Source organism: Hyperolius riggenbachi, chromosome 6 (genome assembly GCF_040937935.1).
Source record: "Hyperolius riggenbachi isolate aHypRig1 chromosome 6, aHypRig1.pri, whole genome shotgun sequence".
Taxonomy (NCBI): Eukaryota; Metazoa; Chordata; class Amphibia; order Anura; family Hyperoliidae; genus Hyperolius; species Hyperolius riggenbachi.
This window is the reverse complement of record NC_090651.1, coordinates 370,751,799-370,823,887: the sequence shown is the minus strand read 5'-3', so window position 1 is coordinate 370,823,887 and position 72,089 is coordinate 370,751,799. Positions and strand designations below refer to the sequence as shown.

General features: G+C 44.4%; 1 protein-coding gene across 3 annotated transcripts; it reads left to right on the top strand.

Moving 5' to 3' along the window:
* Positions 1-13,682: 13,682 nt before the first annotated feature.
* Positions 13,683-63,513, top strand: LOC137521935 (beta-1,3-galactosyltransferase 2-like). 3 transcript variants are annotated; one of them, XM_068241883.1, is made up of 2 exons: positions 13,683-13,780; positions 61,687-63,513. In XM_068241883.1, exon 2 carries the CDS (start codon positions 61,793-61,795, stop codon positions 62,954-62,956), a length of 1,164 nt encoding a protein of 387 aa, XP_068097984.1. In that variant the 5' UTR covers positions 13,683-13,780; positions 61,687-61,792; the 3' UTR covers positions 62,957-63,513. The 3 variants fall into 3 exon arrangements, with proteins under 3 accessions (XP_068097984.1, XP_068097985.1, XP_068097983.1); XM_068241884.1 differs by lacking the exon at positions 13,683-13,780 and adding an exon at positions 43,637-43,703; XM_068241882.1 differs by lacking the exon at positions 13,683-13,780 and adding an exon at positions 50,065-50,105.
* The last annotated feature ends 8,576 nt before the right edge of the window (positions 63,514-72,089 follow it).

The following is a 72,089-nucleotide window of genomic DNA, read 5'->3' as shown; positions in this document are numbered from 1 at the left end:
AAATGATTCTCTATGAGAGTTCATATCAGAGCGGTTTGTATGTGATCCGCTTTGGAAAGCGGTGCTTGGGCCATTTTTGAGGCATTTGCCTCAATGGAAGGTATAGGAAAATATCGTTTTGGGAAATAATGGGAGGAGTGCTGACAGGTGAAAATTACTCTGGTCCTAAAGGGGTAAAAACCCCTCAGTGGTCAAGTGGTTAAATGTTATGATTTTTGCGACAATGACTAAGTCGCAGTTTAAGACTAACAGAGCAATTCATGGGTCAATTCAGTTATGTGTTCAGTTTTAAGTTTTCTTTCTATTCTGGAGTTCTACCCTCTTCCACCTGTTTGGTAACAAAATAAATGTTTGGAATGTTAATGTTAAATGTAGAGATAATCAGCACAATGCAATAGGATCTATCCAAAAGTAAGTAGTAAGTCTCTCATTGTTTCTTGGCTGTTTAAGTGCTCTAGAAAACAGGACTGTATTTTCAACCCAAATGGGTCGAATAGGTCAGAGAAGCTCTTTTGCACAGATATAACAATAATAATACATTTTTTTAACTCTTCCTGTACTGGAAAACAGTATGAGACTCTTTGCAACTAATATTCTATTTCTTAGATGTACTACACATACCATTCCTTATCTCACAAGTTTATTTCCGCTTCCAGGCTTGCGTTAAGGTGTGGGGGTAGCAGGGGCTATACCTTTTTATTAATAATAAAAAAGTACTTGTACAACACTTACTTGTGCTCTAAGAAATGTTTTTAAAATTGTGAAAATAGCCGCAAGTACAGGATTCTCTTTAGGTCATTACAAGTGTGTCAGAAAATGACAATGCAAAAAAGAATTCAGGTGCTGTGAGGTACAAAATAACAGGAACTCCCTGCGCTGATCTCGGTAGCAATGCTAACACTGAGCGCTGTGTATTGTGTGGGAAAGTCTCTGGCCAAGATAAATCATGTCTGTATCTCAGACGCATCGCTGTAGACAATCTGAGGTTCTCTGCCGGCAGCTGCTGCTTCTGAAGCTATTTTTACCTTCTGCAAGCATTTATACCATTTCTAAAACAGACGTTTATCTCACCTCACCTGCCCAATAAATGATGACATCCTGCAGCATCCACAGACAGTGCACGTCGCTCCTCAGCGTAGAGATTTCCTCATACCCAAAGGGAAAGTCCCTTACCGCGGTGTGCTCTAGGTTTCTGCCGACAGACCTGGCTTTTGACCTTATTTTGAATTGATAAAAAGATCTTAATTGCTTCAACTAGAAAGAGGGAATTAAGGCCATGCATAAATGTACAGTGAGATGCGAAATTTTGGGCAACCTTTTTCCTGTATAAATCGTTGGTTGTTACGATATAAAATGTCAGTTAAACATATCGTATAGGTCCATAAAATCGCAACGCGTTTCGCGGTCAACAGTCCCGCTTCATCAGGCAGTATAGCAGCATAAAAAACTGGTTCAGGTCCATAAAGCGTGTGAGCGAAACGCGTTGCGATTTTATGGAGTTGTGAATAAATTGTATATATATTTTTACTCTGCATTTGAGTATATGTCCACTACCAGAGGGAGGTAAGTCCACCTCGACTTCCCTCTTTTTATCATTTTTAGAACATTGTTTTACTCTGCTTGGCGCCTCTGTTCGTACATATTACAGCACAATTAAGTCCACCCCTGGTGGAGGGGTTCTTTCCCCAGTTTCCTATCTACAGAGAGCGACTTTTATACCTGGGTGGAGTCAGGTACTACTAATACTCCCCACCTGCCTGTCAAGTGGTTGCCTGATGGTAACCCACCTTTGTGAGTATAAGAACCTTTGACATTATTTTATATATTGAACTTACCAGACAATATTGCACTATTGGGCTCTCGGTGTCCTCTGTTTTGTTTTTACAAAACAAAGTTCTTTCTCATATCGTATAGGAGACACACACAGTGATATTTGAGAAAAAATAAATGAAATCAATATTTCGTAGATCCTACTTTTGCAGAAATTACAGCCTATAAATGCTTCCTGTAGGTTCCAATGATAGTCTAGATTCTGGTTGAAGGTATTTTGGACCATTCCTCTTTACAAAACATCTCCAGTTCATTCAGGTTTGATGGCTTCCAAGCATGGACAGCTCTCTTTAACTCACACCACAGATTTTCAATTATATTCAGGTCTGGGGACTGAGATGGCCATTCCAGAACGTTGTACTTGTTCCTCTGCATGAATGCCTTAGTGGATTTTGAGCAGTGTTTAGGGTCGTTGTCTTGTTGAAAGATCCAGCCCCGGCGCAGCTTCAGCTTTGTCACTGATTCCTGGACATTGGTCTCCAGAATCTGCTGATACTGAGTGGAATCCATGCGTTCCTCAACTTTGACAATATTTCCAGTCACTGCACTGGCCACACAGCCCCACAGCACGATGGAACCACCATCATATTTTACTGTAGGCAGCAGTTATTTTTCTGGAATGCTGTGTTGTGTTTCCTCCATGCATAACGCCCCTTGTTATGCCCAAATAACTCAATTTTAGTTTCAAATGAAGCTTTAGCATACCTCAAGCGGCTCTGTTTGTGTTGTGGGCGGAGAAAAGGCTTCCTCTGCATCACTCTCACATACAGCATCTTGTGTAAAGTGCTCCAAATGGTTAAATGATGCACAGTGACTCCATCTGCAGCAAGATGATGTTATAGGTCTTTGGTGCTGGTCTGTGGGTTGACTCTTGACTGTTCTCACCATTCATCGCTTCTGTTTATCCGAGATTTTTTTTGGTCTGCCACTTTGAGGCTTAACTTGAACTGAGCCTGTGGTCTTCCATTTCCTCAATATGTTCCTACCTGTGGAAACAGCTGAAATCTCTGAGACAGCTTTCTGTATCCTTCCCCTAAACTATGATAGTGAACAATCTTTGTCATCAGGTCATTTGAGAGTTGTTTTGAGACTCCCATGTTGCTACTCTTCAGAGAAAAGTAAAAGAGGAGGGAAATTTACAATTGACGCCCTTAAATACTCTTTCTTATAATTGGATTCACCTGTGTATGTAGGTCAGGGGTCACTGAGCTTACCAAGCCAATTTGAGTTCCAATAATTAGTTCTAAAGGTTTTGGAATCAATAATATGACAACAGTGCCCAAATGTATGCATCTGTCTAATTCTGTTTAAACAATTATTGCACACTTTCTGTAAATCCAATAAACTTCATTTCACTTTTCAAATATCACCATGTCTGTCTCCTATATGATATATTTAATTGACATTTTTTATTATAACAATCAGTAATTTATACAGGAAAATCATGACAATTAACAAGGTTGCCTAAACTTTTGCATCCCACTGTAAATACTGTATGTATATTTTACAAAGTAATTAAAAATGTCAAGGACTTGAAATAAGACTGATTAAATAACTCAACAAGGTCAGTCCAGGTCATCACCCATTAAGACGACCAGAGCAATTCATGGGTCAATTCAGTTATGTGTTCACCACTCAACGACCGCCTAACGCCGATAGGCGTCGGCAGGTCGAAGTGGTGTTACCATGGAAACGGCTGCTCGTTCGAGCGGCCGTTCCATGTCAGTTCACGGAGGGTGTCTCCGTGAACAGTCTGCAAGCCGCCAATCGCGGCTCGCAGGCTAAATGTAAACACGCGGGGAAGAAATCCCCGCTGTTTACATCATACGACGCTGCTGCACAGCAGCGCCGTAAAGGAGATCGGCAATCCCCGGCCTCTGATTTGTCGGGGATCATCGGCATCTGATAGGCTGAAGCCTATCCTAGGCGGCGCAGGATGGATATCCATCCTGCGCAGCCCACAGCGTAAGGGAGAGGGAGGGAAGGGCAGAGAGGGCGGAAATCACTTTGAGGAGCCCCCCCGCAAATCACAGATAGCCGGCGGCGATCAGGCCCCCCCCCCCCAGGATATCCCCCTAGTGGGGAAAAAAGGGGGAAGTCTGATTGCCATGCTGCAAACCTGATCTGTACTGTGGGCTGGAGAGCCCACGCAGCACAGATCAGGAAAAAAGAGCCTGGTTTAAGTTTTCTTTCTATTCTGGAGTGCAGCGCCCTTATACCTGTTTGGTAACAAAATATATGTTTGGAATATTAATGTCATATGTAGAGATAATCAGCATAAGACAATAGGATCTGTCGAAAAGAAGATTCTTTGATTATTTGAAACAATTCATATTGTTGAGTTTAATGTCCCACACCTCCTAATAGCAACCAGACGTTCCTTCACTGCTACAGTTGTCCAAGTAGTCTTGGATAGTCTCAAGGTTAAACAAATTAATTGGTAACTGAATTATTGTAAGCAACGATTTGTATATTGACATTCATTATATGCATGGATCCTTTTTCAGAAATGATAGACTTGTTCAAATGAAAAAGAAAGGACACCGAGAGCCCAATATAGTGTAGTAAGTTGGGTGATGGGTAAATGGAAAAGTATATGATAGATATACTCACAAGTCAGGGTTACCAATTAGGCAACCACTGTGTAGGCAGGTGAGGAGATTAGACCTGTCCTCACTCAGGATTAAGATGTCGCTCTCTGTAGATTAGGAGAAGAAAGGGAATTCAACCCCCTCCACCAGGGGTGGGTGCTGATATTGTAAGGAGAACAGAGGCGCCAACAGAATAAAATATATCTAAAAACTTAAAAATTCCTCAGGAGACGGTGGTGGACTCATCTCCCTGAAGCAGACATGATACTGTCGGTTTTAGAACAAACACATTTATTTATATACTCCAACATACAGCGCAACGCATTTCACGGGTATATTCCCGCTTCTTCAGGCAATAATTAACAGGAGTACGCACAGTGCAGTCTTTAGGTCACGATAAGCGCCTCTGTGAAGACTTCTTCAAATGTATGAATTCACCCTTTCTATGTTGAGAATTCAATAAAAAACATTGTAACAAAAAAAAGAGAGATTTTTTTAGCTCCATGGTGCATATCTAATAAACAATGCACCATCCAATGAAGCCGTGCTGGTTTTATTTACAGATGAAGATCGAAACACTAGAATATCATGCAAAAGTCCATTTATGTCAGTAATTCAACTTAAAAGGTGAAGCTAACATATGAAATAGGAAGCCTTTGCAGGCGTTTTGGATGAATTAGCTGATTAGAGTCTAGAAAACAAATCCACAGCGCTTGGTGTTCTATTAGGGCATCTGTAGTGTCACCAGAGTGGCAACAATAGCATTTCATAGTGACCATCACCAAGAAACAACATAACAATTGGTCACTTTCCATCCCTTTCAATTGCATTAAAAGCGCATATACCAGGACTTACTTCCGGGGTCCTTTTGACAGGGACCCTTAGTAGATAAAAGCATATAGGGCCATATGCAATTCCCTTTTTCACCTGAGTTTTCTCCTAGGTGATAATTTTTCATCTTTGATTTAAAATAATTTTTCAGCACTTTTCAACAAAAACAAAAGTACCAAAAAATAGGTGAATAAGTACTATCAAAGTTATTTGGAGTATTTTCTTGCTTTCTGGTGGCTTAAAAGGAATTTTATTGACAAGTTTAAAAATATCACCTAGGAGAAAACTCAGGAGAAAAAGTGAATTGCATATGGGCCCAGTGTGTATCATCAGTACACATACAATCCAAAATCGGTGTCAGACAAAATCCCCAACAACCACACACTACCACTGAGTCTTCACATCACACTGTACTTTATTCATAACTGCAATACAAAACCCCCCAAAACCCCCATAAAACCGTGAGCCTTCAGTGAGTTTCAGCCTAAACATACACAGCCGGCTGTGTCAACCACAATTCTCAATCATCCATGTCCACACACACTATTGTCTTTATACTCCCGGGAGGGGAACAGTAAATTCGGGCGCCTGAGGCTAGTGGACAAAACGGGCGCCGCCATTCACTCCTATAATAAATATCGTTTAATGGGCGCCCGATAGGAAAAAAGGGTGCCGGAGAAAAATAACGTTTTAAAAGCGGCGCCCGGAGACTTAATGTTTTATTACTGTTTCTCATGATTACACATTATTTAATGATTTATACATTTTTAAATTTTATTTGTAAACGAAAAACAGTACATTTTTTTTTTTAACATTATTTTTAAACGAAAAAACCAACAGGGGGGTCTTAGGTTTAGGCACCAACAGGGGGGTCTTAGGTTTAGGCACCAACAGGGGGGTCTTAGGTTTAGGCACCAACAGGGGGTCTTAGGTTTAGGCACCAAAAGGGGGGTCTAAGGTTTAGGCACCAACAGGGGGGTCTTAGGTTTAGGCACCAACAGGGGGTCTTAGGTTTAGGCACCAACAGGGGGGTCTTAGGTTTAGGCACCAACAGGGGGGTCTTAGGTTTAGGCACCAACAGGGGGGTCTTAGGTTTAGGCACCAACAGGGGGTCTTAGGTTTAGGCACCAAAAGGGGGGTCTTAGGTTTAGGCACCAACAGGGGGGTCTTAGGTTTAGGCACCAACAGGGGGTCTTAGGTTTAGGCACCAACAGGGGGGTCTTAGGTTTAGGCACCAACAGGGGGGTCTTAGGTTTAGGCACTAACAGGGGGGTCTTAGGTTTAGGCACCAACAGGGGGGTCTTAGGTTTAGGCACTAACAGGGGGGTCTAGGGGTTAGGGGTAGGTACAGGGAGGGTTACTTAGGCACCAACAGGGGGGGTCTTAGGTTTAGGCATCAACAGGGGGGTCTAGGGGTTAGGGGTAGGTACAGGGAGGGTTACTTAGTAATTTTTTTTTTTAAACGTTATTATACGTTTCACTATTTAAACGAAAGATTAACGTTTTTACAATTGCCGATTTAATGCACATTATTTAATGATTTATAACTTTATAAAACATTAATTTTAAACGAAATACAGTACAATACATTTTTAAACGTTATCCATGCTTATCGTTAAAAACCCGGCGCCCTTTTTTCCCAGCGCCCCTTTTTAACGTACGCGTGTCTCTCCAGTTAGACAAGACTAATATTAAGGTGTGTGTTCACACAGGATCTCCTGGGTCCAGAATGTGTGGCTGCCAATATAAGTCCTTATCCTGGTGACAACAGCTCCAGAGTAATACTCCACTTCTGCTGTAAAGTTAATCAGGCAGAACTATGCTGCAAAGCGTTAAACTATAGGGGGGAGCTGGTAACAAGCATGCGGTGCAAACAGCGGTGCCCGGAGGGCTCTCGCCACCTCCTTAAGACCGTATTCCACCATGAAGTCCTCATGATGACCAGGTACTCCTGCCGCCCGCTGTCTCCACTCAACCCCCATAAGCTGCGTTGCCACTGATGTTCCACGCCATTCAATTCCACAACACGGAGAATCCGGTGACGTCACTTGCGGCTCACTTCCGTTACCAGTATCGCCCGCCCCTCGGGCTTCGTCAGACGGTCAGACGGAGACAAAATCCCCAGTCTCCAGTTCCGACCGATTTCGGCCTTCTGCGCTGGAGACTGAGCTTTAGAACAATTATATAGGCATTTGACTTATTAGAGTTTGACACTGTGAACCTAAAATATTGACCATTTTACAATATTCTAATGGTCTGAGGTTTTGATTTTGGGGTTCTCATAAGCTGTAAGCCATAACCATCAAACTTATAACAAATAAAGGCTTGAAATATCTCGCTTTCCATGTATGAGTGTTTCATATATTAGTTTCATCTTTTAAGTTAAATTACTGAAATAAATGAACTTTTGCACGATATTCTAATCTTTCGAGTTTTACCTCTACTTGTTTGAAGAGGAGAGATGGCATCTTCCATCTGAATCTTTTCCGAACAATCTGTTTGTGTCACACTGTGTACGAGATATACTTGATGGAGCAGAGTGGACTGTACACGCAGATAGGCACCCAGTATAACAAGTTAGGACTCTTTACTGAAGGAAAAATTGCAGAGATAAATCGTACACCCCCATCAGGTAATGCAACTTAGAACAGAGAGGAACACAGAGAGAGTACAGGAAATCACAATACCATAGAGATCATTGCAGCACTTTTCATTTTACAGTGACATCTTGTGGTTGCTTTACCATACTGCAGTTTAAGTAATTCTGTTGATACTACCAACAATACTTACCGATAATCATAAAAACCATCTGCTCTGGACTCCAAGCGGACCACAAGACACCATCGGAACGGACTCCGGTTGGCCAATGGCGATTCAGCTTGACGTGTTCCGAGTCTTACAAATTGTTATTGTGATGGATAGTGTTCCAGAAATAATCAGCAAATGTTGCATTTGACACAAGAACAATGTAATAACGCACTCAACAGCATCAATATACTAATCCAATTGCCATCATTATGTTAATCCATGTTGTCAATATAGATATTAACTAACGATTGCCCTGGCTGAATCACACAGCACCCACTGGGAATTTTTCCCTCAATACATTCTCAGCAAATCCATGCCATCCCTCATCTTATCAACCTCTGCAGCAATGCTGCCAGCTCTCATGCGTCTATTTGCAAAAGACAACCTCTGTAGATGACGCTGAGCACATCCACTCAACTTCTTTGGTTGGCCATAGCAAGGCCTGTTGTGAGTGGAACCTGTCCAGTTAAAATGCTGTATAGTCTTGGCCACCATGCTGCAGCTTTGTTTCAGGGAGTTGTCAGTCTTCTCATAGCTTAGGCCATCTTTATGTAGTTCAACAATTCTTTTGTTTAAGCTCCTCAGAGAGTTCTCAGCCATGAGGAGCCATGTTGAATTTCCTGTGATCAGTAGGATGTGAGCGCGATAACACCAAATGTAACTCAGATGATTCCCATTCACACCTAAGACCTTGTAACCGTAACGCGTAACATGACCCCAGGAATAGGAAAAGTCAGATGTTATAGTAAGAGTTAAAATCTAGAGCAAGTCCTTGAGTAAGCTAGATGACTGGATAATGGTCAAGAAGCTCTGAAAAAATGGGGAGGCGTATGGCTGCTGAACCTTGGCACAGGGACATGAAGAAGAGTCTAATTGGATAGAATCTTGTCATTCTTTAATTAGGGGTGTACTTACTTTTGTTGTCAGCGGTTTAGACATTAATGGCTGTGTACTAAGTTATTTTGATGGGACAGCACATTTACACTGTTATACAAGCTGTACACTGATTTACATTGTATCACAGCGCCCTATTTTCAGTGTTGTCCCATAAAAAGTTATAATAAAATATTTACTAAAAAAAAAACGTAAGAGGTGTACTCACTTTTGTGTACTGTATGTATATTTTTTAAACTGAGCTGACCGGATGAGGGACTGTGAGCAGTAATATGGGTGTAATGAGTGTAATGTAGATGCAAAGCTTGACTTTGATCCAGTTGTGTCAAACTCAAATACTCAGTGGGCCCAGATTGAAAACTGGAACCAAGACACGGGCCAACCTCGATATCAACCATATCAACTCTCCATCCCCTATACAGTTCCCTGGTGTCTAGTGGCCTCTCCCTCCCCTATACAGTTCCAGGTAGTCTATCGGCACCCCTATACAGTTCCCTGGTCTCTAGTGGCCCCCTCCTCCCTACAGTTCAATGGTGTCTAGTGGCCCCCCCTCCCCTCTACAGTTCCCTGGTGTCGAGTGGTTATCCCTCTCTCCCCTCTGCAGTTTCTTGGTGTCTTCCCTCACCATGTGCCTTCATAGTTTCATCCCTTAATCATATAGGCCCATCGCTCAGGTGCTTGTGGGCCAAATATAATGCAGAGTGGGGAAACCACTTGTGGCCCAATTTGATGGCATTGCGGGTCAAATTCAGGCTCTTCTCACGTATGGCTGCCAGAGTACTGCATGTTGCACATGCTCACTGTGGTATCAGAGGATGAACTGAGCAGAGCCGGGACAAGTGAGTAATTAATATGCAGCTACATGTCCACGGGCACCCCAGGGAGCAGTGTGGAGAAGACCATTGGAGCAGGTGGGGGTGGAGGCAGACTTTCCTGGAGTGGGGATAAGGGGGTCCCCAACTTAACTTTGCCTTGGGGCCCCGGGGCTCCTTAAACCAGCCCTGCAGAACCCCTCTGCAGTTTCTTGGTGTCTTCCCTCACCATGTACCTTCATAGTTTCATCCCTTAATCATATAGGCCCACCGCTCAGGTGCTTGTGGGCCAAATATAATGCAGAGTGGGGAAACCACTTGTGGCCCAATTTGATGGCATTGCGGGTCAAATTCAGGCTCTTCTCACGTATGGCTGCCAGAGTACTGCATGTTGCACATGCTCACTGTGGTATCAGAGGATGAACTGAGCAGAGCCGGGACAAGTGAGTAATTAATATGCAGCTACATGTCCACGGGCACCCCAGGGAGCAGTGTGGAGAAGACCATTGGAGCAGGTGGGGGGGGGGGGGTGGGGGTTGGGGCAAGACTTTCCTGGAGTGGGGATAACGGGGTCCCCAACTTAACTTTGCCTTGGGGCCCCGGGGCTCCTTAAACCAGCCCTGCAGAACCCATCAAAACTGCAGGTCCTGTCTCAGTTGCAGTCACTTGGACCCCTGCTTCTACACCTCTGGGTTGTCCCCTGAAATGCAGATTTCACTTTTTTTTACCTGCACTAAAGCGTACTACTAAGCCAGTGTTTCTCAAACATGTCGTCGTGAGGAATGCTAGTAACGTGAACATCCGATTTACATCAACTCGGTAATTTTAACACAATCAGAGAACTCGAAAGTATTTGACGAATCAGAAAATGCAGAATTTTTCCATGAAATTCGGATTACCGGGTTCATTTTAGACCAACCACAAGACCCGGATACTACCAAGTATTCCTGAGTCTTGTAAATGGTGTAAAATTTCCATGGTATTCCATTTACCGGGGTAAAATTCTGCGTTATCTGATTTGCCCAATACTTCTGAATCAACTTATAAGTACTAAGCCAATGAGAGAATGCAAAAAATTACAAAAAAAAGACACCTGCAAAAATCAGATCATTGGCGGAAATCAGAATTACCATGGAATTGAAAATCACCATTTCCGTCCATCCCTTACTAGATGGCCAATATGGTACTTTTTGTCATTCCTGCTGAGGAAGCCCATTGGGGAGGGCATAGTCCAATAGGAAATCCTGGTGGCAAATGAAAAGATGTTTTTTTGCCAGGGTTCAATGGTGATTTCATCTGACCAATAGAAATTCTCCTCAGGGAGTAATCCCATTGGAGATGGGGATGGATGTATAGAGTATGAGGCAGCCATTCAAGCAAGTTTGGAGAACACAGAAGAAGACGGTAAACTGGAAGAGCAGGGGACTAGAAGAAATGTAGAAATTTAAAGAGGAGCTGTCACCAATACTATTTCAGAAAAAAAACCACATATATACAGTAGATAAATACTTGCTCTACTTACATTATACGTACTGTCCACATTTTGATTTTAGTAATTGTTCTACTGTAAAAGAAAGCGAAATCCTTCTTAGGATTTTCCATGTTAACTGTGGATATTTGGAAGCCAATCCTGATGTAATTTCCTCCCTTATTCTCCTCTGCCTGATTGTGTATGCATTGCCCGCCCTCCTACCAGTCTTCAGACACTCCCACCCAGCTCTGCAATAGAAAATGCCATGAGAAATATTGGCCAATCAGAGAGGAACAGAGGTGTGGGAGAGGAAAACAAGAGGGAAAGAGGCTTCAGCCAATCAGACTGCATTAGTAAAGTCTGAGGGGAAAGTAAAGCAGCAAAAAAAAGACAACCCAGCATTCCCTGCAACTTCCTTTGTGCGGCAGATGTACCAAATAAGAGCCCCGGGAACTGGGGAATGTTGTTTAGAATTAGATAAGAAAACTAAGAGTGATTTGTAACTTTTGGATTGCCTGGTTAGCATCCATATTACTTGTTTCACAGATAAAAATAAAGAATTGATTTTTAATTTTATGCCAGACAGTTACACTTTAAAGTGGTTTAAAACAGATAACTTTATCTCCTTCACTTGCTCACTAATTACTTCCCTTGACAAGACACAGGACATTTACATTGTGCTTTTCTCCTGGATAACTCAAAACACCAGAGGAGAAAAGGCACACTGGCTAACTGAACAGGAAGTCGATATTCAAACCCTGGTCTAGCTGTGGTAGAGGCAGAGCCCTTAACCATTACTCTATCCAGCCACTAGGAGTACATCTAGTAGTTTGTCCTGCAGCCAGCAATGATATCAGTTAGTATCAGTGAGGTGCAAATATGCATTCAAAAGACATCAAAATATGTCAGAGCAATATCATAGTGCTTCATATTCATGTGTTACTGTGTTTAAAGGACAACTGAAGTGAAACGACTATGGAGGCTTCCATGTTTATTTCCCTTTAAACAATACCAGTTGCCTGGCAGCCCCGCTGATCTATTTAGCTGCAGTAACAACAACAAATAACATTTATAAAGCGCTTTTCTCCCGTGGGACTCACAGCGCATAAGCATGGCTCCGACCATCGTGGTACAAAGGAAGAATTTTATAAGTCTGCAAATGCCAGGCTAAACAGGTGGCTTTTCAGTCTGGATTTGAATAGCTCCAGGGATGATGCTGTCTTTACTGGGTGTGGCAGTGAGTTCCAAAGAGTAGGGGCAGCATGGCAGAAGGCTCTATCTCCAGATTTTTTTGAGGTGCACTCTGGGAGTGGCCAAGTTTATAGAACTTGCTGATCTGAGGTTGTGAGAGGTGTGGTGCAGCTTCAGCAAGTCCTTCATGTATCCAGGGCCCAGATTGTGCAGGGATTTGAGTGTCAGCAGTCCTGACAGTAGTGTCTGAATCACACCAGAAACAAGCATGCAGCTATTCTTGTCAGATCTGACAATGTCAGAAACACCAGATCTGCTGCATGCTTGTTAAGGGGCTATGGGTAAAAGTATTAGAGGCAGAGGATCAGCAGGACAGCCAGGCAACTGGTATTGCTTGAAAGGAAATAAACATGGCAGCCTCCATATACCTCTCTCTTCAGGTGTCCTTTAATGTTTTAGAGGAAAAAAATATTTTGTGTATAACCCCACTTTAAAGGACTTTAAACTGAAGTGAAAGGTATATGGAGGCTGCCATATTTATTTCCTTTTAAGCAATACCAGTTGCCTGGCGGTCCTGCTGATCCTCCGCCTCTAATATGTTTAGCCATAGCCCCTGAACAAGCATGCAGCAGATCAGGTGTGTCTGACATTATTGCCAGATCTGACAAGATTAGCTGCATGCTTGTTTCTGGTGTGACTCAGACACGACTGCAGACAAAGAGATCATCGGTGCTGCCAGGCAACTGGTATTGTTTAAAAGGAAATAAATATGGCATCCTCAATTTCAGTTGTCTGTTAAAGGCGAAAAAAAATAAGTTTACAGATAAAAATGCTGAAAGGAGACAGAAGTGCACAGAAGAAACTCGTATACTGTATGTTACAGTACTTTACTGGAGTTCTTGAACTTTTTTTTTATTCTATTTTTATTTTATTTTTATTTTATTTTATACATACAATTTTTAAACTGTGAAGACTTTTGTGTAATGTGCTGTATAAAATCTAAAGTTGATTTTTTTTTTTTTTTGGGGGGGGGGGGGATCTACAGATTTATTCCTATTTGATGCCCTCACCTTTTGATGTTTGAAAGAAAAATAAATAAATAGATAAAAGTTATTTTAGCTGAAGCTGTCAAATTAAAAACACAGTTTTTAAAGTAAAAGAGTACAAAAAAACCTGCATCAACTCATTGCTTGCATTTTACAGGAAAATTGAAGAAGGGAAGTCAAAGTCCAGCAGAAGTAAGATGGCACGAGACAGAAGTGTACCAGTCATAGATATGGTCACTTTTAGTCCTACCTCCTTGCATGGTGCAGAGCCCAGGGTAGCCACAGAATCTGGATTATCTGAATCAGGTATATTTCTGACCTATTTAGTGCCCCAGGGAGGACAACCTGTGAAAACCCTCCGCCCTCTACAAACAAACAAACAAACTATGCAAACTCCAGACCTTAAAGGACAGGCGAAAATAAACAAATTAAATAAACAATTGTATCTATCCTTCTTCTCCTAAAAATGACTTTTCAAGATATTCCACAGTTTTATTTTATGTTTAAATCTACTTTTTAAGTTTTAACTGTTTTATTGTTTTTGCTCAATGACACATTCATTGAAGTATGCCAGAGCTAAAATCTATGAACCATTGACCCTTTTTTATCTCTTTCCTACTCTCAGAAGCCATTTTCTGCTAGGAAAGTGTTTTATAGTTGTAATTTCTTATCAGTGAGGGTCACATTGTAGTCTGACTCAGTCCTGACTCGGACCGGCCACTTACATACCTGATGTTTAACTCTTTCAAGCAGAGAAAGGAGCACAGCCTAGTTATTTGTGTGCTGGGCACTGTATATACACATGTCTATCTCATCAGGTCACATGACACCTCGGGAGTCTTTTAAGAGTCATATCAATTCAATGCAAGTGTTTAGGATGAACTGAGAAATGAAGAAATGTGTCCTACTTGAGAAACACGTTCCTTTCCTGATTCAGTCCCATCAATTCATTTGAACTGTGCTAAAAATGTGTTAAGCATGCCTGCTCTTTGCAGAGGGCAAGGGGAGAGGATGAATGTTATACCATCAGCCAAGTATTACACTACAGGAGACAATGAAAAACTGGAATACAGGGGGCACTCCAAAAAGCTTTTGTCCTCCAGCCTAGTCACCTCCTCTCACTCTCGCATCCAAGACTTCTCACGGGCTATCCCTTTCCTTTGGAACTCTCTCCCTCAGCCGGTTCATCATCATGCCACAAGTCTGGAAACCTTCAAACGTACTCTGAAAACACACCTGTTCAGACAAGCCTATAATTTGCTATAGGCAGCACTGAAGTCACACTGGCTCACCCACTAACCCCTGTGTTTCCTTCCCTGTTGTTTCCTCCCCACTACCCTCTAGATTGTAAGCTCGCAAGGGCAGGGACCTCCTCCTAGTGTTTCTGATACCGCTGTAATTTTAACATATGTACATGTACCAACTACATATCAACTATGTATGTATTTGTATTTATTCTATTCAATGTCATGACTGTACAGTGTCTTTTACTTCTCATGTATATTTGTTCCCTATTATTTGTTGGTACTATGTACAGCGCTACGGAAGATGTTGGCGCTATATAAATAAAAAATAATAATAATAATAATACTGTATGCTGCAGACTGCATGGAATAGATTCCAATCAGTGTACAGGGTGCAATTTCATGCTGTGTGCAATAGATTGCATTCTGGGCCTTTGCCTGGACAGCCTGTGCCATGAAACAGCCCTCCTCTAGATTTTGTTTTCAAAGACATTTTAAACAAACCGGGTTAATAGCGTTGAATATACAACTGCATTTTGAAAATTGTTTTTAATTTTTGATTTGCTAAAAAAAAAAAATAGCCATAGCTGTAGCTGGCAATTTCCTGTGTCTCTGCGAAGAACAACTGACATTAATACTTGGATATTTTTGACTGCTTAAAGCGGTATAAAACCCTAACATAATATTCAATAAAAACATGTTTTCCTACGTTTTATATGCCATACGGTTATCATATTTGCTTTTGTGCATAAGTATTATTATTCATTTACAAATTATACGTTCCCAAAGTACACTTTTTTTTAAAACTCTGAGAGCTTACTTTGCATTTTATTCATAACTGCTTTATTCATTGTCTAACTTAAGCATACATGCTTTCTGATTGTCTCAGTGTCTTTAGGAGACCCGACACTGTCAGAGAAGGCTTTGTTTACATTCCTCACGTGATACAATTAAACACAAGGTAACATTATCTGCAACTTCAGATGTGTCCAGCTCTGCTGGCAGGGAAGTTTCTAAGTCCTGTGTGTAACCCTTTGAATGCAGTTCTAGTAAAAAAAAAAAAATGCTGGTTGTATATAATATGCTGTAAATAATCTATTAGAGCAAAGTAGAAATGTTGAGTTTCATTCCGCTTTAACTACTTCCGGATCCTTGGTACCGTAAGCATATCTACGACCCTGTATGAGAATCATCTGTTTCCAGTCTCGATAGCTGTGCCTGTGATTCCGAGAGCTTGCAGCAACAAGATGCAAGTTCTCATTCAAAACAGACCCAACATTTCCAGGTTTCTATTAATAGAACACGGTCTCAGTAGCACCATCTCGTGGCCATAAAGTAAAAATATATCCAATTACACCATAATAGAACTTTTCATGGAAAAAATATTATTCGTTTTTTCATTTTATTGTTTTTTAACCCCTTCCACCCCTGCCCCATAGTTATCCAAATAAAACGCTTGTTAAAAAAATAAAAGAAATTACATCATTTAAAAAAAAATTACATAAATCCTTACATAAAAACCTTAGGGACTTTTTTTTAATACATATGTCATAAGGGTATATTACTGTTACATTTTGCAAATAAATTCCTGTAATAAGTGATATAGTATTAAAGATTCCTAAATGGAAAAAATAAAACGTGGGTTTTATGTATAGAAGCAAATTTTATTGTAACAGCGAGGAGAACGCCAGCGCATACCACTAAGGCTGCATCTGAAATGACCACCAGCTCAGTGTGCAGCACCTATATAGACTTTCTACACACTTCGCATTCAATTCAGATGCAAATCATATGCAAATCTGCTACTACTTATCATGCAAACAGGAAACTCAGGAGGAGGGGCTGGGAGCAGCTAACTTGACAGTTACATAGTTACAAAGTTAAAGGGATACTGTAGGGGGGTCGGGGGAAAATGAGCTGAACTTACCCGGGGCTTCTAATGGTCCCCCACAGACATCCTGTGCCCACGCAGCCACTCACCGATGCTCCGGCCCCGCCTCCGGTTCACTTCTGGAATTTCTGACTTTAAAGTCAGAAAACCACTGCGCCTGCGTTGCCGTGTCCTCGATCCCGCTGATGTCATCAAAAGCGCACAGCGCAGGCCCAGTATGGTCTGTGTCTGCGCAGTACACTCCTGGTGACATCAGCGGGAGCGAGGACACGGCAACGCAGGCGCAGTGGTTTTCTGACTTTAAAGTCAGAAATTCCAGAAGTGAACCGGAGGCGGGGCCGGAGCATTGGGGAGTGGCTGCGCCAACACAGGATGTCTGCGGGGGACCATTAGAAGCCCCGGGTAAGTTCAGCTCATTTTCCCCCGACCCCCCCTACAGTATCCCTTTAAGGAAAGGATTTATTAAACTAGGAGGTACTTTAGCTTCCAATATGGTTTGCATGCAAAGTATATTATACTAGACACTTGCGCCACGGTGAGGCAGACCTCCGGGCAAGTGACCTAACCTAAATTTAAAACCTCGGGAGCAGCTAAGCAGAAAAAAATGTGTAACTTACATTTGGTAGAACAGCGAGGAGAACGCCAGCGCATACCACTAAGGCTGCATCTGAAATGACCACCAGCTCAGTGTGCAGCACCTATATAGACTTTAGTAGCAGATTTGCATATGATTTGCATCTGAATTGAATGCGAAGTGTGTAGAAAGTCTATATAGGTGCTGCACACTGAGCTGGTGGTCATTTCAGATGCAGCCTTAGTGGTATGCGCTGGCGTTCTCCAGTCCTCGCTGTTCTACCAAATGTAAGTTACACATTTTTTTCTGCTTAGCTGCTCCCGAGGTTTTAAATTTAGGTTCGGTCACTTGCCCGGAGGTCTGCCTCACCGTGTCGCAAGTGTCTAGTATAATATACTTTGCATTATTATTATTATTATTATTATTTAGTATTTATATAGCGCCAACATATTCTGTACAGTGTATATATATATATAACTGTCCCTCAAAGGAGCTCACAATCTAATCCCTACCATTGCCATATGTCTATATTATGTAGTGAACGTACTGTAGTCTAGGGCCAATTTTAGGGGGAGCCAATTAACTTATCCGTATGTTTTTGGAATTGCATGCAAACCATATTGGAAGCTAAAGTACCTTCTAGTTTAATAAATGTTAGCACTTGTCTTGGATGCAGGGCATGCATTTTTCAGTCTGGCAGAGGCGGTGTATGCCTATGCGATTAACCATTCAATTGCAGCATGTGTTTAGGGATGCGCAGCCTTTCCCCCCACCTTTCCTTAAATTTTATTGTAAAACTATAATGGCTGAAAACTGAGAAATAATGTTTTTTTTTTCTTTTTTTTTATTATTCCTTGTACAATGCATATAAAATAAAAAAATTCTTAGCATAAGGTACCATCCAAAGAAAGCCTAATTTGTGGCAATAAAAAAAACAATATATTTTTAATTGCAGTGTGATAAGTAACAATAAAGTTATTGCTGAATGAGTGGGAGAAGTGCTAAAATGTGAAAATTGTTTTGGTTTTAAACCACTTAGGGACCACAGGCTTTACCCCCCACCCCCCTACTGACTAGGCTATTTTTTACAAATTATGCCACTGCAGCTTTAACTCCTTGCTGCGGGGCCGTACAACTCCGCACACAAGCAAGTGATTCCCCCCCCCCTTTTTTTGCCCACCAACAGAGATTTCTGTTAGTGGGCTCTGATTGCTGCTGCCATGTTTGTTTGTTTGTTTGTTTTTTGTCTTTTTTGTATAATAAATTTTACTTTGTTTTATTTTTCTATTTAATCCCCAGTCTTCCCTCCCCCCCACCAGCCAATCACCACGATCAGCTGTCATAGGCATCAGTCAATGACAACCGATTTGTAACGATTGTGGAACTTTCTCCGTGATCAGCACACAACGCGTGCGCTGATACGGCGGAAATCCTCCACAAGCGTGTAATTGCAGGAACCCAGCAAAAGGTGCTACGCACCCGTAGAGGGAAATTCCTGTCGGCAGATGGCGCTGAGGAGTGCAGAGGAACCAATCCTCTGTACCTCCACAAATGCCAGACAGGAATTGTACGAAGCGCAGAACGCAATCGCAAGGGAAGCGATTGCGAACGAGAACGAGCAAAGGGACAGGTTGTACGTGTGTGCGCCAATCTAGTCGCCACCCCGCGACAGCGCACACACAACAGCAGATACGAAACAGAAACGCAACCGCAAGAAAGGCGATTGCCAAAAGTGACACAAGGCAGATCAGAACAGAATACGAGGTTAGCAAAGGCACAGCAAATAATACAATGAGGAGATACGGAAAATAACAAACGCTAACTGAACGCGAACACCGCACTCATTCGCAACAGTGCACGCGTGCATGCGCGGTCTCCACGTGATAAGCACAATAGAGACAAGCACGCCTAACTAACCATCGACAGACAAACATGTAACAGAGGACGCAAGCGCTTGCTTAACGGTTACCTCACCGAGCCTCCAGCAAGCGTTCATAGCAGACAAGACAGACACACGAAAACAGGGACAAGCGAGAGATAGGATCCACAGCACTAGCGAAAGTGGCTAGCGCGATCCAGGAAGACAGAACAGAAGGATCCACAGCACTAGCGCTAGGCGAGTGCGATCCAGACAGACAGAGTAGCAGAACAGAAGGATCCACAGCACTAGCGTTAGGCGAGTGCGATCCAGGCAGACAGAGTAGCAGAACAGAAGGATCCACAGCACTAGTGAAAGTGGCTAGCGCGATCCAGGTACAGAGTAGCGGAACAGAAGGATCCACAGCACTAGCGGAAAGTGGACAGCGCGATCCAAGGAGACAGAACAGAAGGATCCACAGCGCTAGCGCAAGATGCTAGTGCGATCCAAGTGAGACAGATCAGAAGAGATAGCTGGTAGCAACCGCTGCACCAGCTATACTCCAAGAACAGAGATCAGAACCATTTCCTGTCAACCAACGCTGGGACAGGACAATCGCAACAGAACAAACAAACAGATAAGCAATCCTAACTGCACTAAGGAAACCTGCCTAGTGCAGTTTTCCAGGAATTACTCTAAGATAACTTCAACAAGAAGTAGCATGGCTGACACTCTCTAGGAGTGTATACTACAAACCCTGAAGGAATGACCAGCCAAGCATTGTGGGAAACACATAGTACTTATAGTACACGCCTCCAATGAATGTGGCCATGCAATTTGCATGACAACGTATGCAAATTCCTCAGCAAACACAAGCTTCAAAACTGACAGAAGCTCTCCTTTCCAGAGTCCTGCAGCATGCAAACCTAAACAATGGTCAAAAAGCTGCCTGCCTGCACAGGCAGCTGAGCAGATCATTACAGTACCCCCCCCCCCCCTCCAGGGTCGAATTCCAGACGACCCTCAAAACTGATATCTCCAAACCACTTTAACAGAAGACTCATGAAGGTCGGGACAGCCCGACAAGGTCCAATTCCAGAGTCAGTCCACCCAAAACCGACCTCATCGGAAACAGAAGCCACCGAAACATGCCCATCAGCACTACAAGTCTCAGCGTAACACCCATCAGGACTGTGGATACCAGAGAAGAAGCCACCGACACCCTCCAGACAATACCCACCACCTTCCAAGGAGCGTCCGAAAATACCAAATCTGCCACAAAACCTGTTCGAAGTGTCTCTTTCAAAACAAAAGCCGCTGTTGATCGTATTCAGGGTACCAAGCAAAACTTCTCTCGGAATCTCCCAGAACGCCTTGAAGCTCCGCAGAGATTCCAAGAAGCCAGAACGCTCACCATGCTCACATGGAGAGCTACCAAGCACCCCCATGGAACCTATGACAGTTCCAGATTCAGAATTAGCAGGACACCCATCGAGATCAGGACTTTCAGGGACCACTTCTGGGCATGCAAGCAGGCAGGCTAAATCAGAACATGTCTCCACTGAGGAAGCATCTGAGTACGCTGGTAACCGAGGCACACTTGGGCTTTCTGGGTCACAGAGCACACTGGGGTACACCAGCACAGGAGAAACCTCAGGACACGTCGGGGAACTGCCAACCTCAGAGTCCGGCACGACCAGACCAAAACCAGGACCGGGCAGAAAATCATCACGAGTAGAGGTCACAGGTACTGGTATTTCAAAAGAAGACTCAGTCTCAGGCTTAGAGATCTCAATGACTGTAATGGTATCTGACAGAAATTCATCATTGACTACCCATGACTGAAGCTCCACCAGAGTTGAAAAGGTAGCCAGCAAGGCAGCAATGCCCACGGAAGAGGGCAACACCTCAGAAGGACTTGGGGGGCAGGAGACATCTCCTACAAGTTCTGCACCCTTTGGGAGGAACTCGGAGACCTCCAGAACATCAAACAAGACCTCAGGAACATCATTTCCAGGTTTTCTAAGAAGGATTCTGAACTATCCATGTAACAGGGCTGAACATTAAATACCTCCTGCAGGCAGGGCAGATGTCCCAGGAATGGTTCCACCATAACCTGAGACTGAACTTCATCATAATTAGGGGGATGTACAGGAATATTTACTGGAACACAAACTGACTCCCCAACCTCACTCTCACTGTACCCAGAATTCTGTGTGGCAGTCAAACTAGCTTGTAACTCCAAAACTGCAGAAAGACAGGTGAGTATAGTGGCAATACCTAGACGAGCCTCTAGGGACACTGCAGGGGATTCTAAGCAAGGCCACATTGACTCATCCAGAGTACAGGGTGCAGAATCAGCACTTCCCTCAGAGCAAGAAAGGGGCTCACAAACGTCAGTGTGAAAGGAAAACATGTTTTTATCCATGGTACAGGGCAGGCTCAGAGAAACTCTCTCTGGACAAGGCAAGGAAGGTTCAGCATCAGATTCGCAAAACCGAAGCGCTGTCTCACTCTTAGATTCGGCTAACAATGTCGAATCCGAGGAGTCAGAACGCAAAACCTGCGAATCAAAAATCACTTTAGGTTGTGAAAGTGATGCTTCCATAGCGCAAACCTCCGCGATCTGCGGAGCAGACTGCAAGGCATCTAGGACCGAAACACTGGAGCAACTGTCACCAGGCAACGGGCCCTTACAGGTGTGAACAGGGTGAGACAGAGACTCATCTGTAGAAGAAATAGCGACATCAACAGGATAAACTTTATTAGGCATATTAATTTTACTTTTGACGCTGCATAGTCGAGAAACTTTCCCCATAGCAGGGTCACAGACGGAAGATCTCAAAGATCTGTTTCCAAATAAACAAGGTTCCCACACATCCTTGAGGAAACCGGCAGACTCATGCCGATCACAATCTGCAGGAACATCCGAGAAACAGGCATCAGATCGCACAGATTCAAACTGCACACTGTCAGGAGAGAATCCTTCAGGATTTGCACAGGAATCAACCACAGCGGCACACTCATTCATTTCAGATTGCACAAAGTCAAGACTCTCATGCTTTACCCCAGAAAGGCAGGAACAATCATCCGAGAACGATGTTTTTTTATTGGAATCAATCGGTTGGTGTGTGCAACTCACCCAAAATGGTTTGCCATATATAGATCACCAGATCCACATCATCCTTGTCACATTCATCGGACTCAATCAGAAGGTACTTAGAATCGAGACAAGCATTCAAGACATTTTCGCTTTTTGCGATGTAAAAATCGCAAAAGGCTTTCCAATCAAAATTGAATTCCTCCAGCAAGGCCCCAACCTCCCAGGAAGCAAACAGGCCAGTATCCAGAAAATCTCCATAGGGATGGAGATCAGGAACAAGAACAGATTTTTTAACTACTTTAATATAGTGTGCGATCCTACCTATAGCAGGATCCACATAAGGTTTGGATTGGGGCAAAAAAGCCGGAGACGGAACAACATCCTTATAAACATCAACAGGGAGTGTTTTATTCCGATGCTTGCGTTTTTTAGTTTTTCTCTTTTTAGCCACTTTGCATGTCTGCTGTTTAAAACCTGAAGTGGCAACAGACACATTGAACTGATTGTCATACTAAAAAGTTTTGCATGGAAGGGAAAGATCAGCTGACTTATCAGCAGCTACACATTTAATCAGAGCAGGTGGTAAGCCAGGCAGTTTAAACCAGTGAGAGAATATCACTGCAAGCAACTGATACAGATTACCATTCCAAGAATTATTTTTTAGCACATCATATGCCCAGGTGAACAAATCGTCTTTTAAGAGCACCTAGGCAAACTGAAGAGCCGACGGAGACGGATCAGTAATCTGAAAGGTGGGATTCAGACAAAACCTCACACATTCAGAAAGAAATTCCGCCTTGGTCTCTGAGTTTAGCCTTTTAAAGCTCTTAAAGACACAGGACCCAAACTCGACAAAATCGTACAAATCAGAAATTCTGTCTGCACTGGGGTTTTCGGTTAGGCTGGTCACACTGTAACGATTGTGGAACTTTCTCCGTGATCAGCGCACAACGCGTGCGCTGATACGGCGGAAATCCTCCACAAGGATGTAATTGCAGGAACCCAGCAAAAGGTGCTACGCACCCGTAGAGGGAAATTCCTGTCGGCAGATGGCGCTGAGGAGTGCAGAGGAACCAATCCTCTGTACCTCCACAAACGCCAGACAGAAATTGTACGAAGCGCAGAGCGCAATCGCATGGGAAGCGATTGCGAACGAGAACGAGCAAAGAGACAGGTTGGATGTGTGTGCACCAATCTAGTCGCCACCCCTCGACAGCGCACACACAACAGCAGATACGAAACAGAAACGCAACCGCAAGAAAGGCGATTGCCAAAAGTGACACAAGGCAGATCAGAACAGAATACGAGGTTAGCAAAGGCACAGCAAATAATACAATGAGGAGATACGGAAAATAACACGCTAACTAACTGAACGCGAACACATTCGCAACAGTGCACGCATTCATGCGCGGTCTCCACGTGATAAGCACAATAGAGACAAGCATGCCTAACTAACCATCGACAGACAAACATGTAACAGAGGACGCGAGCGCTTGCTTAACGGTTACCTCACCGAGCCTCCAGCAAGCGTTCGTAGCAGACAAGACAGACACACGAAAACAGGGACAAGCGAGAGATAGGATCCACAGCACTAGCGAAAGTGGCTAGCGCGATCCAGGAAGACAGAACAGAAGGATCCACAGCACTAGCGCTAGGCGAGTGCGATCCAGGCAGACAGAGTAGCAGAACAGAAGGATCCACAGCACTAGCGTTAGGCGAGTGCGATCCAGGCAGACAGAGTAGCAGAACAGAAGGATCCACAGCACTAGCGGGAAGTGGACAGCGCGATCCAAGGAGACAGAACAGAAGGATCCACAGTGCTGGCGCAAGATGCTAGTGCGATCCAAGTGAGACAGATCAGAAGAGATAGCTGGTAGCAACCACTGCACCAGCTATACTCCAAGAACAGAGATCAGAACCATTTCCTGTCGACCACCGCTGGGACAGGACAATCGCAACAGAACAAACAAACAAACAGATAAGCAATCCTAACTGCACTAAGGAAACCTGCCTAGTGCAGTTTTCCAGGAATTACTCTAAGATAACTTCAACAAGAAGTAGCATGGCTGACACTCTCTAGGAGTGTATACTACAAACCCTGAAGGAATGACCAGCTAAGCATTGTGGGAAACACATAGTACTTATAGTACACACCTCCAATGAATGTGGCCAGGCAGTTTGCATGACAACGTATGCAAATTCCTCAATGGTCAAAAAGCTGCCTGCCTGCACAGGCAGCTGAGCAGGTCATTACACGATTGCTCCTGAGCCTCCCGTGTCACACAGCTGTCCCCAGTACAGCGCTGCTGTCGATCGCATCGCTGTACAATGTAAATAGACGGCTGTTTCGCTGTCTAACAGTCTCCTAGCGGCGATCGTTGCTGGGAGACTGATGGGGGAGGGGAGCTCGATCTCCTTCAAAACTCTGTCCCAGGAATTCACGCCAATTGGTGTGGCGCGGTTGGCAAGTGGTTAAGGGGAAAAAACTGTGATCCTGAAGTGGTTAAAGGGTGCATACAATGTTTACTTCAGCAACAGCCATGCTGCTGGATTTTCTACTGACAATCACATGGTACAAATCTGCCTTACGTTCGGCAGCATTTTTTTCTTCCATAGAGCTGTGCTTACAGAACTAAATCCTGGTGTAATGAGGTTGGAGGACACTAGGTGGCAGTGGAAAACCTATGTGATCCAACAAACCTGCACTGGATTAAATTGCCGGCAATTTCTGTGATCTCATATGACCTTTACCATGGCCATATCAGGTTTTCTAAGGTTTGTGAAATAGCAGTGATGTGACTCAGTCATGGGAATCTTTGCACTAAACACGGTACTTATGACTGAAATTGCATTACTGCTATTCCACCAGCCTTCTAGCAATTCTCAATTTGATCTGATATAACGAAGCTTACGGTTGCAAACGTTTCCCCTGTGACAAGTTTTAAAAGAATAAAGCCCAGGTTTGCTGCATCAGAACATTTTCCCGCTGGTCTCCAGTGATCTCCAAGTCTTGTAGATCAGAGGCAGGGGGCCATATCTTACTCCAGGTGATAAGTAGCTTACAGATGCAAGTTACTTATCACCTTGCCGTCGTGCAAGGATTACCGGCAAATCCTATTGCTGGTTTCCTTCACGTGATGGCCGATCGTTAGGGAGCATTACTCATTACCTTTTATTGGGCAATGGGGAGTGAGGTTTACACTGTGGTACTTCCCTTTAGCACCACGGCCTCGCTCCCCACACATGCGCACACTAGTGTTGGGCGAACACCTGGATGTTCGGGTTCGGGCCGAACAGGCCGAATATGGGCCAGATGTTCGGCATGTTCGGCCCGAACCCCGAACTCAATGCAAGTCAATGGGGACCCGAACATGCCGCAATACGGCCCCCCTATGGGGTCGCAGGCCTAAGGGAGGAGCATGCCCCGATCGCGGGGGGGGGGGGTCGGAAATTTCCCCCACCCCCTCCGCTAGCGCTCCCCCCTCTGCCCGCTTCCCCATAAAAAAGTTGGCGTAAAGTTAAATAGTACCGGTGGTGGCTGCTGCAGTGGCTGGCTGGCAGTGGTGTGAGTGAGGAGGAGGAGGAGGAGTCCGAGTATGACGCGTTGAGGCCGGGCAGCGGGCGGTTCAGTGGTAGTACCCTTGTGGTACTTCCGCCCTTTTTCTGACCTCACGTCCTCTACGTGATGACGCATACGAGGGTACGCGTCACGCGTACCCTCGTATGCGTCATCACGTAGAGGACGTGAGGTCAGAGAAAGGGCGGAAGTACCACAACGGTACTACCGCTGAACCGCCCGCTGTCCGGCCTCAACGGGTCATACTCGGACTCCGACTCCTCACTCACACCACTGCCAGCCAGCCACTGCAGCAGCCACCACCGGTACTATTTAACTTTACGCCAACTTTTTTATGGGGAAGCGGGCAGAGGGGGGAGCGCTAGCGGAGGGGGTGGGGGGAATTTCCGACCCCCCCTCGCGATCGGGGCATGCTCCCCCCTTATGCCTGCGACCCCATAGGGGGGCCGTATTCGGCCGAACAGGGGCCCTGTTCGCCCGGGCATTGAGCAGTTCGGGCGAACCCGAACAGTTTGGCCGAACACCATCAGGTGTTCGGCCGAACTCGAACATCACCCGAACAGGGTGATGTTCTGCAGAACCCGAACAGTGGCGAACACTGTTCGCCCAACACTAGCGCACACGCGCCAAACATCCGCTGCCATCTTCAGCCACAGCATCCAGGGGTCTCCCTTAATAAGGAGACCCACCAGAGCTCACCGTCGGGTCACTGCACATCTCTAAAGCCCCCCACTTAGCTGTGCCGGGCACCCCTGTCATTCTTCATAACGCCGTTAATTACCCCATTGAGTTATTGTCTGAGCCAATGAAATGGCTCTGACAGCGGACCAATGGGGAGCCCCGGCTGCAGATTCAAAGATGCTTTGCCAGGGCTCCGCTGCACACAGTAATAACGGTGACAGATACACTGTAATTACGCAACTGAACTTGTGGCGAGAGGCGTCTGGTAATTAGCGGCGGTATGTATAATGACTGGCGTGCCCAGCCTAGCTACATGGTAGGCTTCAGGGGGCGGGGGGTGCTTACCGTTTGTAAGTTGAATTTGTTTGTAAGCCGAGTCCTGTGTTATACGCAGGAAAACGTGGAAAAATAGTTAACTTTTTGACAACTCTGGTACATATAGCTAAAGCAGTGTTTTTTATTGTGTTCATTGTGCTTTTAATGTGTTTTACAATAGTTCATACAACACTGTAACATGTAACCACAAAAATATGCTGTAACAAAAACAGTATTATTATTATTTATATAGGCCCGACATCCTCCGCTTCGCTGTACAGAGTATATTGTCTTGTCACTTAACTGACCCTCAGAGGGGCTCAAAATCTAACCCCTTCCATAGTCTTATGTCTATATCATGTAGTGTATGTTTTGTACTCTAGGGCCAATTTAGCAAGTAGCCAATTAACTTAGCTGTATGTTTTGGGGATGTGGGAGGAAACCAGAGTGCCCAGAGGAAACCCACGCAGACATGGAGAGAACATACAAACTCCATGCAGATAGTTCCCTGGCTAGGATTTGAACCAGGGACCCAGCATTGCAAGGCGAAAACGCTAATCATTGCACCACAACGCTAAAAAGTATAATATATTTTGTGCATAGAGACACCTTTGTATTGTAGGTTTCAAAGGTTGTAACTGGAGTCATCTGTAAGCAGGGGACTGTCCATACCATTATTCAAGGGCATAACAATAGTCACTGCCACCTCCGCAACAGCAGGGAGGGCCCAGGATACACAGGGACCCCTTAGAGGGGGCAACACTGAGGGCTATAACACAGAGCTGAGTGTAGAATGATCTCTGGTCTGCACTTCTGCTCTCCATGTTGACACTGCTCTCATGATTTGCCTGGAATGTGAAGGCATACCTCCCAACATTTTCAAATCAGAAATCGGGACACTTAGGCCACACCCCCAACCACACACCCAATACACCCCTAGTCATGCATCCCATAAAAATTTTCTCCGAATTTTTTTTAAATCAATATACCTTCATCTGGTGGGTGGGGAGGAGGATGCCACTGGAGAGGAGGCCATAAAAAATTCCTTGATCATTGCTTTAACCCCTCTCTGCCCATTGCCGGCCGGGACACTGGGGGGTCATAGCGGGAGAGCCCCCCAAATCGGGGCAGTCCCGCAGGATTCGGGACACTTGGGGGGCTTGGTGAAGGTGGTTATCCCAAAGACAAGACATCAACATGACAGCCAGGCATCTTTTCAGAAGGAGATTAGCAATGGCAGCCTATTGTCAGTACAGGTGCCCTTTAAAGTTTGCTGTTCAAGGTTCTCTATTGCATCTGGATGTGAATTATCTAGAAGCAATAAACTGCTTTAAACAAACAGAAACTTAGCTTTTAACTTGCTTAGGCCAGGAGTACAAGGGTTATCCAGGGTGAGTCATGTTACCAGTTCATGTTCCAGTGTGTAGCTCCACCCTCTAGTTCGCAAGTCATTCTGCACATATTACCTGTACACACCTGAAGCAGTTAAACGCCCAATGTCCACCCAGGACCTTCAGCCAGTGTTTGCTGGATGGGCGCCACACTATAAACGGAATCTCCTAAGGCACTTTATTGACCCGAGGAAACTAGCAGAGACCTGTGAAACACGTTTTTTTTCCTCTCGTTGTCTGAATTGGTTCATCTGGAGAGGTAAGATTCCATACCTTATATACATTATATCATATTTTACTCTGAGAGAGATATATTTTTGGGAACCTTCACCCTTCTTCATTGCACACTGTAACAAACACGGAAGAGACAGCTGCGGTGAACAGCGCTACCACTGCAGCTGCCTCTATCTCCCTGCCTAGCGATCTATCCGATCCTCAGGCGTCTAGCACGCCGAGGACGGGTTTGTCAGCAGCACATAGGGTCGCGTGCGCACAGACGGGACCTTTATGAGGGGAGGAGGCACGTCAGCTGACCGGCCGAACGGCTGACGTCAGAGGAGACGTTCGCCGCTCCTCATTGGTTGATGGGAGTGGGCGTGCCGAAGGGGTCTCCTCTGCTTCTCAAGCCTTTCCGAATCACTCGCAACTTGTCTGCTGTTGCGAATACTTCGTGTTAGCGCTCAGACTTCAGTTAGATCCAGTGTGCTTTGATCCGGGAGGAAACCGGGGATTTCACACAGTGATAGGATTCGTTTTGATAGCTATAATTATAATCGTAATACTGTATTTATCTGTGTATGACTCTGGCTTGTTCTGACTACTCAGTGATTCTGTACCTCTGTCCATCTGATCTTGTTGCAGACTCTGCCTGTTTTACCTTCTTGCCTTCTGCCTTCTGATTTTGTACCGTATCTGTCTGTCTGTTGCCAACTCGATCAGTCCGACCTCTCTACTCTCACCAGAGGGCCCTTGTCTCTGGTGAGGGGCTCTGTACTGTTAGTACCCACCAGCTCCTCTGGTGAGGTATAGCTAAAACTATCAGTACTACTGTTGCACCAAGCACAACACTTTGTTACTTGCTACCACGTTAGCGGTCTTGTATACTTGTATTATTGGTGATTCTGCAGATCACCATATAATCAGGTATATATCTGTATTATAGGTGATACTGCAGATCAGCTAATAATCAGAATTCTGTTTCTTGCTGACACAAATCGTTACACACACTACATCTCCTTTGGAGGTGTCCTTCCCACTAGTGTGTTTCCATACACAACTAGTAAGGATCCCAAGGCCAAGAGAGCAATTACCCAGTTCCGACAGGACCTGGACCTTCCCCATACTGTGGTGTCATCCACAACTAGTACGGAACCAAGGAGAGCGACCACCCAGTTCCAGGAGGACCTTGACCTTCTCCATAGTGTGGTGCCATCCACAACTAGTAAAGACCCCAGGAGAGCAACCAGCCAGTTGCAGCAGGGTCTGGACCTTTCCCATATTGTTATGCCATCCACAGCTAGTAAGGACCCCAGGAGAGCAACCAGCCAGTTGCAGCAGGACCTGGACCTTTCCCATAGTGTGATGCTATCCTCAACTAGTAAGGACCCCAGGAGCAGAGCCGGGACAAGGTCCTCCAGCACCCAAGGCTGAGACACCAAAGTGCGCCCCTCCATCCCTCCCACCCCAGCCATCACACACTGATTGCTATTAGACTAAGAGGCGCCACAGGGCCCACAACCTCCCTAACACCTTAATATCTAGTTATCTGGCTTGCAGTCACTGCCATGTATCCCCTTTTCTTATTTCTTTCTGCTTCAAACACAATTAGGAATGACAGCTGAATGAATTCTGCGCCCCCTCCTACACTGCGCCCTGAGGCGGGAGCCTCTCCAGCCTATGCCTCGGACCAGCCCTGCCCAGGAGACCAATTACCCAGAGCCGGCAGGACCTGGACCTTCCCCATAGTGTGGTGCCATCCACAACTAGTAAGGACCCCAGGAGAGCGATTACCCAGAGCTGGCAGGACCTGGACCTTCCCCATAGTGTGGTGCCATCCACAACTAGTAAGGAACCCAGGAGAGTGACCACCCAATTCCGGCAGGACCTGGAGTACCGAGCGAGGACTGTGTTTTCCCCATAGGCAGTATACGGTGGTTGCACCAACTTTGTGACTATAATTACTCTTGCAATATTGAGCTATCCCTATATCTTAGGATACTGCACCATTAGGCTCCTGGTCTCATCTCTGTCAACACAGGCTACCATGCTTCCCTCACAGTGACCGTCCCAACGTCTAGAAAAACTGAAATGTTTGTAGTGTTCATTTGTATTCTTAAGTTTTCTATCATAACCACCATGAGTGCCTTACTCTATTACTCCTTCAAACTATAGTAACTAAAATAACTCCTTCATACGAGCTATATAAGGAAAAGCATAACCAGCCCCGCATTCGCTCCTGATGAATAGCTAATGCTACAAAACTAGTCGAAGGTCAGCACGTGGCAGCAGTGGGCGTGGATGTGGAGGGATTTGGTGGATATAGCAGTGGTATTCAAGCCAACCCAGTGGCCAACACATGGGGTTGAGCCTGTTACAAATCATTGCCTGTTTTTTTACTGGACTTTTGTAAGTGTGCACTCTTTTTATAATTAAAGTGGTTTTACAGGTTTACAATATAGTGGGCCTAAATGTGTTCATTTTTTGAGGCCTATCGATCCTATCTGTACCAGTAAGAGAGAGTGGCAGCCGATATTCCCAGAGTGGCAGGGGGCAGTCAGATGACCCCACAGGTGCCCATCTAATGAAGGGTTAACAGTGAGGGTTAACTAATTAGTTAACAGTGAGTGCCTACCACTTGGGCAGGGCCGTTTCTTGGGCAGTACAGGCAGGGCAACTGCCCTGGGCGCAGACCGGCAAGAAGAAGAAGGGGGACGCAGGTAGAAGGACATAACTCCTAGGGAGCTAGTGACGTGTGGTGCAGCCAAGTGGAAGAAGAAGGTTACCAACTCGATCACCTTCCTTGACTCTTCCTGGGCTGCCTGCGTCAGACATCAAGCCATCATCACGTCACCACCACGTGATGACACCTGATAGTGGTTCTGCAGGCTGTCAGCTATCAGGCTTTCCAGGTTCTCTTTGCATGTGTGTTTTTCTGGTCCCTGCTACCTCCTGGATGAGCGGCTGGTCACTAGTGAGTAGGCAAATCTACTTGTGACCTGTGGCTGTGTGACTGTCCCTAAAGAGGAAGGGTTCCCGAGTCCACGGAGGTTTGAGGGAAGGAGGCGCAATCTTTTACACTTTGTCCTAGGTGCAGTTTCGCCTAGAAACTGCACTGCTCTTGGGGTGTGGTGGTGGTGTCTCGCTGAATATAGCTGATTGACTGCCTAATTAAATTGCCATTAGAAGCATCATGGACTTAGGCTGCTTTCACAGTGGGACGTTACAGGCGCATGTTAGAGCAGCCTGTAACGCAGCCCACCGCACAGTAATGAAAAATCAATGGGCAGTTCACAGTGCCCACGTTGCGTTACAGTATAACGCTGCACGTTCAATTAAGGTGCAGCATGCTGTGCGTTATAGGTGGTTTTAGCCACGTTAGACTGTTTGCACATGCTCAGTAATGTTTTTTTTTTTTTCAGTGCAGGAGAGGAGGAGGGGAGAGTCCGCTATTGTGCCTAGCCACATGGCTAATTAATATTCACTGCACTGTGCTGACGTAACTTGTTTTTTTCCTGGAGCAGCCGCTTTGTGCGGCGATTGGCTGGCGGGACCACGTGATGCGGAGTGTTCCGATCACGTGGTCTCCACAGTCTTTTGACGCATGCACCGTTTTCGTTCTACCAGTATCGAACGAAAATGGCGCACCAAGAGACGCATAACGCGGCTCTATGTAGCGTCCAACTTTAGCACCACCATGCGTTGCGTTAGGAAAATGTTATGCGACCTTAACGTCCCCTGCAACGCAGCGTCCCTGTGTGAAAGAGCCCGAAAGGATCAATAGTGCGCAACTTGTTTGAATTAATAACTATTTTATACCCGGGGCTGATTAATATTCTCCTACTAAACCTTGTATAGCCAGCCCTATTACCTAACTCAATTCATCCCTCAAACTCCACACCTAACATAACTCCTCTGCCGCAGTGCTGGTTATTATTCTCCCCCTTAGCCTAACTTCACTGGGCAGGGAGAGGTGTAAATTGGCAGAGATTAACTGGATTTAGGAGCAGAGCTACTGCACACAGCTCTGCCTCTACCAGGCAGCAACATCTGCGACTTCACAAGTATTTTAGAGGGGTAAATGCCTCGTTCTGCTGTTGGGATGCGGCGAATCAGCTTGGATCTTAATGCTTAAAGCGGAATATAACCGAGAATTTCTTCTTTGCTCTAAAACATTATTTACAGCATATAATATACTAACAGGGCTGACTCTTTCTTCCCGCATCCGAACTGCTTATAATCTTATCTTGTGTACACATTCTTTACTTGATACATTTATGTAAACATTCTCTGGCTGTGCTGGACTTCAGCTGATGAGTGCTGAAGTGAAAAACAGATCAGAAATAACTAGGGCAGCATTTACAACAGAATGACAACAATTATAAATAAAATGCACCAGCAGCTTTCAAAGTAAATTAACTGAACTTTGGGAAGTTAGAATATCTAAATGAATAGTAATACTTATGCACAAAAGAAAATATGATAATTCTATGGGTTATAAAAAGTAGGAAAACACATTTTTGTTGAAAATTTTGTCAGAGTTTTAAACCGCTTTAACCACTTCACGACCGCCCCCATCGGCGGGGGCGGCTGCGGGAGTGGCTATGCGGCGATCGCGTCATTCGTGACGCGATCAGCCACCGGGGACTGGCTCCGCCCCCCGTTCGCTGTAACCCGCCGGCCGTTCGGAAGCGCCGGCGGGTTACTAGCACCCGGATCGCCGCGTGTACTGTGTATAATAGGCTTTGTAATGTATACAAAGCCTATTATACTGGCTGCCTCCTGCCCTGGTGGTCCCAGTGTCCGAGGGACCACCAGGGCAGGCTGCAGCCACCCTAGTCTGCACCCAAGCACACTGATTTCCCCCCCCCTGCCCTCTGATCGCCCACAGCACCCCTCAGACCCCCCCCCCTGCCCACCCCCCAGACCACTGTTTGCACCCAGTCACCCCCCTAATCACCCATCAATCACTCCCTGTCACTATCTGTCAACGCTATTTTTTTTTTAGTCCCTAATCTGCCCCCCTACTCCCTCCTGATCACCCCCCACCCCTCAGATTCTCCCCAGACCCCCCCCAGACCCCCCCCCCGTGTACTGTATGCATCTATCCCCCCTGATCACCTGTCAATCACCTGTCAATCACCTGTCAATCACCCGTCAATCACCCGTCAATCACCCCCTGTCACTGCCACCCATCAATCAGCCCCTAACCTGCCCCTTGCGGGCAATCTGATCACCCACCCACTCCAATAGATCGCCCGCAGATCCGACATCAGATCACCTCCCAAATCCATTGTTTACATCTATTCTCTCCTCTAAACACCCACTAATTACCCATCAATCACCCCCTATCACCACCTGTCACTGTTACCCATCAGATTAGACCCTAATCTGCCCCTTGCGGGCACCCAATCACCCGCCCACATGCTCAGATTGCCCTCAGAACCCCCCCCCACCTTATCAATTCGCCCGTGCAATATTTACATCTGTTATTCCCTGTAATAACCCACTTATCACCTGTCAATCACCCATCAATCACCCCCTGTCACTGCCACCCATCAATCACCCCCTGTTACTGCCACCCATCAATCAGCCCCTAACCTGACCCTTGCGGGCAATCTGATCACCCACCCACACCAATAGATCGCCCGCAGATCTGACATTAGATCACCCCCCAAGTGCAGTGTTTACATCTCTTCTCTCTTTTAAACACCCACTAATTACCCATCAATCACCCCCTATCACCACCTGTCACTGTTACCCATCAGATTACACCCTAATCTGGCCCTTGCGGGCACCCAATCACCCGCACACACGCTCAGATTGCCCTCAGACCCCCCCTTATCAATTCGCCAGTGCAATATTTACATCTGTTATTCCCTGTAATAAGCCACTGATCACCTGTCAATCACCCATCAATCACCCCCTGTCACTGCCACCCACCAATCACCCCCTGTCACTGCCACCCATCAAACAGCCCCTAACCTGCCCCTTGCGGGCAGTCTGATCACCCACCCACACCAATAGATCGCCCGCAGATCTGACATCAGATCACCTCCCAAGTGCAGTGTTTACATCTCTTCTCTCTTTTAAACACCCACTAATTACCCATCAATCACCCCCTATCACCACCTGTCACTGTTACCCATCAGATTAGACCCTAATCTGGCCCTTGCGGGCACCCAATCACCCGCCGACACGCTCAGATTGCCCTCAGACCCCCCCTTATCAATTCGCCAGTGCAATATTTACATCTGTTATTCCCTGTAATAAGCCACTGATCACCTGTCAATCACCCATCAATCACCCCCTGTCACTGCCACCCACCAATCACCCCCTGTCACTGCCACCCATCAAACAGCCCCTAACCTGCCCCTTGCGGGCAGTCTGATCACCCACCCACACCAATAGATCGCCCGCAGATCCGACATCAGATCACCTCCCAAGTGCAGTGTTTACATCTCTTCTCTCCTCTAAACACCCACTAATTACCCATCAATCACCCATCAATCACCCCCTACCACCACCTGTCACTGTTACCCATCAGATTAGACCCTAATCTGCCCCTTGCGGGCACCCAATCACCCGCCCACACCTCAGAACGCCCTCAGACCCCAGCCCTGATCACCTCGCCAGTGCATTGCTTGCATCTATTTCCCCCCTCTAATCACACCTTGAGACACCCATCAATCACCTCCTGTCACCCCCTAGCACACTTACCCATCAGATCAGGCCCTAATTTGCCCCGTGTGGGCTCCTGATCACTCGGCCAAACCCTCAGATCCCCCTCAGACCCCCTTCCGATCACCTCCCCAGTGCATTGATTGCATCTATTTTCCCCTCTAACCGCCCCCTGAGACACCCATCAATCACCTCCTGTCACCCCCCCTAGCACTCCTATCCATCAAATCAGGCCCAATACATCCTGTCATCTAAGAGGCCACCCTGCTTATGACCGATTCCACAAAATTTGCCCCCTCATAGACCACCTGTCATCAAAATTTGCAGATGCTTATACCCCTGAACAGTCATTTTGAGAAATTTGGTTTCCAGACTACTCACAGTTTTGGGCCCGTAAAATGCCAGGGCAGTATAGGAACCCCACAAGTGACCCCATTTTAGAAAGAAGACACCCCAAGGTATTCTGTTAGGTGTATGGTGAGTTCATATAATATTTTATTTTTTGTCAAAAGTTAGCGGAAATTGGATTTTTATTGTTTTTTTCACAAAGTGTCATTTTTCCCTAACTTGTGACAAAAAATAAAATCTTCTATGAACTCACCATACCCCTAACAGAATACCTTGGGGTGTCTTCTTTCTAAAATGGGGTCACTTGTGGGGTTCCTATACTGCCCTGGCATTTTAGGGGCCCTAAACCGTGAGGAGTAGTCTAGAAAACAAATGCCTCAAAATGACCTGTGAATAGGACGTTGGGCCCTTTAGCGCACCTAGGCTGCAAAAAAGTGTCACACATGTGGTATCGCCATACTCAGGAGAAGTAGTATAATGTGTTTTGTGGTGTATTTTTACACATACCCATGCTGGGTGGGAGAAATCTCTCTGTAAATGGACAATTGTGTGTAAAAAAAATCAAATAATTGTCATTTACAGAGATATTTCTCCCACCCAGCATGGGTATGTGTAAAAATACACCCCAAAACACATTATACTACTTCTCCTGAGTACGGCGGTACCACATGTGTGGCACTTTTTTGCACCCTAAGTGCGCTAAGGGGCCCAAAGTCCAATGAGTACCTTTAGGATTTCACAGGTCATTTTGCGACATTTGGTTTCAAGACTACTCCTCACAGTTTAGGGCCCCTAAAATGCCAGGGCAGTATAGGAACCCCACAAATGACCCCATTTTAGAAAGAAGACACCCCAAGGTATTCCGTTAGGAGTATGGTGAGTTCATAGAAGATTTTATTTTTTGTCACAAGTTAGCGGAAAATGACACTTTGTGAAAAAAAACAATTAAAATCAATTTCCGCTAACTTGTGACAAAAAAAAAATCTTCTATGAACTCACCATACATCTAACGGAATACCTTGGGGTGTCTTCTTTCTAAAATGGGGTAATTTGTGGGGTTCCTATACTGTCCTGGCATTTTAGGGGCCCTAAACCGTGAGGAGTAGTCTTGAAACGAAATTTCTCAAAATGACCTGTGAAATCCTAAAGGTACTCATTGGACTTTGGGCCCCTTAGCGCAGTTAGGGTGCAAAAAAGTGCCACACATGTGGTATCGCCGTACTCAGGAGAAGTAGTATAATGTGTTTTGGGGTGTATTTTTCCACATACCCATGCTGAGTGGGAGAAATATCTCTATAAATAGACAATTGTGTGTAAACAAAATAAAAAAATGGTCATTTACGGAGATATTTCTCCCACCCAGCATGGGTATGTGTAAAAATACACCCCAAAACACATTATACTACTTTTCCTGAGTACGGCAATACCACATGTGTGGCACTTTTTTGCAGCCTAACTGCGCTAAGGGGCCCAAAGTCCAATGAGCATCTTTAGGTTTACAGGGGTGCTTACAATTAGGCACCCCCCAAAATGCCAGGACAGTGAACACACCCCACAAATGACCCCATTTTGGAAAGTAGACACTTCAAGGTATTCAGAGAGGAGCATAGTGAGTCCGTGGCAGATTTCATTTTTTTTTGTCGCAAGTTAGAAGAAATGGAAACTTTTTTTTTTTTTTTTTTTTTCACAAAGTGTCATTTTCCGCTAACTTGTGACAAAAAATAAAATCTTCTATGAACTCACCATGCCTCTCACTGAATACTTTGGGATGTCTTCTTTCCAAAATGGGGTCATTTGGCGGGTATTTGTACTATCCTGGAATTTTAGCCCCTCATGAAACCTGACAGGTGCGCAGAAAAGTCAGAGATGCTTGAAAATGGGAAAATTCACTTTTGGCACCATAGTTTGTAAACGCTATAACTTTTACCCAATCCAATAAATATACACTGAATGTTTTTTTTTTTATCAAAGACATGTAGCAGAATAACTTTCGCGCTCAAGTGTATAGGAAATTTTACTTTATTTGAAAAATGTCAGCACAGAAAGTTAAAAAAGTCATTTTTGTAAGGCTTGGTGGTGTATTCTCCACAGTCAGCATGCAACGCATGAGCTGGCGTGGAGGAGGTACACACACTAGCACCAGGAAACAGGCTATCCCTAGTATAGTGGAGGGGAGGACTGACTGCAATAGGAGATTGTGGCGCACAGAGCCGGTGCAGATCTGACAGCCACAAACAATGCTTTCGTTATAACGTCTCAGCGCAAAGTAGCGCTGAGCGCACAAACCAGAACTGAGGAGATCAGGACAGGTAGACAGAATGAACGCTTGCTAGCTAGCGGCTACTTAGCGACAGCAAGCGTCCAAAACCAGACAGACTGGAATGAGGCAGCCAATGCGATGCGGCGATGGCGTGCCTCACAAAGACAGGACAGGACAGTCAGAAAATAGCAGGATTAAGATAGATGAACGTAACACAGATAAATATACAATAAGTATGTTTTCCTAGCGTATTACAATTACAGCTATCAATGAAACTATTTGTAACGTCTGACTAACATATGTATATATCGGCAATGAACCGATATATGACATAAGCAGGAACGCTGACTAGGAATGGAGTAACACAGGGAACAGGACTCAGAAGGATTCGCTATCTCTTCGCAGAGATGAACGCAATCCAAAAACGGTAACAGAACAGGATTCAGAAGGATTCGTTATCTCTTCGCAGAGATGAACGCAATCCACAAACGGTAACAGAACAGGATTCAGAAGGATTCGTTATCTCTTCGCAGAGATGAACGCAATCCACAAACGGTAACAGGACAGGATTCAGAAGGATTCGTTATCTCCTCGCAGAGATGAACGCAATCCACGAACAGAACCAGGAGCAGGGTAACTACCTCAGCACGGGTGGTCACGGTACGCGCAACCTACCAAAACGTGCTGGAAAGCTGACTAACTGCACACAGGATATAAACAGTTCGTGTACGTATACATCAGCGACACTGATGTATCAACGTAACACAAATACAAGGAAAATAATAAACGTGCTGGTATGCATATATATTGGCAATGAACCAATATATGATGCAAAGACCAGCAAAGTATCTTTATAACAAGAAACACGATCGGGGGCTAAAGCGACAGCAAGGCAGGCTTAAGCTGAAGCTATGAAAACCCCAAGGAAACCCTGCAGGAAGCAGATCTTTATACTGAGGTCATCCAATGGGAGCAGACATGCAGATTCCCACACAGGTGAATGATAATCAGTCACAAGCTGACAGCAGGGAAAGACAGACAAAGCTATGCAGCTTGCATGGAAATAGATCAGAACTGCCTGAGCTGCAGCACTACTACTTCCAGCAATAGCTGCTGCAGCAGCGATCATTACAATTTTTTTGACAAAATTCATGTCTTTTTTGATGAATATAATAAAAAGTAAAACTCGCAGCAGCAATCAAATAGCATCAAAAGAAAGCTGTATTAGTGACAAGAAAAGGAGGTAAAATTCATTTAGGTGGTAGGTTGTATGACCGAGCATTAAACCGTGAAAACTGCAGTGGTCTGAATGGAGAAAAAGGCTCTGGTCCTTAAGGGGCGAAAAGACTGTGGTCCTCAAGTGGTTAAGGTAACTGCGCAATAAAAAGAGTTAAAATAAATGGCTTTAGACTCTTTTTAAGGGTCCTCCACACTAAGTCTAGTTATCTTACGTTGCAAGGCTTGAATTATATAGTGCACAGTGTTACTCATGTGTTGTAACAATGTGGCTAAAATCTATTTAATTTCTGCAATGCAAAATGTTTCAAAAATACAGAAGTGATAGATAATGAAGCTATTTATTTGGCTTTCTGTATTCTGAAAGTATGTTAAAGTTCCTACTCACCTGAAAATGGATTGGGGAACCCACAGCTACGGGACCCGACAAACGAGCGGTCTCTGACCCATCTTCCTACCTGTGGGAACACACGATGGGCGCGAACTAGAGTTCAAATGATCGTGGCACTTTGTGCAGGAGTTGTTGGGGATCTTAAAGATCCGATTCAAATTGATGGTCATAATTTCTGCATACGTACCAACGTTGCAATATCACAGAATGGATCGCTCATCATGCAAAAAAATCCCCGCCGTGGGAAAAATCGCTTGAAAAATCGCAAAGTGGGTACATAGCTTAAGGCCTTGTTCACATCTAAAATCGAATTCGTAAGCGTTATGCGATTTTGTGCACGGTGCTGTGCTTTTTCAGAGGGATTTTTTAATTCACTCCCTGATGCAAGTCAGGAAGTGAACTCTTTGAACTCTTTGATAAATACAATGTATTTATTCTTAAAAACGTGAACGCAATCGCTGCACCAACGATTTTGTGAGCGTTTTGCGTTTTTCCTACACCTTCCATTGAGGCAAAATGGCCTCAAAAATGGTACAGGCACCGCTTTGCAATCCGCAAAGTGGACGAAACGCGGTGATATGAACCTTCTCATAGAGATTCATTGCACAAGGGTCTTGCGGGTGATTTTGAAAATTGCCTATGCTTGGAAAAAGGCCGCAAACGCCCCTAGTGTGAAGAGCCCTTGCCGTGTAAAATAAACCTTTAAAACAAATAGCGATAAAAAAAATGTTGCATTAGTAATTGCAAGTATTTCTACATAAAGTATTCCAGACATAATAAGTATAAACTTTTATAAAGTTTTCAAAAAGAAATAAAAAAAAACAGAAATTCGTTTTCCTGTTTCAAGATATATTCTTTTAAATTTTTTTGCAAAGGGTTAAGTATGGCAGAGGGGAGGGTGTGGCTGATCTTTGCACCCCCTCCTTCTCTCTGTATATCTATAGATTCCCCTTCACCTCCTGAGTAAACTCACGGTAACAAGGCTCCTGGAACTGGACAGCTTCTCTGTAAGTAAACGCATCAATTTGTAGAGGAAAAAAAATATAAATTGTGGAGCCAAGATACTAATCTGTGAATCTGATCACGCTAAGACCTTTTTGGGCCATATGCAGCTCACTTTTTATCCTAAGTGTCCTCCTAGGAGATCATTTTTCATTTTCTGCTTAAAATAACTTTTGCACTGTGCAACTGAAAAAGTATTAAAAAGTAGATGAAAACATTCTGTCATAAATAAGTACTATCTTGCTTGCTGATGACTTAAAGGACATTTTATTTATAATGTGAAAATATTACCTAGGAGAAAACAGAAATAGTGAATTGCAAATGGCCCTTTGTAGTCTAACATTTTTGAGTTTTATTTATTCTGTTTTTTCTTGCATTATTTATTTTACTTCTTTGTTCCATTTTTGCTTGTTTCTTCACTTTCTCTATTATTCTGTTTTGTGCCTATTTTATCACAGACTGAACATTAACAGGTGTTTTCTGTGTGTAGACTGTGAGGATCTCTTGAACACTTTTGTGAACCAGTGATGGGGCTGTTGGGGGCGGGGTGAAGTCCGAATTCTGTTAATGAATTTATGGATCCTGATTAGCTGTAGCGGGCAAAGGATTCAGTGTTACTTTATCATTATTTAGTATTTACATAGTGTCAACATCTTCCGCAACGCTGTATAGAGTATATTGTTTTGCCACTTAACTAATACTCAGAGGAGGAGCAGTTACGGACAAAAATGGGCGCAATTGTTATTTATCAATATATGTGGGCATAATTGTTAATTGTCGTACTATAGAAAGCCGTTACGCTATTTAGTGGCCGGCTGCAATTAAATTAAAACTTATAGTATTATTGGTAGTGGGAATCAGGGGGTATTAATGTTAGGCACCACTAGGGGGGGGGGGGGGGGTCTTAGGGTTAGATGCCACCAGGGGGGACTTAGGGTTAGGCACCACCTGGGGGGGTCTTAGGGTTAGGCACCACCAGGGTGGTTTTAGGGTTAGGCAACATTAAGGCTCCCTGCACACTGCAAATCCGTTTTCCGATTCCGATTCCGTTTCCGATTCCGATTCCGTTTCCGATTTTCCTTGAATACATTCAACAGAAAAACGGATCAAAAAACGCAGCATGCAGTTAAGATTAAAAATCTGAATCGGAATCGGATGTAAAAACAGATTTAGCGGAATCGGAATCTGAAATGCATGCAGTGTGCAAGAGGCCTAAAGGAGGACTTAGGGTTAGGCACCACCGGGGAGGGGGGGGGGGGGGGTAGGGTTAGGCACCACCAGATGAGGGTTCTGTGTGAGAGTAGGGAGAGGCTAGGTTATAGTAAGGTTCAACATTATCGGTAAATTTACCGATACTGTAGTACCGCAATTAAATCGTTATGTACTGTTTTTGTTATTGATTTTATTTTACTTTGTTATTTACCGATATTGCTAGTAATATTGTTATTTAACATCGTGCCTAAATCAGCTTGCTACTTTTTGAAATGTATGCCTCAGTGGGGCTCACAATCTAATCCCTACCATAATCATATGTCTATGTATGTATTGTGTTGTGTATGTATCGTAGTCTAGGGCCAATTTAGGGGGAAGCCATTTACCTCATCTGTGTGTTTTTGGGGTGAGGGAGGACATTGGAGTGCCTGGAGGAAACCCGAGCAGACACTGGGAGAACATACAAACTCTGTGCAGATAGTGCCCTGGCTGGGATTTAGGGACCCAGCGCTGCAAGGCGAGAGTACTAACCACTATGCCACCATGCTGCCTTACTTTGGTTTTCTCTGCAGATAAATCAGCCTTGTTAAGCCTTGCGATCGATTCCTCGCACAAGTCGATCAGCCCCGGCCAGATCACAGATATTTTTTGCTGTGGTTTATGAAGTCTTAGTAGTCAATGTCACTAGCTATTAATTCAGTATGTTTAACTTACTCTACAGATCTAAACAACCGGTTCTCTTTGACTTTCTGCTACGTGTGTATATTATCTCTGCAAGCTAAAGCTATGTAACAGAAGCTCTCACCATTTACACGGCTTATTTGCAGATCATTTCACTCTTTAAAATATTTTATCGACTTTTAGCGGGCAGTTTATTAAGGTTGAATATTACTTGCCTTTTCCCCTCTCCCTATTTGTTCTTTTTACTTAGTCCTTATCTACTGTGCTATTTGCTCATATGTACATTTTTTCTTTTCCTTATCCAAAGTCCAAACGAGCTTATTACCCTTTACATTAATAGCTGTATGAATAATGGGAGAGGTGTATGTGTGTGTCAATATAAGACCACGTGTTACCATAGCAATGTGCGTGTTACCGTGGTGATGCTAACAGGTGAATAGGTGGTAATCCACTGGTTGTAGTAACAGTAAAATTGCCATGCGCTGTATATATATATATACACTGCATATACAGTGGGCGTGTCAGTAAAATACGGCGCATAGCTCTGCAGCTACTTTCTAGCGCGCCATTCAAATGTATGAAAAAATTAATTTACCGTTTTCAAGCCTACACTATGGCGCATGGACACTCAGGGAGGAAATTATGGGGCAGGGCTATTTATAGTTTTGTTAAATGGGTTATCCTCTGGAGGACTGCAGTATTAAAACCCCTAAAGACCAGGTGTGTGTTTTTTTTTTACCTAATCTATTCCCCCCGCCAGCCAATCCCTGTGATCAGCTGTCATAGGCTTCAGCCTATGACAGCCGATCACGCCTGTGCCTCTGAAGGGGACAGCCGTGTCACACGGCTGTACCCAGTACAGCGCTGCTGCTGATCGCAGCGCTGTACCAGTGATTAGACGGCGAACTCGGCGTCTAACAGTCCCGCTCGGAGACTGAAGGCGGAGCTCCGCTCCACCCACCAAGCAGGAGACGCGCGCAGCCTGCGCGCAATCTCCTGCAAAACAGAGCCCCAGGACTTTACGCCGATCGGCGTTAGGTGGTCCTGGGGCTGCGGACACGCCCATCGGCGTGACGCGGTCAGCTAGAGGTTAATTATCGTTTTAATTGCTGGCTGCCTGTGGTGGGGCGGGAGGAGGCAATAGCTGCCCGGTGGCAAAGTATAGCAGATGTGCGCAGGGACTGGGGGCCAACTCCTATCCTCTGTCCCTCACCTCGGGAGCCCACTCCTTTCACTGGCAGAGTCAACGCAGCGGAAGATACAACTGATCACCCACCTCCCCAGGCTCCGGTCTTCAGCAAACGTTAGAGCTTCAGGTCTTCCTGATTGAGTGAGTGCCACTCACACTGAATCAGGAAGTAGTGTGATCGGCATTGCAGAGACGAAGAGGACAGCGTAGACCTGCAGCTCTAATGTTTGCCAGAGCCTGGGGAGACTGTCGCTGTATCTTCTGCCACTAACAAACTGAATGGAAGGGTGCCCCGAGGTGAGGAAGGGGGGCTAGAAGTCGGATCCCCCTCCCTGCGCTCCACCCGCAGAGACTTCTGCAACACTGCTCCAAGCAAACGGTATTTAACAATTTATTTTAATAGCAGCATTGTTATTGTTATTAACGCTAAATAGCGTTGTAAATTCAAACGATGTCACCAACACCGTGCGCCATTTTTTTCTCAGCGCCTCTTTTGGGTGTATGCACAGTGGGATGCGAAAGTTTGGGCAACATTGTTAATCGTCATGATTTTCCTGTATAGATTGTTGGTTGGTTGTTATGATAAAAAATGTCAGTTAAATATATCATATAGGAGACACACACAGTGATGTTTGAAAAGTGAAATGAAGTTTATTGCATTTACGGAAAGTGAGCAATAATTGTTTAAACAAAATTAGGCAGGTGCATACATTTGGGCGCCACAAAAAGAAGTGAAATCAATATTTAGTAGATCCTCCTTTTGCAGAAATTACAGCCACTAACGCTTCCTGTAGATTCCAATGAGAGCCTGGATTCTGGTTGAAAGTATTTTGGACCATTTCTCTTTAAAAAACATCTCTAGTTCATTCAGGTTTGATGGCTTCCGAGCATGGACAGCTCTCTTTAACTCACACCACAGATTTTCAATTATATTCAGGTTTGGGGACTGAGATGGCCATTCCAGAACGTTTTACTTGTTTCTCTGCATGAATGCCTTAGTGGATTATGAGTAGTGTTTAGGGTCGTTGTCTTGTTGAAAGATCCAGCCCCAGCGCACCATCAGCTTCAGCTTTGTCACTGATTCCTGAACATTGATCTCCAGAATCTGCTGATACTGAGTTGAATCCATGCATCCCTCGACTTTGACAAGATTCCCAGTCCCTGCAGTGGCCACACAGCCCCACAGCGCGATGGAACCACCACCATATTTTACTGTAGGTAGCAGGTGTTGTTCTTGGAATGCTGTGTTCACTTTCCTCCATGCATAACACCCCTTGTTATGCTCAAATAACTCAATTTTAGATTCATCAGTACACAGCACCTTATTCCAGGGGCGTAGCAATAGGGGGTGCAGAGGTAGCGACCGCATCGCAGCCCCTGGGCCAGAGGGGCCCCAAAGGGCCCTCCCTCAACTACAGTATAAGCTCTCTATTGGTCCTGTGCTCATAATAATCACTTCTATAGATGCTTTGAATAGTGGTAATCATTAACAGACTGTTCCCCATCCCCTTCTTGCCCCTCTGACACTGTCGTTGCCATTAGCAGGTTTTGGTGCACCGTATCAATTGTTATGTGTAGAGTACTTGGGGGGGCCCCATCGTAAAACTTGCATTGGGGCCCACAGCTCCTTAGCTACGCCACTGCCTTATTCCAAAATGAAGCTGGCTTGTCCAAATGTGCTTTAGCATACCTCAAGCACCTTTGTTTGTGCTGTGGGCAGAGAAAAGGCTTCCTCTGCATCACTCTCGCATACAGCATCTCCTTGTGTAAAGTGTGCCAAATGGTTGAATGATGCACAGTGATTCTATCTGCAGCAAGATGATGATGTAGGTCTTTGGTGCTGGTCTGTGGGTTGACTCTGATTGTTCTCACCTTTCGTTGCTTCTGTTTATCTGAAATTTTTCTTGGTCTGCCACTTCAAGCCTTAACTTGAACTGAGCCTGTGGTCTTCCATTTCCTCAATATGTTCCTAACTGTGGAAACAGACAGCTGAAATCTCAGAGACAGCTTTCTGTATCCTTCCCCTAAACCATGATGGTGAACAATCTTTGTCTTCAGGTCATTTGAGAGTTGTTTTGAGACCCCCATGTTTTCTACTCTTCAGAGGAAAGTAAAAGAGGAGGGAAACTTACAATTGACTCCCTTAAATACTTTTTCTCATAATTGGATTCACCTGTGTATGTAGGTCAGGGGTCACTGAGCTTACCAAGCCAATTTGAGTTCCAATAATTAGTTCTAAAGGTTTTTGAATAAATAAAATGACAACAGTGCCTAAATGTATGCACCTATATATATATTAGCTGATGGCCCTGGCGTGTATTTGGCTGGTGTTTTTCAAACCCTGAACCACAATCACTTAATTACTCAATGACCAAGTTTGTGAGCTTTGCGGTCAATGACATCAATAATTTGCATTGAAATGAAACAAATCTGATTGGCTGTTTGTGGCTCCACCCCCTTTTCTGAATTTAAACCCCAGTGACCCAATGATCAACTGTACCAGGTTTGAGGCCTGTGCCATTAACAGTGCAAGAAAGGCAGCAATGAAATATTCTTCTTGATAATCAATAGGTGAATTTTGATTGGCTTTTGTAGGCTCCACCCACTTTTCTGAACAGTTATCCCAGTCACCCAGTGACCAACTGTGCAAAGTTTGAGAACCCTACCATTAACAGTGTAAGAATGGCTGCAGTTTACAATTTCCCAGTGAAATTTGTATTTGTCTCCGCCTACTGATGACTTGGCATTGCCCGGGTATGTATTTGGCTGGTGTTGGCTGCACCAACTTTTTCTAACTCTAACACTCAATTACTCAATGGCCAAGTTTGTGAGCTTTGCGTTCTTTGGCATCAATAATTTGCATTGAAATTAAACAAATATGATTGGCTGTTTGTGGCTCCACCCCCTTTTCTGAATTTGAACCCCAGTCACCCAATGACCAACTGTACCAGGTTTGAGGCAGTGCAAGAATGGCAGCAATGTAAATATTCCCCTTGAAAATCAATAGGGGAATTTTGATTGGCTTTTGTAGGCTCCACTCACTTTTCTAAATATTAATCCCAGTCACCCAGTGACCAACTCTTCCAAGTTTGAGAACCCTGCCATTAACAGTGTAAGAATGGCTGCAGTTTACATTTTCCCAGTGAAATTTGTATTTGTCCACCCATTTTTTGGTTATGGGGATAAAAAGTATCCTATATGTTATTCCAGGTGGTTTACTATGTGTGTGTCAAATTTCATTCATTTTTTTGCTTTAGGTTTCCTTTAAAGAAAATCGGTTGATCCACAAGGATAGAAGGGTGTGTACTCGTAAGGTAAAATTATCAGAAATGAGCAATTATGAGTAGTAGGAGAGAAGTGAATAACTTGCACACCTACCTCGATCAGATGGCCCAAATTAACTACTTTCGCCTCCTGTACGTAGAAGCTACGTCCAGGAGTCCATGTGCGCTCCCGCACGCTCCCACGGCCGATTGCGTGCTCCCGGCCCGTGGTTCGTTAGCCAGAGAATCAGTGAATCGGGCCATGGTGCCCGATCACTGATTCCTCTCTCCCGCAGAAAAAGTGACAGCTTCTCTCGGAATCCTAGCTTTTCTACCTCCTACGTCCCCCCCTACGTCCCTCTAAGCGTACATGTTATGCTTAGAGTGACGTCATGTAAACAAACCGAAGGTTGCCATCTTGTGGCCAAAAAGTAAAACTACATCTACATGAAAAAAAAAAAAAAACAACATATATTTACATTACAAAAATTACTATTTACATCCCACCCTCCCAAAAATACCCAAATAAAATGTTTAATAATAATAAAAAAAACATTAGAATAAAAAAATCACATAAATATTTACCTAAGGGTCTAAACTTTTTTAATATCAATGTAAAGATGAAATATTTCATTTTTTTTATTATAAGCTTGTAAACAGTGATGGATGCAAACCGGAAAAAATGCACTTTTATTTCCAAATAAAATATTGTCGCCATACATTGTGATAGGGACATAATTTAAATGGTGTAATAACTGGGACTATTAGGCAAATACAATGCGTGGGTTTTAATTATGGAGGCATATATTATTTTAAAACTACAATGGCTGAAAACTGAGAAATAATGAATTGTTTCCGTTTTTTTCTTATTTTTCCTGTTAAAATGCATTTACAGTAAAGTAGCTCTTAGCAAAATGTACCCCCCCCCCCCCAAAGAAAGCCTAATTGGTGGCGGAAAAAACAAGATATAGATCAGTTCATTGTGATAAGTAGTGATAAAGTTATATGCTAATGGATGGGAGGTGATCATTGCTCGGATGCATAAAGTGAAAATGACTGAGGGCTGAAGTGGTTAAATAAAGTCCAAAAAGCCAGTACTTCAAAAGACACTGAAGCAAGTCTGCTTATTCCATCACATAACCACAATAACAATAACATTTCTATAGCGCTTTTCTCCCATAGGACTCAAAGCGCTTAGGCTCTCTCAGATTCAGTAATTGGTAGTAGGATGAAGTATTCACACAACAAAAGTTATATTTCTGCAAATGCCAAACTCAACAGGTGGGTTTTCAGTCTGGATTTAAACACATCCAGAGATGGAGCTGTCCTAATCTGCTGAGGTAAGGAGTTCCATAACATAGGAGCAGCATGACAGTAGGCTCTTGGAACAAAAGTTTTCGGATGGACTCTGGGTATGACTAGATTATTAGAATTTGTAGATCTGAGATTACAGGGATTGCTACGCAGCTGCAACATTTCTTTCATGTATCCAGGGCCCAGATTATGTAGTGATTTAAATGTCAGTAGGCCGATCTTGTATAGAATCTTACATTTTATAGAAAAACATTTTTAAAAAAAGCCAGTATTTCAGAGCTTCCAGGGCCCCTTTGTCAAGACTCCGAAATGTTGGGTTTTTTGGATGTGATGTTATAAACCTGTCAAAAATGTCAGGATTTTTGAGTGCTGGTTCTTTACAAGATGAAACTTTCTCTTTCTGCTGAATGAATTTTCTTAACGCTGGACGTTATTTTGGGGTTTTACAGTTTTTTTGTGTCTCCAGTGCAGAGCCTTTCACCTGGGACCCCATTAACCTTTATGGTTTTGAGATAAGCCCTAGATAGGGAAGAAGAGACAGTTATAAAAACTGGACAGGCCCATACACACTCTCATTCAATGTTGCCTGACAGGGATTGGGACCTGGTCCCTTGGGCAACATTGCAGGGCCGAGGGGCCGTGCAGTCGCGTCGCTTGGTTGCAGATGCATCACTTGACAGCTTCATGTTTTGTACTATATTGGGTAGCAGAGCAGCACGGGAGTGACGTTGCATGGCGGGCGGAGTAAGTGGTTATAACAATGCTATCTCTCATCGTTTGGTCGAAGTGATCTGCCAGGACGGATCGCGGGCTTTGGTGGCTGCCATACGCATGCTGGATTATCAGCATTGGTGGTCGTTATTGGCTGCCTTGGCTGAGTTTCATGTGATGTGTGTACAGGCCTAAAGTCTTTGCCAATTGACATTAAAAAATGAGTAAAGATTTTTTTTTTGCTATCCCAACCCCTGTTGCAGAAGTTTTCAGGTGAAACTTGAATTATTAGAATATTGTGCAAAAGTCCATTTATTTCAGTAATTCAACTTAAAAGGGCAAACTAACAAAAGAAATAGGATCCCTTTGCAAGAGTTTTGGATGAATTAGCTGATTAGAGTCTGACAATTTGAGCCGAGAATATTGAACCTTTTCGCAATATTCTAATAGGCTGAGATTTTGGTTTTGGGGTTCTCAACTTCTCATAAGCTGTAAGCCATAATCGTCAAAATTGTAACAAGTAAGGGCTTGAAATATCTCACTTTGCATGTAATGAGTCTATGGCCCAGTGCACACCAAAAACCTCTAGCAGATCTGCAAAACGCTAGAGGTTTTTGAAGCAGATTTCAGAGCGATTCTAGGCATGTTTAGAGAGGTTTTCTAAACATGCCTAGCATTCATTGAAGCGTTTTTTTTGTGTAGCAGATTACAAATATTGTTACAGTAAAGCTGTTACTGAACAGCTTCTGTAACAAAAACGCCTGGAAAACCGATCTGATCTAGCGTTTTTCAGAGTGGTTTTCCACTTTCCTATACTTTAACATTGAGGCAGAAATGCCTCAGAAATCTAAAAAATGCTGCAGCCCCCGAGTTTGCGTTTGTGGAAAAAAACAAACCGCTCTGGTGTGCACCAGCCCATTCACTTTCATTAGCCAAGCGGTTTTCCCCCTGCAAGCGTTTTAAAAAACACTTCAGAAGCACTCTGGTGTGCACCAGCCCTATTACATATATTAGTTTCACCTTTTAAATTGAATCCCTGAAATAAATGAATTTTTGCACAATATTCAGTTCTGTTGCCAAGCCACTGAACATTTCTTCTCCTACTGATCATGGTCCAGACTGCCTTTATCCTCAGAATTGGTTTAGTATCATCTTTTTGGTGCAGCAGATTTAAAATGTTCTGCTCTGCCCAGAATTGATAAACACAGTTATGTAGGGTGTGGAGACCTTGATGGCTTGTTCCCTTATCGGACAGGCTGGGCTTGGCTCTTGGTATTTGGCCAGCGCCGTTGGCTGTTATCTTCCTCTTCTCTGCTCCCTATTGTGTGTGAAAGGTGTTTGGTGTTTAGAAGGTTATTACTGGGAGGGCCAGGGCCATAAAGGTACGAATGCCAAAAACTGGTGTACATATATATTTACAAAAGAAAAACTGGCCATGATTACGTGCAATCCACGATGACTTCATGGCTTCATCAGTCGTGCAGCTCTCTCCTGTAAGTAAAGGACCTCTGTCGCAAAAATCTTAAAATTTAATTGATTCACATATTTTTTCAATTGACACAGGAATTGTTTGGGAAGTGCTGCTAAGTACTGGTGTATACATTTTAGTAGCAACCTCTTTGTTTACTGTTATCAAAATACTTTCAAACTTTACTGACAACAACACTGAAGGCTGACTGAGCCATGAGGAGAGGGGAAATTCCCCTCACACTTGATCAGTTAACTTTATGTGTAACTCTGTGTGTGACAGGGAGAACAGCTGCAGCTTCTGTGTCCTGTGTCTGAAAAGAGCAGAGGAAATGTAACTAATTGTCACAGCTTTTTATACAGTTTTTGCTTTCAGAGTTTGATATGTTTGATATTTGCTTTCTGTAGTCTGATATGCAACTCTGGCTGTGCATTGAAGCAGACACCCCTTCTGCAATTGATTTGTCCCAATATAGCTAAATCCTACCCTCAATAAATTACAGCTTTTGCCTCTGATATTTAACATGAAAAGTAGGAAAATGTTTACACAGCTACTTAGACATTATTTGTACACTGTCATTTTAGAACACTTGGGTATCGATAGTTGTCCTTTAAGAAGTACGTTTCTTCCAGAGTAAAATGAATCCCCTATAGAGAGATGGACTAACCCAAAACCTGTCTGTAATGTCAGATTTCTACTACCTACTGTAAGTGACAGCAACATAGGAGAAAAGTCATTTATGGCTCATTTTACTCATTTTCGCAACAGTAGGAAAAGGAACAGGAAAGATTCATATACAGCATAAGGGGGGGAGGGGGGGGGGTGTTGGTGCGTTTAAACATTCCCACGTTGTTTCGTCAGCTTGGGAGATAAGTCGTCGTATTTGTAGATCTTATCTTTCTGGTTGAACTCGATGGACGTATGTCTTTTTTCAACACAAATAGCTATGTAACTTTCCTTTCCAGGAGTTCCGTATTCTAATTTTTGGTGTAAGGGCTGAAAATCTCAGGACAGGCTCTGTCTTAGGCCAGGGGCACACTAGAAATCGCAAAGCACTATCACAATTGTTAGCGCTTTGTGTAAGTGTTTTGTTGGCAATTTGTGCTGTGTTTTCCGGCAATTAAGGTAACTCATACAGTGGCATGGTGGCCCACATACCAGTGTTCTCCCCAGGCTCTTTTAGCCGGGTGCTCCACCCGGCTAGTTTTGGTGAGCACCCGGCTGTCATCGGCTCACCTCCTCCTATGCTGTAAGCAGAGTTGCGCACAGAAGCACCGGCCCTGCATTCTCATATCGCCCCATCCGACATTGTGGGCTTATACATTGTCCCCCACCATATTTTAATGGTTTTTAATGTTTGTATTTTCAATAAAGGATGATATATTGCTTACTGATATAGCTGTTTTGATGCGGTTTCTTTGAGGTCATTGCTTTTCGCTTTTGGTATAATCATTGGAGCCTATAGGCACAAATGTCCTGGCATCTTGGACTTCGCCCTCCATGAACCTACAAACCCCCGCTGCAAGTGTGCTGCCTGTCCCAGCTGTCACCTTTCCCTCCTTCCCTGCCCAGGAGAACTCACAGAGAAGCATGTGATCAGTTTGATCACCTAATAGATTTTTAAGGTTCTGATTTTCTATGATGGCTTCCTGGTTTAGCAAATGGCCTGCAAATCAGAGCCTTACAAATCTTAATTACTGTAGCGTATATTAATTTCAAACTATAATGGCCAAAAACTGAGAAATAATGATTTTTTTTTATTTCTTTCTTAATCTTCCTGTTAAAATAGATTTAGAAAAAAATAATTCTTAGCAAAATGTAGCACCCAAAGGTGAATGAATGGGAGGTGAACGTTGCTCGGATGCATGAGATTTTCGGACTGCGGTGCTGAACCGGTTAAGCAGCAGCTGCTGAGCTGGGGAGGCCCGCGGCAATGCAGATGGGCCAGAGCCTCAGCAGAGATTTTGACTTTATTCTCAGAATTGGTTTAGTATTATTATCTGTTGATTTTGGTGCAGCACATTTTTCTGCTCTGCCCAGATTTGGTAAACACAGTTATGTAGGGTGTGGACACCTTGATGGCTACTTCACTTATAGTTCAGTCTGGGCTTGGCTCTTGGTATTTGGCCAGCGCCGTTGGCTGTTATCGTCCTCTTCTCTGCTTCCTGTTGTAGGTGAAAGGTGTTTGGTGTTTAGAATGTTATTACTGGGAGGGTCACTCACTATAAAGGTGCGAATGCCAAAAACTGGTGTACATATATTTACAAAAGAAAAACCCGGCCATGATTAAAGTAAACCAGAGATCATGATATGTGAAGATTCTATGCTCACCCGGGGCTTCCTCCAGCTCCATAAACACGTGCGAGTCCCTCGCCGTTCTCCTGTGGTCTGCCATTCAGCGGCGATCAGCTCTGGTAACAGGCTTGCACGGACCTCCCATGCATGCGCAGTAGACCCAGACTGACGCGACTGAGCCTGTTACCAGGGCTGATTGCAGCTGAGCGGCAGACCGCAGGAGGACGGTGTCGGAGGGGACTCATACGTGTTTATGGAGCTGGAAGAAGCAGTGAGTAAGAATTGAATCTTTACATATCGTGATCTCTGGTTTACTTTAACCACTTAATGACAACCAGACTTATAAAAACGTCCTGCTAGAGCCTCTTAATGGCTCCAGGATGTGCTCCCCTGCACGTGGGTTCTCGTGCGTTCCCATGCGCATACACGTGAGATAAGTGAGGAAAAAAAACACCATAGAAAAAATACACCTTTATTTCCAAATACTATATTGTCACCATACTTTGTACTAGGGACATAATTAAAATCTTGTGATAACCAGGACAAATAGGCAGATAAAATGTGTGGGTTTTATGCACAGTAGCAGTGTTTATATTAAAACTATAGGGGATGAAATTGGAGAAATCATGTATTTTCTCATTTTTCCCTTGTTTTTCCCTTTAAAATGCATAAAAAATAAAGTAATTACTGAAAACAAATATCAACCCCAATAAGCCTAATTGGTGGTGGAAAAAACAAGGTATAGATCATTTCATTGTGATAAGTAGTGATTAAGCTATTGGCAAATGAAAGGGATGAGCACGGAAAGGTGAAAATCGCTCTTGTCCGTTAGGGTAAAAACCACCTTGGGGTGAAGTAGTTTATTGCAATCCAGGGCAATCGACCAATAGAAAGATCACTCTCTGATCAAACCTGATCAGAGAGAGATCTGTTGGCCGCCATGAACCGCAGGCTGAGTCCCGAATCCCGATCGACTTCAGTGTGAATCCTTTCAGCAATAGGGCTTGTGATGCTATCTCGTTGCCCCCAGCTGCTACCCCCGTAGCTTACATGTATCCCTGGCATAGCAATAGGGGTTGCAGAGGTCTCAACCACACTGGGGCCCTCCCTCAACCGCAGTATTAGTTTTTTATTGGTCCTGTGCTGGTAATGATCACTTCTATAGACTAATACATACTTTGAATAGTGGTAATCATTAACAAGCTGTTCCCCATCCCCTTCTTGCACAGCTGACACTGTGGCTGTCATTGGCTGTTTTAAATTTGTGTTGTATCAATTGTTATGTATAGAGTGCTTGGGGGGGGGGCCCATGTAAAACTCACACCGGGACCCATAGGGCTTGATTCACAAAAGGGTGCTAAGTGTTAGCACGCCTGTGAAAAGCCCTTTAGCACGCCTAAAGGTAGTTTGCTCATGCTAATATGCGCTCGTGCGCAAAGTGTAGCACTGCACGTGAAACGTTGCACCAGGTGCGACTATAACGGGCCACCGGTGCGCCGTTTCACGCGCAGCACTAAACTTTGCACGCAATCAGTCAGAGCTTTAGACGTGTAAACTACTTAGCACCCTAGTTTACACGTCCAAAGCCTTTAGGCAAGCTAACTAAGTTGTGAATTGAGGCCATAGCTCCTTAGCTCCACCACTGCCCTGCAGTTATACTTTACCTGTCGCCATCCACCATTGTGTCCACACTCATTCCGGATTCGCACCCCATGAGGTTGCCAGCGCATTGCGTTATAGCTCGTGGAGAACGGGCCAAAATTGGTTTCATCGTCAATAGGGCATGCTTTTGGTGGCACCGATTTTCATCCAATTCGATAAAAATTGATCGAATTGGACGGTCGATCAGCCGCAAAATCTATAGATGTATGGCCACCGACAGACAAATATAAAAATCCATGACACTGCTGATTTAGATGAGGAAGGAGGTTAAAGGACAACTGTTCTCCCCAGAATTTTTTTCCAGCTGGGTGGCATGAAAAAGTAGCCGGGTGGGTCGAGATGAGAGAATGCAGGGCCGGTGCTTCTGTGAGCAACTCTGCTTACAGCATAGGAGGAGGTGAGCCGATGACAGCCGGGTGCTCACCAATACTAGCCGGGTGGAGCACCCGGCTAAAAGAGCCTGGGGAGAACACTGGGACAACTGAAGTGAGGTATATGTAGGCTGCTATATTTATTTCCTTTTAAACAATACCAGTTGCCTGGTTATCCTGCTGATCCTCTGCCTCTAATACATTCAGCCATAGCCCCTGAACAAGCATGCAGCAGATGAGATGTTTCTGACATTATCGTCAGATCTGACAATATTAGCTGCATGCTTGTTTCTGGTGTGATTTAGACACTACTGCAGCCTAGGGCTGCCAGGCAACTGGTATTGTTTAAAAGGAAATAAATATGGCAGACTCTATATACCTCTTGTTACAGTTGTCCTTTAAAGAGGAGTTACTGTATTAGCCACACTATGCCAGAAAAAAAAAACACATATGTAAGAAAATAAATACTTGCTCTACTTACATAATAGACGTATTGCACTGTCCACATTTTGATTGCAGTTATTTTTAAATAGTACATTTAGGTGATTTCTGTTACTGGCAGGGGCCATCTTGGGACCCCCAGGCTGAAGCCAATCCTGATGTAATTTCCTCCCCTTACTTCCCGCAGCACTGCAGATCGAAGCGAGGAGCAATAAAGGCAGCGCACATAATCACCTCATCATGGTTCCAGGCGCTGAAGTTCCCGTCTATACTCTCTGCAATACCGCCATACAGGTAGGGTTGCCACTTTATCCCTTTAAATATCGACAGATATGAGTTATACAGGTTCTGGGGCTACTCACACATAATCAATACCTAAACTGCATCTAACTAGCCACAAGGCATGTATAATTCATATGTGCTGGTATTTAAAAGGATTAGGTGGCAACCTAATGTACAGGGCAACGGTAGTGCAGAGAGTATAGACAGGAACTCCAGCGCCTGGAACCATGATGAGGTGAGTCTGTGTGCGCTGCCTTTATTCCTCCCTGATCTGTAATGCTGTAGGGAGGAGGGGGGATTCTGCAGGGTAGAGGGTGGATGCCCATGTGGCAGCAGTGTGTGTGTGCGTGTGTGGGGGATTCCCCTCGAAGCGGCAGTTTGGGGGTCCCCATAGACGCAGCAGGGATGTCCATGGATGCGGCTGCAGTGGGGGAAGGGGGCGGACAGTGGCACACTAAGGTGGCCAATCAGGAGCAGGCGTGGGAGGGACAGAGGCTTCAGCCAATCAGGCTGAATAAGCTGCATCTGAGGAGAAGGGGAGGAAAGTAAAGGAACGGCAACTTCTCTTTTGCGGCTGATGTACGAAATAAGAGCCAGGGGACATGGGGACTGATTACTCTTCTGGAAAAGATAAAGTAGGATTGATTATAATATTTTGGATTGCCTGACTGCCTGTCAAGTCCTGGGGCGGGGATTTGCAGGAGATCGTGCGCATCTCCACTTGAATGACAGAGCTCCCCTCCGGCATCAGTCTACCAGTGGCTATTGCAGCTAGGAGACTGTTAGCCGTCTATTTACACTGCACAGCGCTGTGATCTGGGACAGCCGTGTCACTCAGCTGTCCCCTTGGGAGACAGAGGAGTGATCGGCTCTCAAAGGCTGATGCCTATGAGAGCCAATCACGCTGATTGGCTGGTGGGAGGAGGGGGGGGGGGGGGGAGGAATACAAAAATTATACAAAAAATAGGTATGTTTATAAAAAAAAGAAAAAAGAAAGCTCTGTTGATGGGCAGAAAAGAGGGGGTCACTTGTGTGCTGACTTGCACAGCTCTGCAGCTAGCACTTAAAGCTGCAGAGTCCTAATTTCTAAAAAAAAATAGCCAGGTCACAGTCATAGTATTTTTATTGTTTCTCTTCCTTCTGCCCCTCGTGTGCCGGGCATGCTTCGCTGGACAGATGGCATTAATGGCATTAATCACACATTCTGTATGCGCCTGGCTGTTTGCCCAGGTCACCGTAGATATAGAAATTCAATAGCAACAAAGTTGCGAATATCAAACAGCTGATTAATATTTAACCAAGCTGCAGGTTAGTGTGACTCTTTCAAAGCTCGACTATCACGGCTCCAATCTAGTGTATTCCCTATAAAATGTCTGTTTAGTAAAGTCTGCCAGTACATCTGTCGCCAGTCTGTGCAGTTCATTTGATAGAAAAGTAAAGTCTCTCTCTCAGTTCTAGACTTTTTGGTGCCTTAGGCAAGCTTTTGAGGATCCGCCGACCTCTGCCCCCCCCCCCCCCCGATTTGGAGTGTTCACACAGCACCCAACAATTTACTCTGCTTCATTTAATGTTCTCATATGACATGCTGCAGCTGAAACACAATAGCACACTGGCTGGCTGTGAGTCTGTGACAAACAAACTGCTCACCTGGAGCCACTCCATTCCTCCTCAGTCAGGACAGCAATGCCATCTCCTCCCTTCTGCTGTGCAAATCACATGAAACACTGCGGCTCTCCTGTCTCCCCCCTCCTCACTCACTGTCAGACTCCTCACACAGCACAACAAGCTGCTTTTCACCAGTGATGACCTCTTCACCTTGCCCTCCTCTTGCTTCTCTTCCTACTCTGACTGCATGTTTTAAGTGTAAACACAGAGTACAAACATGCTGCCTCTGTAATCTTTGTTCCTGATGCAAGTGTTTCACCTTGCTTCATGAGAGAACCAGCCCTGCCTTTTTTTTTTTTGAAAGGATTTATGCAGTGCAATCCTTAAATCATTTGAGGTTCCTTGCAGTGAGGGATGCATGTCACAATGTTGAGTACATATAGATCTGTGAATGATATGCATCAGCTGATGCTATGATCATACAATTTGCATTAACTCACATTGGGAGGGGGAAGCCTTTGGATGCTCCAGAGGCTCAGGCTACCCTCTACTCCTCCATTGGCTCATTCTAGCGTTGGGCCCCCAAAAACCTGCTTGTGCATACGCACTAACACGACCTGCTCGGCTCCGGAAAAATGAAAAAGCTGCGTCGGATTGGGCCCATGCTACTGCACATGCGCACAGGGACGGATCTAGGGGGGGGGGGGCAAGCGGGTATCTTGCCCCAGGCGCAGTTTGTTGAATTCTTAAAAAAGGCGGCAACATGAATGGCAGTTTAGGCGCCAAAACCTGACCTTTAGGTGCCAAAACCTGACCTTGCCCCAGGCGCAACTTGGTCTTGATCCGTCCTTGCATGCGCAAACCGCCTGAGACTGCGCAATAGCACGGACCCAATCATGCTCGGCTTGTTCCGGTAAAGTCCGAGCGGGGCGGTGCTACTGCGCAGGGAGGCTACTCTTCCGTTGTGCCAGCTCTGGAGCAGCTTGGCGTAGGAGGACAGGTGAACGCAAAACATCTGCCTGAGGCTTTTCCATGAAGCAGCCGTCTTGTCCTAATCACATATTCAAAATGTGAGATAAGGAAGTAGATTAAAGAGGAACTGTCGCGAAAATCTTAAAATTTAATATACATACAAATAAAAAGTTCTTTTTTTTCAGAGTAAAATGAGCCATAAATTACTTTTCTCCTACGTTGCTGTCACTTACAGTAAGAGCTTGGTGTAATTACCTTCTTAAAACAGAAGGAAATTTGCAATAATTCAGCTATAAGTGAACATTTGTGGTTACCCACAATGCACTACCACTAAATATGCAAATTATCTCTTTTTGCCCTTGTGAAGCCAAGCAAGCATCCAGAGCCGCTGGTGTATAGCAAGCCTATAGCTTTAAGTTTTACACAGCCATATCAAACCCACATGTGACAGCCTGTTTCAGACTTTTGGTCCTCTTCAGTACATAGCAGAGATTGATATGGCTGTATGAGATAGGGCTTGGACCAGTACAACAGAGTAACCAAGCAGCTCAGGGTGACCCAAACCACTCGGCATGTATAGGTGGATAAAAGGAACCAAAAAGCCCTCCTACTAAAAAAGCAAAGCGTAGTGTAATTGCCTTCTTAAAACAGAAGGAAATTTGCAATAATTCAGCTATAAGTGAACATTTGTAGTTTAGGTCACCCTGAGCTGCTTGGTTACTTTACAGTAAGAGAAATCTGACAGAACCAACAGATTTTGCACTAGCCCATCTTCTCAAGGGGGAGGGGAGGTTCGAAGGGTTTTCTTAATTTTAAAAGCATTTAGTGAATGGCAATTGCTCCGTCCAACTGCCAAAAAAGTGTGCAGCAAGCAGGGAGGCTGGCCAGCATCTTTATATCAATCTTTTTTTCAGGGAATGTCTTTATAAAGAATAAAGGCCATGCTGAGAATGCCCTATGGAGAGATGGACTAGCCCAAAACCTGTCGGTAATGTCAGATTTCTAATACTGTAAGTGACAGCAATATAGGAGAAAAGTACTTTATGGCTCATTTTACTCAGAAAGAAATGTACTTCTTATTTGTATGTGTTTTAAATGTTAAGATTTTCGCGACAGTTCCTCTTTAAAGTAAAATGGGGTGGTGGATAAACAACATTACATGCAAATGATGGTTGTCAGAAACCGTTCAGCCTGTTCTAACGGCAAACCTGATTTTCAACACGCCTACTGGCAATCAGATAGTGAAACATGGAGAGCGGACACTTTCCCCGACAGCCGCCCCATTCACTTTCACTTCCCTTTGTCTATCAGAAGATCACCGGTACTTCCTGTGTGTGATTATCAGCAGAGCACCAACGAGGGCAAAAACTGTGAATGTTGGTAAGATGTACTGTAAACGGTTGTCCTGTATTTCCTGTCGAAAGGTGACTCTACTTGATTGTGGATCAAACAACATGAACAAATGACATGACGAATATCAATCATTTCTTGACCCCTCTTCTATTTTTTTAACTTTGTGTTGCAATGTGCTGATTTATTTTTTACTCTTTTCGCTTCACTTCCTTTTTAAAGGTCATCTAAAGCCATCTTACAAAAAAAAAAAAAAAGCAGTTTTACTCACCTGGGACTTCTACCGCAGCTCAGTTTTGCTTTCAGTTATCGAGCCTGTTGCCGGCCATTGCGCCTGCACGTCCCTGGCCACTCTGCGTTAGGCAATCGGGAGGAAGTTAACATCAAGGGAGGCCCAGATGTCTTCTCTTCCCCTCCCTCAAGTGATATAGGTGTCACCAGTGTATACCCCAATCCCCTATACTGTCCCTTATATTCTAAAAACCCCTTTGGACTGTATACCCCAACTATACCCTCCCCACCTGTATAATCGCCCAACGACTCCCTCCCATGCTATTGCTAATGTCTTGCTTTGGCAATGTTAAATTTATTTGGTCCTCCCCAAAAAGTTTTTTTTTTAAATTTGGTATAGGGGTATTAACCATTTCCCCTCTGCCAGGACGAGTAACTACGCCCCTGCAAAATGTCACAACTCTGTGCAGGGGCGTATCTACTACGTCCCTCCCGCCGCACCCCCCCCCCCCCCTGCGCTTGGTCCCACCACTCATTCCCGCCGATCGTTAGCCGCTAGATCAATACATGGGAACACAAATCCCATTCATTGATCTAAGTCCCCCTGTGAATAGCCGCAGCCATATATTCAGACGGCTCTGCCATTCATAAATCCCGTCCACGTAGTGCTTCTGTTTCCATACTAATAGTACGGTAAGATGAAGTCACCACTGAGGACATCTTGTGGCCAAATTGTAATATTACATCCCCCCTTTTATTTTTTTTTTATTTTTTTTTAAGTTAATGATCTCTAGTTAACTATTTTTTTTTCTTTTTAAATTAACCCCTGACCTCTCACACTTCCCTAAAGGTACGATTTTTTTTAAATTACTAATAAAAAAAATACATAAATAGTTACCTTAGGGACTGAACTTTGTGTATAAAAACTGTATACTACAAATACTTTATAAATTATGGGCTTGTAATTAGGGATAGACGCAAAACTGAAAAAATGCACCTTTATTTCCAAATAAAATATTGGCGCCATGCATTATACTAGGGAAAAAATGTAAACATTGCAATAACTGAGATAAATGGGCAAATAAAATGTGTGGGTTTTAATTACGGTAGCATGTTTTATTTTGAAACTATAATGGCCGAAAACTGAGAAATAATGTTTTTTTTTCAATTTTTTTCTTATGATTTTCATTAAAACTGAGTTAGAATAAAATAATTCTTAGCAAAAAGTATCCCCCAAAGAAAGCCTAATCAGTGGCGAAAAAAACAAGATATAGATTGTTTAGTTGTGATAAGTAGTAATAAAGTTATAGGTGAATGAATGGAAGGAGCGCTGATGGGTGAAAATTGCTCTTTTTTTTAAGGGGAAAACCCCTTTGAGGTGAAATGGTTAACCTTTCCTACAAAAAGTTGAAAACATTAGAAAAAAAAAACAATATATTTTTTTACACTATGATTTAGCAATAGGGCATCACAATATTGTACTTTAAAGAACAGCTGAAGTGAGAGGTATATGAAGGCTGAAATATATTTTTTTTCCCTTTTTAAGCAATACCAGTTGCCTGGCAGCCCTGCTGATCCTCTTCTTCTAATACATCTAGCTGTAGACCCTAAACAAGCATGCAGCAGATCAGGTGTTTCTGACCATTATTGTCAGACCTTACAAGATTAGCTGCGTGCATGTTTCTGGTGTGATTCAGACACTACGGCAGCCAAATAGACCAGCAGGGCTGCCACGCAAGTGGTATTGTATAAAAGGAAATAAATATGGCAGCCTCCATATTATTCTCACTTCAGTTGTCCTTTAAAGATGTGCTGGCAGCCAGGACAGAACCAGCCTCCCTCCCGCATGGTGTATACACAAACCGTGTGTTTAAGTGTAGCTGCTCACTCAATGTAGAGACAGTTCCGCATCTAACCAATAGGAGTAGAAGCACTGCACATGTCACGCACTCTGCCTCCCTTATCTGGCAGTGTTTTGCACATGCGCGGTTACAAGTCTTCCCAAACTGTGCATGCGTAGAACTCTCCCAGCTGTGGTAGCAAGGTGGAGAAGCTGTTCGCCCCCAGGACAGCGCATGCCCCATAGCATGCAACCCAGCTGGATCAGATACTTTAGATGGGGTGAACGAAGGGCGACCCAGAGGACACTAAATTGTATCAAAGGGTTTGGGCTGGAGGAAGCCCTGGGGAAGTAAAAATCCAGTTCAGGTGTGCTTTAAACAACTTAGACCAGTTGATAAAATACTGTGACATGTAAAAAAAAAAATGTAATAACAAAAACATTACTCTTTGCGCATGAGGACTAATTTGCTTTTGAGTATGAGACATTTGTCACTCATGGGTTTTGGAATCTGTACTTAGAATTTTCCCTCTTTCCCTGCTTTATGTGTTTTTCAGATCAACCAATCCAAGACGTAATGATATCATGGTGATATCTTCTGGAAAAGTACCTGTTCTGCCCTCAGACAGTTGAAAATGATGGAGAACATCTGAATACTCTACTATGTTGAGAAGGAACAACTGCCCTTCAGCCAGCAAATGCAATATACTCCATGTGTCGTTCTTGGTGTTAGTGCTCTCTACGTTGACCTTGCTGGCGTTAAGTAGCTTGGGTTGGATCTCACTGAGTTTGGTAGGGCCCAAGACTGAGATACATTACATGGTTTCTGCCCTCTCTAGGATTCTTGGAAAAGGCAGATCAACCATTAGGAATAATGAAACAGACCAGTTAGTATTGGAAGCTTATAATAATTTCACTAAAATATGGACAGCTACATCTAAAAATTGTTCTATCAGTACAACGAGTCTGCCAGAGAGTAATTCAACTCAAGAACATCAAGGGACCTTTCATGTGTACGAGTACCTCATTAACGAGCCTGATAAATGTAAAGACGATGCCCCATTCCTGGTTTTACTGGTCACTGTGGAAAGGCAGCAGAAAGAAGCCAGGCAGGCTATCAGACAAACATGGGGGAAGGAGAACGTTCCACCTGGAATCAAGGTATTACGGCTGTTTTTCATAGGCAAAGATGCTCAGTGGAGTAATGATAGCCAAATGTCTCTGGTGGAGGAAAGTCAGGAGTACCATGACATTATTCAACAGGATTATTTGGATGTCTACAGAAACTTGACTGAGAAGGTTCTCATGGGCTTATATTGGGTTGCTACATACTGTAAGTCTGCTATCTATGTGATGAAAACAGATAGCGACATGTTCGTTAATACAGAATATTTAATTCACAGTATTCTGAAACCAGACCAACCACCAAGACTGAACTACTTCACGGGATACTTAATGGTCAATGAGGGACCTAACCGTAACAAAGACAGTAAATGGTATGCCTCCCCAGAAGAGTACCCAGAGAACCAATACCCCTTGTATTGTTCAGGGACTGGCTATGTGTTCTCGTCGGACCTGGCATGTAAGATAGCGGAGATCTCCCCAACCGTTAGATGGTTCTATCTAGAAGATGTCTACATAGGCCTTTGCCTTAAGAAGTTAGGACTTGAGCCCGTAGCCTCACCAAATCGAGGAGATTTCAATCTTTGGAAAGTTGCGTACTCAGACTGCATCTACAAACAGATTGTTACCTCGCACCAGCTGAAGCCCTGGGAGATAATCGATTATTGGAATAGGTTACAACAAAACAAACACAAATGTGCCTGACTGAAAACACATCAGGGAGGATTCATTAAGGCTGCTAAATGCTTTTTTAATTTTTTTTTTAAAGCAAACCTGATATGAAATTGAAATCTGTAGATGAAATATGTTCTAGAGAAGGGATGCTCAGACTTTTTTTTGTTTCTGAGTCAACGTAATCTACCCCTCCCTCCCGCCACATACCTCCCAACTTTTTGAGATCAGAAAGCCACACCCTTTCTACACCTCTAACCACGCCCCCAGCACACCCCTAGTCACACATGCTAGAAAGATTTCATAACAAAAATATGTTATTCTATAATTCGAATCAAACTAGTCCTTTCTATCCTGGTTCATTTTCCTTCCTATTAACATTTGAAACTAAGAAAAATAATCTAAAGGATTTGAATAAAGTTTAGAGTCAATTAAACACATTTTTCAGTAGCAAAATACATATATTTAAATAAACCAGTAAATCAGTCCTAAAAGGGGGACACATGAAGAACAAAGAGGGACAGAGATATTGGGTTCCCAAAGAGGGACAGTCCCTCCAAAAGAGGAATAGTTAGGAACCATGCCCCCCCCCCCCCCCCACACACACACACACACACGCACACACAAGAGTTTCCTAAACAAACACGTAATTTGACAGCCCCCCCCCCCCCCCCCAATCTCCAAACATGATAAGGCAGTGTAAAATATAGAACACAATGTTCTGGCGCTCAGTCCACGGTAGTACACTGATATGATGTCGAAGACAGCTTCTGATGCTTGAAAAATACACTCGTTTGTCAAATCTCTGCAAGCCTTCATCACACCTACACTGGTGTCCACTCGTCCGGGTTTGTTTGACAGATAAAACTGTCATTGGACGTATGTTAGTAGAGTCATCTTGTCTCACTGGCTAAACCGCATTCAGTCCTCCAGAGTGATATGGAGTTCTCATAGACCGCGCAAAGAAATGCCGCAAATAGTATAAAACCACTTAAAACACATTTATTGTCTGCTAAAATCATAAAATAAAACATTCAATTCAAGTTGAATACATGTAAATCTGGCTAAGAAGCATACAAACGAACATGTATATTACGGGTAAACCTGCCGTTCCTGCATGCATAAGGATAACTCCGGGTCCGTCGCTCCCGCATACAATTCACTCCATCTCACATGACTTCAACTTGCTACTGTCTCCTTAGTGGCAGTCCCCGACCAGTTTCGTTCAGACTCGGACATTATCAAGGCACAAGGTAATCCCCCTTCTGGAGGAATAAATGCGGTTTAGCTAGTGAGACCAGATGACTCTACTAATATACGCTTGATGACAGTTTGAGTGGGCATCTGTGTGGGGTGTGGTGGTGAAGGCCTACAGAGATTTGACAAACAAGTGTATTTTTTGAGTGTCAGAAGCTGTTTTTTGATATCCTATGTGTGTACTAATGTGGACTGAACACCAGAACATTGCGTTCTATATTGTTGTTGCGTCGGACTTAGCACCTCTGCTTTTTCTAGACTGCTGTTTAGGACCTATTTTTATGTTCATGATTAGGCAGTATTACTAGTCACCTTCCCATCATTAATAGCCAGATGTACCCCCAGTATTAGCAGACTATCTCCCCAGCATAAACAGCCAGATGTGCTCCTAGTATCAGGACCCCCCCCCCGCATAACAGCCAAATGTGTCCCAGTATTAGCATCACCTCTCCCCAGAATAGACAGGGGGATGTCCCCCCAGCAGCCTCTCCCCCTTATATGCAGAGCAGACTGAAACGTGCTCCACCCACCAGTTGGTGGCGCCGGGGCCCAGGATCCTTCTTTAGCCCTGTCTGTCACACAGTCTGATGTCTATGACTCCCTCTAGTCTAGTGGCACCACTAGAGGGCCTCATAGAGATAAGACTGTGCGACAGTTGAAAAGGGATCCCATGGTACGACTGGGGAGTATAGCACGCTCCGCACTCCACTTTAGCGTTCTTGCTCTGCTGAAATACTCATGATGGGCTTCCGGTAAAATGGCATTCGTAGATGAACGTATGGTGATTTAGTAGTTCTTCGATGCATATTTATTGGTTTCTTTTTCATGTCAAGTTCACTTTAAAGCAGTAGTAAGGAATTTATGCTAAAGGTGGACCTAGAAAAAATCATGCAAAGCAGGTCTTGCTAGGAGATTTTACAACTTTCTCAATAAAGCAAATGTTTCTGAATCCAGTATTTACAACAGAATGTATTGCATTTTTTAAATTTTATTTCAGGCTGATGGCTCCCTCGCCTCAGTCCTCCGATAGCCTACCCAATAGGTCCAGCGGCTGAAGTGTTTAGCGCATGCGTGGCCTGGCTGTGCATACGCCCTCCACCTCTCTCCCATTGCTGGCAGCGTTTTCCGCCTGTGCCGACTCACCCCAACTGGCGGATTCACCGTACAGGCTGTTGGAGAATTGAGGAGAAGAATGGCAAGGGAGCCATTGGCCTGAAGGGGGCTGGAGAAAGCCCCAGGTATCAGGTATGTATAAGATGCAAAGTCCTAGCATGAAAAAAATCCACTGGGACATTCACTTTTTCTCCTAGGTTTTCACCTAGGAGACAATTCATCTTCTGTTTAACTCATTGAGGACTCTGACCCCTAGCTAGCCGCCGCAGGGGATCGCATCGTCCTGGGAGGATTTTTTTTAATAAAATGTTTTGCATTTTATTAAGCTAGCACTTCGCTAGCTAACTCTTGTGCCGAAGTCCCTCCGGTCCCCTCCGATTGCCCACGATCACCTCCGGTATACATACCCCCAGGGATCCCGCGATGGCGCAGCCTCCCATTCAGCACGCGGCTTTGCTATGGGGAGTATCGGAACTGCGCATGACGTCATGACATCGATGACATCATGTCTGATCGTCGCCATAGCGACGAGTGAGGCTAATTGGGAAGTTGCGGCTCTCACGGGATCGCGGATGGGTGAGTGTTGCCGGTGGCGATCAGGGGGCTCAGACCGGTGTCGGGGGACTTGGGGGCCACAGTTAGCTAGCCTAGTGCTAGCTAACATAAAAAAACCCCATTTAATTAAAAAATCCCTCCCGCAGACGCAGCCACCGCATCTGCTTACCGCCAGGGGGGTTAAGAACCAGAGCCTTTAAAAAAAAAATGTTATCCTTATCACTGTGATTGGCTCGTAGCGCTAAGGAGCCAATGAAAATAGCTCGGTCAGGAGATGTTTTTGTTTGTGGCGGCAGGGACGTGCGATTGTGTCACCTGCAAGGGAGCCCCCGGCATTAAAACTACACCATATCAGGCTTAGGCAGCTACATGTGCAGCGTAGTTTTATCTATTGGCGGCTAGGGTTGGATTTCAGCAAAGGCAACATAGGCCGGTGCCTAGGGCGCCTGAAGGTCTGGGGCGGATGGAGAGCAGTACCGCAGAATCGGCAGTGGAGCAGCCATTGTAGTGTACCTGAAGCTCTGTCTTTTCTTGCCTCTGGCAATCCTTGTCTGTCCTCCGGCTCCGCCCCTTCCTTCGGTTTCCTGGAAATGACACCGGGCTTGAGAGCAGAGCAGAGGAGGCATGAGTCACTGGCGACAAGGAAGGCAGCGCTGGCCAGCACAGGCGTGTTCCGTGTTGTTCCTTTGCGGCTGTCACGTGTTCCATATAATCTTAAGTCACTCTGCACACTTGCAAGCAGTAAACTTTTGTTCACTGAAGCAGGGACATTGCAGACAGGTGTCTGCTCTTTTGGAACGTCAGGCACTGTGATTCCTGTGATGCGCTGCCCAGCGGTACAATGGAACTGAAGGCAACACAATGACTTATTTAGCTTAAAAGCTGTATAACAGAAATAAATAAACAAATAAAGGACAGTGGACACCCCAGGCTGGCATTTTAAGGCTGTGGCCATCTTTATTGGTTAAATTAAATAAATTAGTTGAGGTCCAAAATAACTCAATAAAAGATAACTTTATTAAAATGAAACATAAAACAACTCATCATATGATCCACCACTATGGTTCGGACCACATAAAACTGAAACAACTCCAGTAGGACCCCAACGAGCAATCTCGTCCATACCTTCCAGACGTGGCATCAACCAATAAAGATTTGACCACGACGATCTCTTCTTAGCAAACAGGGTGGGGAGCTCGCCCAGACCGCTTCTGGAACAAAGGCAGCTAATTAGCCTGCAAACGGACCCCTTTATATACACCTTAGATGCCTGCCATTGGTTGTTGCAACAATGTTTGACCCCAGCAACACCTGGCAGAGTTCCCCTCAACACCTGAGCCGACCAATCAGCACCCTTATCAAAACACCACCTTTATGCAGCAATACTTCAGCCAATCAGGATCCCTGCTACCTCACAGATGGAAAACTAAATAGCTCTACTACAACTTTACCTCAGGTTGCCACAGTTCCATGTAGGGCCTATATAATACTTGCGGCCCTTCTCATTCTCTCCACTCTGATTTTTTTGTGTCCAAGCTGCCTGCATTTCTGCCTGAATACAGAAGGATAATGGTGTTTAACCCTCCTGGCGGTTTAATTATTTCCGCCAGGAGGCAGCGCAGCAGTTTTTTTTGTTTTTTTTTTCAAAGAACGGGATTTCCTGGAGGGCTTCCCCTGTCGCCATGGAGACGTTGTGACGTCATTGGGAGTCCCGATCCACCCCTCGGTGCTGCCTGGCACTGATTGGCGCTTCACGACGGATAGCGGCGATCGAGCGTGGGGCGGCGGCGATCGGTGTGCTGACGCAGCTAGCAAAGTGCTAGCTGCGTCCAGCAAAAAAAATTAAGTAAATTCGGCCCAGTAGGGCCTGAGAAAACCTCCTGCGCGACTTACCCCGAACTACGTTCGGGGTTACCGGCCGCCAGGAAGGTTAAAGTGACGATTGGATACAGCGGGGGATGCAGAACATTATGAAGCCTCAAAAGCTCAGTTATATAAGTACACAGATGGATGTACAGTAATATGCATATTTTGAAAACATAATAACTGTAGTATATGAATATTGTGTGCAATGTCCATATAATATACTGGTCGGCGTAATTGTGTATATAACAGCATAAGGCTGTTTCTTTGCTCTTTCTTTTTCTCGGCTCACCCACTCCTCTGTCCACCCTCTCTTTAATGTTCTCTAATCTCTATCCATCTTCTCTCTCTGTCCTCAGAGGAGCTCACAATATAATCCCTGCCATAGTCTTAAAGGATACATCCGAGGAGGATAAAAAAAAAAATATCCACTTACCTGGTGCTTCCTCCAGCCCCTGGCAGCCGTCCTGTGCCCTCGCTGCAGCTCCGCTCCCCGAAGGCGCGCTGACGCTGACGTCATCCAGACTGTACTGCACAGGCACAGTAGCTCTGCGCCTACGCATTACAGTCCGATTAATGTCAGTGCGACTCAGTGAACCGCATCCTGGAGCGCAGAAGAAGCCGACCTGGAAGCTACCTGGCAAGGTTGTTTTTTTCCACCGGAGGGGACCGGGAGCCACCGGAGCTGCGACGAGGGCACAGGACAGCTGCCAGGGGCTGGGGAAAGCCCCGGGTAAGTGGATTTTTTATTTTTATCCTCCTCGGACTTTTCCTTTAATGCTGGTTCACACAGACAACTGGCCAGCATCTATGGTGTCTCGGTCAAATGTTTTCCTTCAAGTGTGCAGAAAAAAGCATTTGACGGCTTTCGGCAGCGATTTGCGTTTTTTACCCCCTATAGGCATGGCCGGATTTCAGGCAAGGCCCATAGGCCATGGCCTAGGGCACCAGGAAAGCAAGGGGCGGTCTGTGGGTAGAAGGGAGGTAGTAGCAGTTACCCTGCCAAGCATTTGTCTTGCTACACAGAGTTTGCACATAACATCGGGTGGCTACAAACAGCCGGATCTGGCACTCGGGGGATGAAGGGGCAGTGAATGGGCACGTACAGTGATCTCTGATCCGCCTGTCACTCACCGAATGCGCTACTCGCCAAGGAGCTTACAATTGAATCCCTGCCATTACTAATCACAAACTGTCCTCAGAGGAACCTACAATCTAATCCCTGCCATGTTGCGGGGGGGAGTTTAGGATGCTGTCGGACCGCGGGCAGCTGGTGATAGTGGCCTTGGGCGGTAAAAAGTACAAATCCGGCCCTATAGGGGGACATGGAGTCTTGGTGGTAGGCGACCCTGGAAGCTGCATGTATCTTCCAGGATCGGCTGAAACGATGGGAAAGATTGGGATCAGAACGCGTCATTTGTGCAAACGACAGTAAAAGTAAAGAACAACCGCTGCCACTCACTTGAATGGCCAATGCTGAGCACCGCGTCCGGTGGAAAACGACCCACAGTTGCTTGTGTGGACAAACCCTAATATCCTACCATATTATTACTGCACATGTCAATCTCACTAATATTATAAATGCGAAAGTTTGGATGTTTGGATGTTTGTTACTCGATCACGCAACAATGGCTGAACGGATTTGAATGAAAATTGGCACACACATAGTACATTACCTGGAATAAGGTATAGGATACTTTTTATTCCCATAACCAAAAAGTGGGCGGAGACAAATTCAAATTTCACTGGGAAATGTAAACTGCAGCCATTCTTACACTGATAATGGCAGGGTTCTCAAACTTTGCACAGTTGGACACTGAGTAACTGGGATTAATATTCAGAAAAGTGGGTGGAGCCTACAAAAGCCAATCAAAATTCACCTATTGATTTTCAAAGGGAATATTTACATTGCTGACATTCTTGCACTGTGAATGGCACAGGCCTCAAACCTGGTACAGTTGGTCATTAGGTGACTGGGGTTCAAATTCAGAAAAGGGGTGGAGCCACAGCCAATCAGATTTGTTTCATTTCAATGCAAATTATTGATGCCAAAGACCACAAAGCTCACAAACTAAGTCATTCAGTAATTCAGTAATTGTGTGTTAGGCTACGTTTCCACTATAGCGTGACATTTTCACCTGCAAAAAATCGTATAAGATTTTTCTGATTGGTGAAAATTTGCATGCAAATTTGTATGCGTTTTTAATGCGAAAATTTAATGCATTAGTTAAATATAACATAATCTGCCTAGTAACATGTTAGTCATGACTGCTGACAACTTCCTGTAACCATGGATCTAATGCGAATTTTTGGGCAAATAACGCAAAAATTTGCATTGCTTATACAAAGCATTGTACGCGAATCGTATGCGATGTCTGGAAAAATGATACAGGACCTCAGATTTTTTTCACGCGTACGAGCGCTAACGAAAATTCGCATTGAATGGAAACAGCCCCATTCACTACCATTAGTTGCAAAATCAATGTGAATTTTCTGAGAGAAAAATCTGACACAAATCGCACAAGTGGAAACCAGGCCTCAGGGTAAGAAAAGTGGGCGGAGCCAAAACCAGCCAAATACATACCCGGGCAACGCCGGGGCATCAGCTAGTAATGAAATAAATGTATCAGTACCATATACATCAATAGATGGTGATTATTATTAATATATACTTTTTATTGGTATTTTGAAAGAAATAATACATGCATTATAATTAAAACTGAACATTTGCACAATGCATTGACATGTTCAATATTTGTAGAAGATAAAATTACAAGTATTGATGATGACTGTGTCACTCTCATCTTAGGAAAAAAATGAACAGACAATAATGTAAGCCAGCATGTAACCCATAGCCAACATAACAAACGTAACAAACCTAATAAACGTAATGACAAAGCATAGTTTAGCATTAAAGTGTCAAGATATCAAAGCATCAAAGCGTTCAAATATCGTATGGTGATATAATGTAATATTTTTGTATTCAGAATTTTACTTTTTCTATGTTTCTGAAGGGGGTTAATAATTAGGAAGGATTTGGTATATGAATGCCTAGCTGTATTAGGAAGTTTTCTTTGGATGTATTTATATACGTTTTAAATTGGGATGATACCATTTATTGGCTAACTAAAAAGAATAAGAATAAGCAAGCTTTTGGCCTTGCAGCCTTCATCAGGCTTACATCCTGTCTGCTTGCAGGCTGATAGTACAGACAGCTTTATACAGGTCCTTCTCAAAAAATTAGCATATTGTGATAAAGTTCATTATTTTCTGTAATGTACTGATAACATTAGACTTTCATATATTTTAGATTCATTACACACAACTGAAGTAGTTCAAGCCTTTTATTGTTTTTAATATTGATGATTTTGGCATACAGCTCATGAAAACCCTAATTTCCTATCTCAAAAAATTAGCATAATTCATCCGACAAATAAAAGAAACTTTTTTTTAAACAAAAAAAGTCAACCTTCGAATAATGATGTTCAGTTATGCACTCAATACTTGGTCGGGAATCCTTTTGCAGAAATGACTGCTGCAATGCGGCGTGGCATGGAGGCAATCAGCCTGTGGCACTGCTCAGGTATTATGGAGGCCAGGATGCTTCGATAGCGGCCTTAAGCTCATCCAGAGTGTTGGGTCTTGCATCTCTTAACTTTCTCTTCACAATATCCCACAGATTCTCTATGGGGTTCAGGTCAGGAGAGTTGGCAGGCCAATTGAGCACAGTAATACCATGGTCAGTAAACCATTTACCAGTGGTTTTGGCACTGTGAGCAGGTGCCAGGTCGTGCTGAAAAATGAAATCTTCATCTCCATAAAGCTTTTCAGCAGATGGAAGCATGAAGTGCTCCAAAATCTCCTGATAGCTAGCTGCGACCCTGCCCTTGATAAAACACAGTGGACCAACACCAGCAGCTGACATGGCACCCCAGACCATCACTGACTGGGGGTACTTGACACTGGACTTCAGGCATTTCCCTCTCCCCAGTCTTCCTCCAGACTCTGGCACCTTGATTTCCGAATGACATGCAAAAGTTGCTTCCATCTGAAAAAAGTACTTTGGACCACTGAGCAACAGTCCAGTGCTGCTTCTCTGTAGCCCAGGTCAGGCGCTTCTGCCGCTGTTTCTGGTTCAAGAGTGACTTGACCTGGTTAATGCGGCACCTGTAGCCCATTTCCTGCACACGCCTGTACACGGTGGCTCTGGATGTTTCTACTCCAGACTCAGTCCACTGCTTCCGTAGGTCCCCCAAAGTCTGGAATTGGTCCTTTTCCACAATCTTCCTCAGGGTCCGGTCACCTCTTCTCATTGTGCAGCGTTTTCTGCCACACTTTTTCCTTCCCACAGACTTCCCACTGAGGTGCCTTGATACAG

Bases quoted from the DNA above. Each gene is read 5' to 3' on its own strand.
- LOC137521935 (XM_068241883.1), top strand. From the start codon at position 61,793: ATGTTGAGAAGGAACAACTGCCCTTCAGCCAGCAAATGCAATATACTC.